At 37.4% G+C, this 72,089-nt stretch overlaps 5 protein-coding genes across 6 annotated transcripts in view; 3 read left to right on the plus strand and 2 right to left on the minus strand.

The window, feature by feature from the left end:
* Nucleotides 1-4,696: 4,696 nt before the first annotated feature.
* On the plus strand, nt 4,697-7,434 carry LOC121429956. The gene is made up of 2 exons (XM_041627223.1): nt 4,697-4,798; nt 6,610-7,434. The coding sequence occupies exon 2, from the start codon at nt 6,667-6,669 to the stop codon at nt 7,420-7,422; it is 756 nt and encodes a 251-aa protein (XP_041483157.1). The 5' UTR covers nt 4,697-4,798; nt 6,610-6,666; the 3' UTR covers nt 7,423-7,434.
* A 14,602-nt stretch (nt 7,435-22,036) lies between these two features.
* Nucleotides 22,037-32,005, plus strand: LOC121430112 (phospholipid scramblase 1-like). The gene is made up of 7 exons (XM_041627389.1): nt 22,037-22,254; nt 27,407-27,481; nt 28,475-28,667; nt 29,233-29,344; nt 30,550-30,646; nt 31,177-31,235; nt 31,740-32,005. The coding sequence occupies exons 1-7, from the start codon at nt 22,047-22,049 to the stop codon at nt 31,764-31,766; spliced, it is 771 nt and encodes a 256-aa protein (XP_041483323.1). The 5' UTR covers nt 22,037-22,046; the 3' UTR covers nt 31,767-32,005.
* A 2,147-nt stretch (nt 32,006-34,152) lies between these two features.
* LOC121430199 (eukaryotic translation initiation factor 4E type 2-like) lies at nt 34,153-44,329 on the minus strand. The gene is made up of 7 exons (XM_041627478.1): nt 44,231-44,329; nt 39,747-39,843; nt 39,200-39,337; nt 38,437-38,541; nt 37,236-37,388; nt 34,880-35,016; nt 34,153-34,479 (listed from the first exon to the last, which is right to left on the minus strand). Exons 1-7 carry the CDS (start codon nt 44,248-44,250, stop codon nt 34,437-34,439), a joined length of 693 nt encoding a protein of 230 aa, XP_041483412.1. The 5' UTR covers nt 44,251-44,329; the 3' UTR covers nt 34,153-34,436.
* A 1,764-nt stretch (nt 44,330-46,093) lies between these two features.
* LOC121430063 (mediator of RNA polymerase II transcription subunit 4-like) lies at nt 46,094-54,218 on the plus strand. Of its 2 annotated transcripts, none has more exons than XM_041627336.1 (6): nt 46,094-46,202; nt 49,802-49,862; nt 50,375-50,545; nt 51,184-51,328; nt 52,294-52,431; nt 53,182-54,218. In XM_041627336.1, the coding sequence occupies exons 1-6, from the start codon at nt 46,135-46,137 to the stop codon at nt 53,376-53,378; spliced, it is 780 nt and encodes a 259-aa protein (XP_041483270.1). In that variant the 5' UTR covers nt 46,094-46,134; the 3' UTR covers nt 53,379-54,218. The 2 variants fall into 2 exon arrangements, with proteins under 2 accessions (XP_041483270.1, XP_041483271.1); XM_041627337.1 differs by having other exon boundaries at nt 52,294-52,413.
* A 3,142-nt stretch (nt 54,219-57,360) lies between these two features.
* Nucleotides 57,361-72,089, minus strand: part of LOC121430026 (putative serine protease K12H4.7) — a 15,288-nt gene continuing 559 nt past the window's right edge. The window contains exons 2-10 of the mRNA XM_041627297.1: nt 70,574-70,755; nt 68,624-68,760; nt 67,501-67,596; nt 66,474-66,615; nt 64,848-64,962; nt 63,603-63,792; nt 62,699-62,792; nt 59,779-59,984; nt 57,361-58,919 (exon numbers count right to left, since the gene is read on the minus strand). Of these exons, the coding sequence (XP_041483231.1) occupies nt 58,810-58,919; nt 59,779-59,984; nt 62,699-62,792; nt 63,603-63,792; nt 64,848-64,962; nt 66,474-66,615; nt 67,501-67,596; nt 68,624-68,760; nt 70,574-70,755 (1,272 nt within the window). The 3' untranslated portion in view covers nt 57,361-58,809. The remainder of the gene's footprint in view (nt 58,920-59,778; nt 59,985-62,698; nt 62,793-63,602; nt 63,793-64,847; nt 64,963-66,473; nt 66,616-67,500; nt 67,597-68,623; nt 68,761-70,573; nt 70,756-72,089) is intronic.

The following is a 72,089-nucleotide window of genomic DNA, read 5'->3' on the forward strand; positions in this document are numbered from 1 at the left end:
GTGTTGAGAATATTCACTATATGTTTGTCTTTTTGTAGTCTATTTGCAGCCCCGAGTGCATAGTACCACTAAACGTCTCACAAAAAATAAAAATATTGACCGATTTATATTCTTCCAAGGGGTATGATATGTATTTATATTTGGTATTTGTATTTTATATTGTTACGCTGTGGATATTCCCCCAACAAGCCGATTTGGTGTTGTAAATTATAATTATTGAAAATCTTTTTAGAGAAAAAAAAAGTTACTCTGACAGGCCAGATTTCTTGAACAACTCTGGAAAGAAACTGCAAACCTCTCTGTGTTTTCTTTAGTTTTATCTTGTGTTTTAGCCATTTATCTTCTATGGCCTGTATTCTGAAGTCTGGTTTTACTTTGACCACAGTCTAACTCTGTGCTAATATTATGGGGAACCCAAAATTATGTTTATATTTTTTATCTCTTATGTTCACTCTTTTGTATCCTGCTGCTTTCATAATGCAGAAAAAATGGTTCAAAATACTTCAGTTATCATTCCCAGACACTTGAGAACAATTTGAGTGTCAAATGAGTTAATAAATTGGATGTGTACTGTTAGGGATTCGTGCCCCAATTGGCTCTCCAAAGTTAAACCACAACTTTAAACCAGGGTTTAGTTTAAACCCGAGTTCGGAATACGGGTCATAGTACATGTATGTAGAATACCACACCATGCTGGAAACACTGTGTCACACAGAGTGCTACGTAATATTCACACTTGGAAAATGTGATTTAAACTTTGGACACCCACACCTGTGGAGTGTTCACAGTTGTGTTCATGTAGTTGACCATGGAACAATATGATTCACACTTCTAACATGCTCATATTGTATAGTGTGTAGATGATTTAGCAGTGTGTTTCATATTGTGTGGTGTGGATACAAGTCCTTGTATCCACACCATGCAATAGTGTGTAGATGATTTAGCAGTGTGTTTCATATTGTATTATAATTTCACATAATGAACACACTGTATAACACTGTGGAAAACACTGGGGGCACAGTTGTTTCCTGCAGGGCAAGTCCTTGTATCCACACCATACAATACATCAGGAATTGAGGTTTCATGTAGGTAGGCCCTATAAAGGCCTCTAGAATAGACATGTTTAGATAGGTTCACCTCCCCCCCCCCCCCTCAATACAATGGGTAAAAGTTCATTGTGTTCATTCCAGCGAAATCTTTACCAATTAAACCACAGGTTATAAAAGTGCACCCTCCCTTTAACTATAGCACTGCTTGATTGAGGATGTTACATTCATTACAGAGAAAAATTGTTCAAGAAATCAGGCCAAGTAAAGTGTGTCAGATTTGATGGCACATCTAGCTCCATGTATTGTGTATGACAATGAAGGGGTATTAAAGAAAATGAACAGCAAAGATAGACCAAATAAGGTGTTTGTTTTGCATTTTTACAAGTGAAACATTTCAGGGTGTAAATTGTTTTGTTCAATATCTGCCCTCGCAGCCCCCAAGCTCTGTATCCCTCTCTACTCATTTCCTTTCCCTTTCCTCCCTCTTTTTCTCTCTCATCTGCATTTTCTCTCACTCTCTCAGCCCCCCCCCCCTCCCACATTCGGTTTATTTCCAAATGGTCTAATGCCACTTTGTCCAATTACCAACTCGTCTACTATAATTTGGTCTACTATCTGTTAGTCCACTATTTTGTCCACTCCATTTCGTCTAATAACCAGTTGGTCCAATAGCCATTTGATCCATATACCATTTGGTCTCATTGGACTAAGTGCTTATTGGGCGAAACAAATGAAAAGAAAATGGGTATTAGACCAACTGAGATGAAAAGGTCATAGACGAACTGCTGATTAGACGAAGTGATGGTTGGACCAAATGTTCTTAAGACGAAATGATGGACGGAATGACATTGGACTAAATGAAGGTAGACCATATGATGAGTGGACAAGTTGGCAGTAGAGGAATTGGCAATTTACCCCACATTCTATCTCACTCACACCCTCAATGATGCCAACTGTTCTATTTTTGGCAGATTAATGAAAATATTGCAGGTTGCATGGAAAATCATCTTATTTTTATACCCAAATGATAATATACGTCTATGACAGCCAAGTTGACAAGACCGTTTGCTTCCTGTCAAAATACTTCATCCCTCAATTTTTTTTTTTTAATAGGCTTGGTATCCCTGATTAGTTGCTCCATGCTTATACCTTGTTCTGAGCAATCTTCATGGGGGGGGGGGGGTATTCTATAAATGCACTGAGGGGTAGTTTATGATTATAAATGCTTCGATTAAAAGACGCATTGTTGAGTGCGGAGTCAAATACAATGAAAGGGTAGAATTTAAAGCGTGCATGTTTTATCCCGTGTTAACCTAATGATATCCAGCTCGATTATGCGGTGTAATACACAGTAATATGTTGCATTTTCTTATTATTTATCAAATATTTATGTTAAGTCGAGAATGTTATCCCTTGCTGACACAACTGGAGACACTACAACACACTATTAATTACTCTCTTTCTTTCTATCTTGACACGCCAATATTGTATTGTTACATGCTGTATCGCCGCGAGGCTGACGGGCGATGAAATGTTAATGGAAATTAAGTGCTTCCAAATCGAGCGTTACCATGGCAACGAGCCATGCATTAATCTTTCCCTTCGTCGAGCTGATGATGTTGTTTGTCATTATTTGTCGGAGAATCGATGGAGGGTAAATCAGTTGATAGATTATGGAATCGACGATATGGCATCTCAGTGGCGTACTAGGTCACCCCCCCCCCCCCCCCTCCCCCCCGCTGCCCTCGATCATGAAGCAAAGATCTGCCTGGAAAAGACGGCATTGTCGAGAACTTTACAAGCAATATTTCACCAAACTAAAGATTATACTAGACAACAAAGCACCAAATCTTGTGCCATTTGATACCGTTTAATGCGTATATTTAGTAAAATACTGAGGCCAAAGATTTGTTTACCCCCACCCTCCCCTCCCAGCTTCCTAGTTTGCTTTGGAAAGGACAAGGGCACCTTAATCGAATCTGTTAGATAAATAAGCGGTGGCGTGAGGACTGTGAAAGTATCTGAAAATTATGGACGCCCAAGTTCAGAAAGATCAAACTCAAATCGATGGCTCTGCCCTAAAAATAAAAAGTCAAGCTTCCACCAGCATCGTCATGCCTTCCTCGTCTCCAATTTTAGATGCCTGGCTATACCACAATGTCGAGTTGAAACCGATCTGTAAATGCTTCAGGCATGATCGTTTTATTTACCATCAGCGCCGTCCACCCATCATACCAAGGAGATGGGAGTTGTGCCACAGTCACATTGACGAAACGGACTCCATCCCGACCAAAGCTATTACGTTGCTTCCAATGACAGACAATCGATCGGTTCGGAGACGAATTCATTGAGTGTGACGGTCGCGTTATCGACACTCCACAGTTGCCGATGCAGCAGCGCGCGCGGTGATCGTCTGCTAGAAATTCATTATCGTTCACATCCGATACACGATGAAATCTACCGATCGACATCATAATGCTTGACGGCACCACCACGCCGCCTCCTCGTTTTATATGGTTTCCTTTACATTTTATAGAAGACATCAATCGAGATATGGATTCATGCATTCCCCGGCGGCAGATGAACGGATTCGAAGGAATTTGAAAGTCAGGATGATATCAGTGATGGATAGAAAGTATACTCCTTGATATTGCATTATAGAAGCACCGATAGAATAGATGTCTTTCAAATGTTTATCATTGGCTTCTACCGAAATTCGAAGTGGATGATTACTGATATTTATTTTTAGTTCAGGCTGAAAAAAAAACATGAACAAGCGACGTACAAGAAGTCTACTGTGGATGAATTGGAAGTTATGCGATGATTAGTTGCCCTTTTTATGACATTGAATTTATTCTCTCATCTTCTCTGTGATATGCAGTATTTACTATTTCCTGTCGCTTCTAAAAATAATTATCTTCACTCTGGTTGCCGCTTTGTTCAGTGCATGAGACAATGAATTCGTCGTTTTTATTCTTAATTTAGATTATTATATATAATTCAAGGGCATAACGGTAAAAGACAGCTATTGCCGAACAACAGATCAGTCGCGAGCCGTATATGGCCATGGTAATTACAACTCCGAATATATATAGTTGCAGAGTAAGCGTTTGCCAAAGGGGAGACAAGTCCTATTTTGTATAATTCTGAAGAGATGACATGATATCGTATAACACAAAGAGAGCAACACGAATCGATTCGATTTGTTTTAATAGACCAATATCTGTTCAGTGTTTGCACGGAGCCAACATCGAGTATCGACGGCCATCAAAGTGTCTGTGATTATGATTACGATCATCAATCCACTACAATCTTTTGTTCAAATCAAATGTTTTGTTTTGATGGATGATGGATCAATAACTGTTTGTCGTTTACGTCGAATCAAGCTCGGGGATCGTCTACTATCAGAGTCTAATAATTTTATTAGGAACATTATTCCATACATTGCACACAGTACTTCTCGATATATATTCTGAGATCATTTTTTCCCCGAACATGAGGAGATACTTGTGATGTTCAAACTCGGGGACTTTAACTCTAAGACTGTTGTCACACCCTTTGTCATTTTGTTTTGACGGTATACACGTAATCATCATTACAGCGTATATATGATAATTTTCACTACGCTCATCTAAAAAATTAACTCTGTCGCCATTGCATTCATTCTGCACAAAACAGATTTCAACGCGAATACTATAACTGTTTTCACCACTGAATTGTTCTGCAATATATTTAAAGAATGCATTAATGTAAGTTGCATTTATCACTTTGTTTGGTCTTTTTTTCATATGAATTATTGTTATTACCTTAAGTGAATTCGTAAACTCAAAGAGGTGTTACGATTCATCAGTCTGTTCATGGCAATTTTTAATATTGAGAAGTAAATACACACCACACAGTCATGCTGTATGCGTGTATTTGCTTTCATGTATTAATATTGATCAGAAGCTATTGTTGCAAACCTATAGCTACCAGCTGACAAAAGGCATGCAGTAACGATATGACCCGGTCTATTTGGGGGTTTGTGTATACGCGTAGTATAGAATTGAAGGTAGACGTTGGTATTCATCACATTGGCATTTGATGCTGAGATATTGAAAATTTTATCTAAAAAAAAGAAAATTGAAAAGCACATGTTTAGTTTGATTACTTAGTAGTACAAAAATCCGCATACATTCGTAATTCCGAAGCTTCATTATTCCGAAGGTTCGGATATTCCGAAGGCTCGTTATTCCGAAGGTTCGTTATTCCGAAGGTTCGTATTTCCGAATGTTCGTTAGTCCGAAATCGAAATGAGGTTCGTAAGTCCGAATTAGGTTCGTTAGTCCGAAAACGAAATGAGCGGGTTCGTAATTCCGAAGGTCATGAAGGTTTGTTAGTCTGAAAACTAAATGATTAACGAACCTTATTTCGTTTTCGAACTAACAAACCTTCGGAACATCGAACCTTATTTCGTTTTCGGATTATCGAACCTTCGGAATAACGCCACAAATGTTGGATTAACGAACCCTTTTACGTTTTCGGATTGACGAACATCGAAGTATAGGCAATTAACGTGTTTCGGAATTACGGACCTTCGGAAAAAAGAACCTTCGGAATTTCGAAGTGTAATCTAAAAATCTGTGTACACGTTGAGTTGAATTTACCACCAACGTTCTTTGACACTTATAAATTTATCATAATAACACATCACTTATTCAAAATTAGAGCTAACCAGCTTAGTAATAGGCCCTCTATAGTGAATACAATGTATTTAGGATGAATACAATGTATTTACGTCTTTCGGATGGTGACGTTAAAGGTCGGTCCAGACGTAAATAATCATATCTGTCAAAACTCAAATACACACACATAGGCATAATGATATACGGGTTTTAGAAAATGATGATATATAAGTCTAATCATCAAACTATCCCCTCGCCTCTATGTCGGTTTATTTCCAATTCGTCTATAATTGCCAATTCGTTCAATAGCCAACTCGTCTACTATGGTCTACTTTGGTCTACAATCAGTTCGTCCACTCACACATGGTCTACTTTCATTTAGTCTAATGCCATTCGGTCAAATAACCAGTTGGTCCAATAGCCATTTAGTCCATATACCATGTGGTCTAATTAAACTAAAGTGTTGATCGTGCAAAATTAATGAAAAGAAAATGGGTATTAGACCAACTGGTTATTAGAAGAAATGGTAATAGACGAACTGGGGATTAGACGAAGTGGTGGTTGGACCAAATGGTTGTTAGACGAAATGTTGATGGACGGAATGGCCTAAGATATAATGGAGGTAGACCATGTGGTGAGTGGACGAATTGGCAATTTACCTCACTGTCTGCCTACTCTACTTTCTCCCTCTCTCCACTTTCTTTCTCTCACTCACTCTCTCTCTCTCTCTCTTCTCTCATTTACTCTCTCCTAATCCCACTCATCAATTGCTGTTATCATTTTACTTTTTAGCTGCCCCCTAAACATGCTAAAGCTCTCTCTTCTCTCCACTTTTTTCAGCAAGACAAATCATAAGATCTACAATTTTGTACACTTTTCATTACCCTTATCAACAGGACTACTAAACTGGGAATTCGAGAAGATGATGATATAATCTTGGCTTAGTTTCCAAGATGGATCGAGCTTTGGCACCTTCTCACGCTCCGGACAAATACGCCTACTGTGAGTGGGTGAGTTGTGAGGCCTACCTCGGCCACCAAACCCTCAAGGACACCGACTGCCGATCACCCGAAGACCTTGCCCGACTAGCAGCAGACCTTTACCGTCAGCATCTTCTACGAGGGCGCCAAAGCGGGCGAGAAGTCTACACCCGGGTCATTCCGCAGAATATCCGACTACGCGTAACAACTCAAATCGACGACGGCAGCCGAGAGGACATCCTTGATCAGGAGTTCGATACTGTCAACATCGCCAGGTGCTCCACCGGTCATGACCCATTTCCGCATGTCGTGGTCTTCGTACACTGCATCGGCGTCATCGCGTCGCAAGGAGACGACGTCGAGCGTCGACGGGATGGAGGTACATCCACATCCGAGCCTCATCTTGAGATGCGTTGCCATGGTATCGCTTGCGCCAACCCCTGGATCGCATCCCGTCTTGCCAGGACGATATCCTCAGCGTTCGAAGACTCGAGGACGCTGCCCATGCAGCCGCAGGCCGTGTTTCTGCCACAGGGGATGCAACAGAGCAGGAAGATCAGTCGGAACACTGTGAGTACCATAGCAGCTCCTCCTGCTTACCAATCAACAGCTCAAACCTTCGATCCGTCCAGAGGAAGTAGCCCTCGGGATCCCTTGGGCGCCGCAGGACATCACCAGACGCGTCGAAAGGATGAGAAGAAGGGTCTTCCCGAAGTGGGTGCTTGGTAAAACCAGGCCCACTCTGATAAAAATTCTATTTCAACAAATGACGATGTGAAAATTTGACGACTTTAATTTGCAAATCCTGGATTTGGAGATTGCTCATATCATGGTTTGGGTGTTGTGTGATATTGCAGGCACCGAGAACGTGTAGAAAGAAAGAGGTAGCTACGTGCCTGGTAATTAAATAAAGACCACTTGATTTACTCTTCGATTTATACAGTGTAATAAAAGAATACAAAAATTCATAGAACTACATTTTTACATATCATGGATTGGTAATAGATTGTGTCAGTGGTGTACATATATATATACAGGATATACGTCAAGCACCTAAAAAGGATGAGAAAGGGCTTCGCCGAGATGCTTTGTAAAATTAGAACCTAGTGCCTGATCGATTTCAACAGTGTACATTCACCGAATGGCAATGCAAAATGTTGACATGCAAAACATGGCTTTGAAGATTACTTAATGTTTTGGTTAAACACCATACACTGGTAGTTTTCTCTTCAGTTAGCTTTGAAACATATGAAGGTACCTTCATGGGACGAGGATGAGCAAAGCCTGATAATGTGAACGTTGCATCCATCATCTCTTATGAATTGCATGTTTGGTTATTCATCGTCTAAGCAGAAACATTTTCTAGTTTTCGCAATCGCGTCGGGGACGGACTATACAACATAGAAAATCTATTGTAAATGCCCGTCAAATCACAATGAACAGCTGAGAGGTCTTTGTCGAAAATGGGTAAAGCGGGAACAGCTGATCGCCGTGAGATTCTGAGCTGACGAATTGAAAATATGCCGGGGAAATGTGTAATTTGTCCATAGTCTGGTACGAAACTGCTGTTTGACAAAGACTTCATTGTCACGAAGGGCTTTTGACAATAGATTCTCAACGTTCCAGAAAGCGTCTGCATAGTGTTGCGAAAACTCGCTGTCAGTGGCCCGTATTCTGAAGTCGGGTTTAACTTAAACTCAGGTTTAAAGTTGTGGTCTAAGTATGGGAAGCCAAAAGTACCAAAATTTTTATTAAGTTGTATGTTTCTTATGTTTACTGTGCTCTTTCCTGATTCATCGATGGTGAAGACAGTCGCCTATTTATACTTCCTACACAATTATGAATGATTTATGAGAGCCGAATGAGCTGAAGTATGATATCTCTACTGTTAATGATTATGTAACAATTGGCTGTCCATACTTAAACCACAACTTTAAACCTGAGTTTAAGTTAAACCCGACTTGAGAATACGGGCCAGTTAGTTTTGCAATACTACACATTTTTCTTTGATCATGAAGCGACTTTAATGAGATTCTCTGAAAATTCAGGCATTGAGAAGAGATCTGTCAGAACAACGAATATTGTATAATTACGTGTTTGTTATCAATGATGAATTCAAACACAGCTGACACCTACATGACGCTTCTTTACACGAAATAAGTATAACCTTAGCATCACGCAAATTTTTGTCAGAGGAATCTAATGGCACAGATTTGGTGGTGAAAATATTTACGTATTTTTTCTTCTTTTCTTTATATTTGTTTGTATTTGGTGTGGAGTGGAAACTGTTTCATGTAAACTCTCATTTTTGAGTGGCAGTGTCAATATTTCGACGAACTCTTCATCTGGCATTTATTCTAGGCGATCGAGGCAATATGGTGTTTCATTTATTTCTTAGCAAATGTGTCCTATTTTGTACAGTTGAATTAAGTATTATTTTCCGTGTGACGGACACGGAAAACCCTAAGATTAGCAGGATAAGAGATCTATTGTGAACACAACTCCTATTTAAAATGTGCTATAATGAAGATTGTATTATAGTTTTAAAAGAATTATCTAGTTTCTGTTTTCGAAATGTTGCTTATTCCACCTTGCATAAAGTGTTTAATGCATAATAAACTGCAAACGAAAACTTATATTTCGTAGTCATTATTGCGGACGAGTACCTCTGTGAATTGCCATTATATTAGTCTTCTCAGTTACATATGTCATCTTCAGTGATGACATGGTAACATTCTTGCTTTCTGAATCCGTTCTATTACAGCTCAATATTCAGAAATCCAGAGTGGTATTGATTGATTTATATAATTTGACATTTTATGGAATTCTAAAAAGAAAGTTGACAAGGAGTGGTCATTAGGTGATTTCAAGTTAGTGTTGACCTATTGGTGTTGTCAGGTCAAGTGTAACACGAGCATAAGAGCAAACATGAATAGAAGATGGTCCTGAAAAAAAGTGTTGAGCAGCCAATATTTTGATTTGGACTATTTGTATAAGCTCAGAATAGGTTTTGAAGCTAGGATACACAATCCAAATTGTGCTTTCTACACCAACACATACATCAACTCCGGACTTGAAATTACCCATTGGAGACGTTTCCGAAAGAGTTTCATTAAAACTTTAACCATAAAAAAAACAGTCACATGTCCGAATTATGCGCTTTCGATTGGTTTAAAATCAAGGTACAAGTGATTTCTGGAGCTGCGTTTGATTGCAAATCTTCCTGCAATGGACCTTACTCTAACTATTGGGCCCTGATTAATAGGGAATTGCCGCAACCACTACGCAGACGCTCTTTGGAACGTTGAGAATCTATTGTCAGATCCGTTTCTAACAATAAGCCTTTATCGAAAATCGGTGAATCATGACAACAGTGTCTTTCTGGACAAACGACATATAGTACATGCAAGTTTTCGTCTATAATTGCGACTCTTAGGACTATCTGCAGCTGTTCCTCTTCACAATTTTTCGACTATGACCTGTACACTGTTCAATGTGAGTTGACAGGCATTTTCAATATAGATTCTCAACGTTCCAGACCTCGTCAGTGTAATGGTTGCGAAAATTCGATATTTTCTCATTTTCAGAGCACTATAGCTGACTGAGATAAATCTTCTAGGTATGATCGTCAGATCTGATACAGGGTCCTCTTCGGAGTTAGGCATGGGGTAATGCCTCTCAAACGAGACTAAATAAAGTCTTGCTACTTCAGAAAAAAGTACTGAGAATAATATGCAATATGTCCTTTAGAGCTCATACGGATGAATTGTTTCGTCAGAAACGTATCCTTAAAATCAATGACCTGTACCGCTTGCAACTATTCCAATTCATGTATCAGCTAGATAGAAATAGTGTACCTAATGTCCTACAAAAGAAATTTATGAGAAACAATACTTTACATTCATATAATACGAGACAATCAAATGACTATCACTTACCTAAAAGTAAAACAGTATTTTCTAGCAAAACTGTATTTTTCACAGGACCAAAACTCTGGAATTCTCTGGACAGAGAAATGAAAGAGGCAGCTAATCTTATACGATTTAAATTACTCATCAAAAAATTTCTCCTGAATTCTTATTGATTCAATCTAATATTTGTGAACTTCATACTTATCCACGGTAGTATTGATTATTTTTTTAAGTCAATATTTAATTTTGTATATAGTGTAAATACATTTGTGTTACAGTGTTTATATCTATATAATTTTACAGAATTTTGCTGATTATTTTACTCTATTTGTATCATATTACCCTTGTATAAAGTTTTGATAGGGGGTCTACATTTTACAAGCTCTGCTTTTTAGTAGGCCCCTCCACTTTTTTCATTTCATTGCTACGTTTCAATCCTGCATATGTTATGCATTTTTTTTTTCATTGTAAACATGATTACGAAATGTACTTTGATGATTGTGGAGTATGAATATATCTATAAAATAAATAAAATAAAAAATGCTATACACTCACACCGACAAAACAGACTCCAAATCAACCGATGATATGCCATTGGAATAACATAATAGCTTATATTTGGTCGGGTGGGTGATAGGTTACAAGCGACTTTACGAACGACTGGTGACCCTTTCTACGAACTATAATCAACGCCTCTTCTTTAACGGTTTTAAACGTATTCTATAACCAAAACATTAGATTGTCTAGATTTATTATTCTTCTTTCCATTTTCAAGACATGCTGAAAAATATCCGTTTTCTAGCGCAACGATTTCAAGACATGATTGAGTGTTACGACGCAGGTCAGGCAGAAGCACCCTCTCACTCTAGAACCCCGGACAAGATGTCACCATTCTGACCTCCCAAATTAAAACTAAATGATAATAAGTGTACTAGAATCATAGACCCCTAACGAAAGATTAGCAATTGATCATGAGATTAGGATTTACAAATGATTATATTGATCACAAGTCATGTGTAATCCATCGTATGATTTGTTCGAGCAATCACCAAGTGACCCTTGTGTCACCACACCCTTTGTGCAACTTTTTTCAAATTAGTTTCTGGAGTCATCGCCTTTTCCATGATTCTATGGACGATCACAGTTTTCAAACATGTTTGCAGTAGTGTCTCTTCACGCCTTTGCAAGTCTCACGATGTGCGTTCCTGGTCGCTCGCTGACACTTGGTGCAGCAGAAGAAAGCTTCATCGCAGGTGGCGCACATGATCAGGGGCTCACCGTTCGGTTGCTTCGTGTCTCCACAACCAAGGCAGAATTTGATCTTAAGCTGCGTCGTAGGCTGAAGGGAAAACGTGAAGACAACCAGTCAACAGAATACGTGGCATTGTGGATGGCCAACTAGAATCATTGGTGAATGGCATTTTAGGGATGCATTTCGTATAACGTTAACCCGTTCGTCATTAATCATTAACCCATTGACCAACTTGCCACGCCGTGAAAGATATCACCATTGGAATTCGTTCTTCTTAATATTTAAGATTTTTTGACACTCGGGTAGATTTCTTTCTTCTACTTTTTGGTAACAAATGGAGGAAATCTTTTCATAAATGTATAAAAAAAACTAATTCAACTCACCTTGTCTGTCCGTCTGTTCCGCCTGCAGTGAACGATACGACGAACATTTCCTACTATTCGCGGACCTCGGCCCAATACTTTCTTGGTGTTCCCTCCTGCCGGGTTTGTCCTTGAACCCTCATCATTGGACACAGTTTTCTGGTTTGTTGCTCCGACGTCTTTCTTACTTGGTGGCTCATCGTCTATTTGTGCATTATCATCGTTGATTGTCTTGCCAACTGACTTGGTTACTGTTCCAGGTTGACCATTTGTTTTATCGGGTTTTGTGGCCTTGGTGTCCACATCAGAAGCATGATTCCCTGGTAGATCAAGAACCTTCGAACCTTTAGAATTACTTTCACCTTGAGTTTTCATGCCGCATCCCGTATTCCCCAGTATTGAAAATTCCAGCTTTGTTTCTGTACTGGTAGTTTTTATTTCTCCGTGAGAAGCTTTACTCTCATCTGGATCGAGATACCGTTTCCTGCCTTTCAAGCTCTTAGAATCACTTTCTGCTAGAGTCTTTGTAGGTACCCCATCATTGTGTTCGTACACTTTAATCTGTTCTGATTCCTGTTTGACTTCTGCATAGGCAGGAATAGGGCCTTTAGCCAAGAATTCAGCGGCTTTCAATTCTTTATTCTTCACGTTTTCTGAAGCATGTTTAGTACGTTCGCAGAATGCTTTACGAGATTCTGTATGGGCAGTTACAGCAACGGTTTCAACGTTTGCCTCAACTCGTTCTCCTGGTTCACTATCATTTTCTGGAAAATCGAATTCGATATATCGAATACCATCAAAATAAGGCTGAAATGGTCTCCGAGGGCAGAATTGAGCATTGAAAAGCATGGCAGGACGTTGTCGCTCCCAACGAATACGCTGAAATATTGTCATCAGATCTCTATCCAGCAGCCGGGTTACATTCAGTCCTCGGGTGTTTGATGCATTTGCCACTTGGAAATATTCCATAGAAGACCTCTTCATCTGAAGTAGAAGGTCAGCCAAAACGATCATGAAGCCGTTGAGGAAATCCCACGTCATGGGCTCCATCCACATGATTGCCAATCCGTCCATTACAAAATCTGTGACTGCCTCAGAGTGTAGATTTGGAATGAGAGGATGTTTGGGATGCTTTTTGGGTTGACTCAGCCTCTGCCGTTTGATGTTGATGAGTGACCTGCCCTGTTTAGAGAAAGGACCATTCTTTGAGATTGCTCTTTTCGGTTTATCATCAAATCCTCTGCCAGGCACTCCCCTGACCTGATTAAATAGGTGCAGTCGATATGGGCCGAGCTGTCTTGCTGCATCCTGACTAAATTTTGGATTAACTACATCTGAATTTAAGCGAAGGGCAACTGCACAGGTTTTTGCAATTAAACGTTCATTTAACTGGTCGACCTCACTGTTTGAAGCACTTGATTTACCAGGAGCATCGGCGCCAAATGAAGGTATGGGTTGTTTAGAAGATTTTGAAGGTAATAGATCTTTAACACCACCTTCTCCAGACGGTGTTGTTTTGCCAAGCCTTGCGGCTAACCTCCTGCCAAGGGCTTTTCTAGACTTCTCCAAACCTTGCCCTCGCCTTTTGCCAAGCTCTGTCGGATTCTTCTTTTCTCCACCATTTGGGGAAGCTGTATTCCGAGCCTCTTTTGATTTGTTACTCCGAGCTGGAGTTTCGTCTGTAGATTTAGCTTCCGTTTTACCATTGAAAACCACATATCTTGAGATTTCTTTATCAGAAACAGGATGGAGAAGTTGGGTCTTCACATCGTCTTTATCACAGACAGGTACTTGTGCGTCACCTGTTGAGGAGTTCAGCAATGAATGAGTCAATGTTTTACCGTTCACCGGAAGCTTTAACAGGTTACTTGCCGCATTTGCTGTTTTGACGTGCTTGTCCTGCTTGGATCTGAGATACTTCCTTATGCTGTTGAGTTCTTTCTTTGCTTCTTCTACTTTTATTTCCAGTTCCGCCACGCTTGGAAGTTGCACCTCAAAAAGCTTTGGAACTACTGTCTCTTGTTTATTTTCTTGGGTCTCTTTCGTTTCGTCACTGACCACCTCGCCATCTGTTTGGCAAGAAGACTTAGGTTTTGTGGACTTGCTACTGGTGACTCGCTGTTCTGTTGTCTCTTGCGCATCTAAAGGTCCAACCTTTGTTTCGTCAGTTGCTGATTTCTGCATGACTTTATTCGGGTAGACAAGGTCTAGATGAAAGGTAGGTTTGTATGCTGGTGGAGAGGGGGCAAAAGATTGATGTCCTTGCTTTCTCGGATCCTTTTCCTTTTCACTCCAGTTTAAACGTTTGCTCCAAGCAGTTTTCATGTAAGATGCTTCTCCGATACTTGTAGAATCATATGACTTCTTTAGTTTCTTTGATCTGTCCTCACTTTTCTTTTCAAGATATCGCCTTCTGCGGATTGCTTGGGCTCTTCTAAACTTTGCATAAGACGTCTTCTTATCAGCCGATCCTGAGGCGGTTACTGTGTGCGGGGTGGTGGAATCTGACTTACAGAAAGATATCATGTCAGATGCGGCAGATCCCTCAGTGTCTTTATCTTGATGATTGCATGTTCCAGAATCTGTTATGAGGACCTTGCTTGAAGTGGAAGCAACATCTTCCATCATTTTTTTAATTGTAGAAAGGGCCGTTGTCATGGTTGGTCTGGATACTCCTGACGAGGCAAATTTCATTTTATTGTAACTTTGTCCATGGTGACTACATGTTGAATCAGGAGCCTCTATGTCTTCTGAAGCTCTTTGTCCTACTGTGAACATATCAACACGTTTCCTGTCTAACTCTGACATGATTCTGTTGCTTTGATGGCATTTTGTAATTTCATGGGCTGGTCTTGAGGTTAGAATGGGCTTCTGCCTTTCTGTTGGTGGTATGACTATCGCCATTTCAGTGGTAAAATTACCTTCCGATATGGTGTTGGAAGGATTGACGTCAGTACATGCTATTAATGTTTTCTTCTCTCTTATACTGAATTGGTCGCTATCATTTTCGGTGCTGAATGTTGCTTCCCCTCCACCGTTTTCACTGTTAAGTTTGTCTGACCTTTTCTTAGAAACTTGATAAACTTCTACTTGTTTGTCAAGTGGCTGAGCTTCCTGTGCATCTGTTGCAGGAAAGCCACCTCCAGATTCTTTACAGTTCTTCTGAAAATTGCTTGCATTGCTAGATGTCCTGGGAACTACGAGATCTTCAATAGGATAATCCTTCTCAACCTTTGGGTTGTTGTCTTCCAGTGCGGCATTGTCACCTCTTCCGTGTGACGAAGGTACACATTTTACTGCTTTGTCGAACATCTGAACTTCAGAAGTATTTACTCTGGTTACGTCTGGTTCATCCATTACAGCGCATAACATATGCCCCTCTCCTTGTGGACATGGTGTAGAAGAGACTTCATCAACAAAGTGGACACTTTGGCTTGTGGAGTACTGGGAGGCGATACCCTTTCTCTTTGTCCTTGCCCTCCCCGGTGTGAGTTTCTTCTCCGACTTGGTGTCTTTCCCGGAACGAGAAGATGGAAGCGGGGCATCTACGAATGCTTCCTCGATTTCGAAGTCAGCACCACTATCCGGTGACTCAGAGAATCTTGCAAATCCTAGATCGGAGTCCGAGGATGATGATTCGTCACCCAGGAGCGCATCAATGATGAATCGTACCAGACCTGGCTTCTTCCTGTGGCTTGGTTTATCTTCCAAGCTCTGTTTAGGGATATGGAAAATCATTAGACAAGAAGATGGTTGATAGATGCCACGTTATAAGTCGGCAGAGGAGGTGGGTGTTGGATAACCAGATTTAGATCCTTATTTTACAGTATGTGTATGTCCCAAATTGTAACTTAAATGTATATTATTAGATTGTCTGGCTTTGAAAGAGTTGTCAAAACATGTTACCCACAACAAAATCACAAATATTCCCGAGACGTTAGACGAGGGCAATACGGTTAAATGCGAACGTTCATTATGTGTTCCCCGAAAGAAGTATTATACCCCTACCTAATTCGAGTCATGGAATATTAGTTACAAAGCTTCATTCGGTACAGGGTTGCGGGTTGGGGATTGTAATTGGGAACTTTATATAACAATATGGAATATAAAGAGATGGATGTTTAAGGTTTTAGCATGTTCGGTTTTTAAACCTGATGTGCAGATAGCAGATTTGTCTAATCTGAATCCTCCGTTGTCTTCGGCACTTCCGTTTTGTCCTATGTTACACAACCCTGAACCTGTGCTTTTAGATATTCATTGTGTGTGTTGTGAGGGTGTGTGTGAGGGTGCGCGTGTAAGAGGGTATGTGTGTAAAAATTGATAAAACCAAAGCTTTAGACCTGAGTTGAATCAAACTGATTTGGTCTCTGGCATCATAATAATGTAGAGGAACCTATTTGCCGAAATCCTCAAAAAACTTAAAAACGAGGCTGTGAATATGATGATTTTATAACAGGGATTTCGCAATGACCAACGTCCATATTTTGGTATTATAATCGTGATTGTCAATTACTTTTTTAAAAAATAAATAAGCATGCAATTTATCACTAGAAACGTCAATTTATACAATACACCGTATGTACACGTTTTTAGGATCATGAAACAATACTCATTTGTAGTTTTGGGGCTCGCTTTTATTCCAGGGATGGACTATGGGGGAAGGGGCTTGGAAAACAATCGCCCCTCCCCCTCATTCCCCAACAAGTCCCACTTCAAAGGGGAGAGATGATTGAATAAAGTAAAGGAAAAGAAAATGGGCGATATATTAGGTTTGCCCCAAATAGGGCCTGGGGCCCATAAGCCATTATTCAGCCCGCTCATTACGTAATGTTTGACTCATTACAGCACTGGACTATTGAGAATATTGATGAGGAATATCAGCATCTTCGCAGTCATCCTTATTCATTATTTTCATTCATTTTCAATATGATTTTGAATAGGTCTAGTAGGAATTGTATATTTATACTTTTCATTCAAAATGTGGTTGAGACTAAAAGATGAGGCTTTTTAAAGAACCAACAACCACGACCACCATTGTCAATGTCATCATTAGCCAACTTCTTCCACCATATCATCATTATCATCTAACTACAATCACCACCAACATCATCATGATTGCCACATTATTACCACAACCGTCATCATCATCATCACAACCATCACCACTGCTGTACCCAGTTGTAGTGTGTCCGGACAATCATTTTTTGAAAGTCATTTGGAAAAATTTACAAGGGAAGTTTTATCAGTTTTTCGTACCAAATGGCAGGAAATATTATAGAGAACAAAATAGAAGATGATTACAACTTTTGAATTCGTATTTTTAGTGTAATCCAAAGACAAAAAAGAAGCCTTCAAAAATATAAAGTGTCCTGACACGCGACCCCCATCCTACCATCACCGTCAGCATCGTCACCATCACCACTTCTAGTTCTACCCCAACACACCACAATTAATAATACTGCTATCACATACCACAACAAACACCATCTTCACATTCATTGCTTAACTGTTAACCCAATATCAATTTACCTTAAAGCTGATGTCACTATCCGAAACCTTTGGTCGAACTTTGCTTGAAGATCCAACTCCCATGACGATCTTCTTCACAAGAAAGCCTCGACAAGACGGTTCCTAAACCTCTACATGACAGAGTTCAGTTCCATTCAATCATCTATAAGTTGGCCTAGATCTACACTGGTCCTTGTTTCAAAATATTTTTCATGCACTGGTGTCAGCTCACTTTTTTGCACGTACGTGCGTGTGTGTGTCATACTTTGTTTACCTTTATGACGCGCACTTAATTGTCACCAAGTAACAGGTGTTTTCTATTATTACGTCATTACTTCTACCAAATCATTCGCGCGTATGAGTTATTTTTAGAACGCGCAGTAACAGGGGAAATTCCCCCGGGGGGCCACTTCCATTCACGAGTGGATACCATGCGCGACCATGGGGTCTAAAAAAGCACCCTAAACACGTAATTTCCATATTCTGAAAATGCACCCCTTAACAAGTATTGGCGTGTGAAACCCTACCCTTAACAAGTATTGGAAACAAAACGATACTCTTGGCAAATATTCCCTGAAATGAACCCCTAAACAAGTACAGGAATGTTTTATTGTTACGGGTCCTTCGGTCGTCGGCTTTACCTTATTTGGTTTAGTACGACCCCACCTTCTACACCTCGCGCAAATCGGACTCTAAACACGAAGTTTTGGGGCAAAAAGGACATCCTTTATAAAACATTTTAATTTTGTTTTATCATCCCCGCAAATTCGACCCTATGCAAGTAATTTTCCTCGCGAAATAGATACCCTTTTTCCATTATTTTTGTGTTTTTGACACCCTTATCACGTTACGTACGTAACGTGCCCTGTCGTGAAAAAGACATCCTTTTTACGTGTTTTTTGGTCGCGCATGGTATCCACTCGTCAATGTAAGTGGCCCCCCCGGGGAAATTCCCTAACGTTGGTAAATGTCTTACAGCTCAACGAGGGAATTCACTCTGGTAGTCGGGCGAGCGTTTCGTAATTTTTTTCATCCGACAAGTTGTCAAATCTGATAACTATATCCTTGATTTTAATTGCCTGAGATACCATGGTAACTGTCGGATAAGTCGTCCGATAAGTCCTTTCATAAAACGTTTATTGTTTTTTTTTGTGGCTTAGTTTTAGAATGCAAATTTTATTTAGGATACTCGCACGTCTTTCTGGCTCTTCGTTTCTGACTTAATGGAACTATATTTGTCCAAAGTTAATACATAGGCCTACATAATGACCAAAAAAATAGAGTTAGGCCAATGCCTAAGTAAGGTCTTGAAATAAACAAAATGTTGCGACTTGACGGAAAGACTTTATTCTTGAGATTAATATCCTAAGCTAAATTAATGATTGATACTCTGTCTGCAGACAGTGGTGTAATGGGTCCATAACAAATAACGGTAACCTTAAACATGAAGCAACATTTTCTGAAAATTTGCAAGTGAGCCAAGGTTGTGATTAAACAAGACAATACCATTGTTTTGGGGTTTTCCCCTTTCTTTTTGGGGAACAGCCCTCACTCCCTCCAACTTTTAAGAGCGATATGAACATAAAGTTGAAAAGACGAGCAAACACCTCTGTCATTACGTGTTGTGATCATAAAATGTTTTATAATTATGTAAGAATTATAGCGACATCAAGTCAATAACACAAATGTTTCGGAGATACCCAATACCAGTTTAATATATATAGATGTTGGAGAATATTGGAGGTTTTCTGTGCGCTGGTTTCATCTTTTCGGTCATAACTTAATTTAACCGTTCATAGAAATAATCAATTTTGTTCGCGAGGTTCATGTACGACCCCCCCCCCCCCCATCCTCCATCATTCTACGTTTTCTTTATACATGTATAGGGTGGTTTTTATGTTTTTTATATGAATTCAAACTTGGGAGCATAGAAGTTCTATCCTTTTATTCTATTCATCGAAATGTCAACTAATCTTAATGAATGTCATATCAAATTGGGTCTCGTTTAGTTCAATATTATACAGATATTGACTAATGGGGTGTGTAATATAAACATTCTTTGGACCGCCGGATTTGTATTTTCCCGAGGGGTTATATTTGATCACGAGGGAAAATATTAATCATTTAGGTGGTCCAAACAATGTTTGTTTTACACATCCCATCAGTCAATATCTGTTATATTAGATAGCCTCTAATGATAAAGATAAAGTTAGGCCTAACGATGCGTGCAGCATGTTTATGATATTCAAAGTGATTAATTGAACTGGTATAGATCTAACATTAGAACTTGATCTATATAATGTATATCTAAGTAACGTTAGCCTTAACGCAGTGAATGACCCTTTTCTATTTAAATCAACTTTGTTTAGGCCTAGCCCTAGATCTAAATCTAAGTTCGAGCCCAGTCCAGGTCCAAGGCAGGCCGATAATTCATGGTTACATCTAATCCACAAGAGGGCGCCATACACCTAAAAATATATTCATGGACCGGTTAGTCAATATTTTCATCGAAGGTGGACCGGCTGGGAAAATACATGGATTTCGATCATATCACGTGACGCGCAATTGACCAATCGCGCTTGGCTAACTGTCTTGGCTATCTAATATTTTAATTTATTGACATTCTTGGAAGTGTTGAACCGATCACCTGGGAAACCGCATAACGCTTTCACGAAGAATTCAATACGAATGATAAAAAACAAACACGGTTGACAATAGTTTTAAATTTGCACAGTTCGAAATGTTTTATCAGGGTCCGTTTCAAACGACAGAAACACGTACAGAACCCGACATAAATTACTTCTGACTCTGTATTTTCCAGCACTAAATCTCATCATCTAAATGCAGTATTCTGGAGGCAGTCTTAATCCTACTTAATGCATTTTGAGTGAGGAAACGTGCATAATCGGACCTGAAAATGGATGAAAACATATAACGGAAATCGACTTTGGATAGGTTATTTTGGAGGACTTCGTGTATTTTCAATACACCCGAGATATTCAGTGCACGTGGGGAAATAACTTAGTAACCTGGTGGATTTGTGTGAAGTTACAGCGGAGAGAACTTTTTTTTTAGAAATTGCTGTATTTATAAACCACGACGCAACGGAAATAAGAAATTTTAGGATTCAACGTGATTACATTAATTCATTTTCAGGTTCATAACATTGAATCATTTTTGCCCCCACCAGATTACATTTTTACCCTTAAATCATTTACTAATCATGGGTGTATTGTAACCCATCTATCTAAGTATAATGTTTATATATCTATATATCCATATCAATCTTTTTTCTGTCTATCGATAATAGGCCTACGTATGATATATATTTTTATATCTGTCTCTACATTCATTTATCGGTCTAGCTATCTATTCATCTGACTATTCGAGAATTCAAGACTTTTATTCATATCACTTCCCATCAACTATAATGCAAATTAATATAAATCAGATTCAAATTGAAGGATGAACATTTTTTATAATAACATTAACGGTAATTGCAAGAAAAACTTAAGATTTCAAATGAAAAATATATACTCAACTCTTTCTGCATAAGACTACCTGCAGTTTCATAAATTATTGATAAAAACTCTTCTTTCAATATATGACCTTGAAAAAATATTAGTGGTTGGCTATTGCGGAAGGGCCGTGGAAGCGCCGTGGTTTAGCGGTTCTGACTCTCGCCTTGTAATCAGAGGGTCGTGTGTTCCAATCCCACCACGGCCTAGCGTCCTTTGGCAAGGCGTTAATCCACACTTTGCCACTCTCGACCCAGGTGCTAAACGGGTACCCGGTAGGATTCGAAAGCATATATGTAGTATGCCTAGCAATTCAGTCTTGGAACTATTGTTGGAATGCTCCCCAGGGAGTGGAGAAGGTGCATAAATTGTATATATGCGGGCATGCAAGGATCTGATGACCGAGGTAATATATCTGTAAAGCGCTTAGAGACGTTCCGATGTGTTAAGCGCTATAAAAATGCGGAATATTATTATTATTGTGGAAGGTATACTGGTACTAGCTGTCATTGATATAAGAGTTGTCATCTAGGGATGGGGCAACGGGGAAGGGAAACTGATCCTTTTGGATTTTTGAGAAGTGAAAAAAAGGAAGGGGCAGGTAAGTAAAATAGGGAAAGAAAAAAAAGAGACTATAAAAAGGGAGTTTGTTTCTTTTTACTCTAAAAGATAAACATTGTCATGAATGGCGTCTTCTTTTGCCTCCCGCCTCCCACTTTCAAATAAAAATTCCGGAATGCGCCCCAGCTATCATAAATCTTTAATTCATGCATATTGCTTATGACTAGGAGAATATTTCAAAATGGATGCAACGACAAATGGAGGTCGCTCAGCCATCGTCACGAAACAGCCGGAGAGAGATGATGATTCGATTGAGTTACGTAACTGGGCAACGCCCTCCCCTTCCAATAGAGTTTCTGCATCAGATCAGAACAGGGTGATACAGAGAGCCCTGCAAGATCTTCAAGGTGTGAACGAGGTTCACATCAGACAGACGCTGGAAACAATCGGTAAGGGCGTTTAAACCATTTAAACATATTTTATTCCCTTCTTCCAGTGAAACATTAATAAACAACATATCATCATCATGCTAATCTTCCTCCTCCTCCTCATCATCATCATCTACAAACATAATTTCAAGTAATTATGAGAGTGAAAAAAATACCTTTATACTCTTACAATGCATACTCTTACAATGACGATGCATACAACTGTTTTATTACCTTACTAACATCTTCTCTAGATACACATGTTCCCTTTACAACTAACAGAAGATCAAATTATAAAAAGATCCCTATCCACCCTTGGATTACTAAATCACTCTTAAGATCCATCAACCGCAAGAACAATTTATATTACAAATACATAACTAAACCAAGTGATACATCTCGCCACAAGTACACTTCATATAAAAACACTCTTACATCTTTACTTCGTATTGCGAAAAAAGAATATTACACTTCTCAACTCGATCTATACAAAAATGATATGAAGAACACATGGAAAATCATCAATGGGGCATTAAGCAATAAAAAGAGGAGTTCTACAATTACAAAAATAAAATCAAACAATACAATCACTGATGACAATAACATAATAGCAAGAGAGTTTAATTCATATTTTTCACAAGTTGGCAACAAATTAGCAAGCAAAATTCCTCAAACTAACAAATCTTACAATAATTTTCTCGACAACCCAAACCCAAACTCCATATTTTTTAATCCCACAAGTTCAAGAGAAATTATAAATATTGTTAACAGTCTGCAGTCCAAAAAGTGCCCGGGATTTGACGGTATTTCCAACTTCCTACTTAAGAAAATTATTTTGGCTATCGTCGATCCTTTGGTGCATGTTTTTAATATTTCTTTGAACACAGGAAGGGTACCCAATCTTATGAAAATCGCAAAAGTAGTCCCTCTTTTTAAAAAAGGAGATAATCAGCTCGTCTCCAACTACCGTCCCATATCATTGCTCACCTCGTTATCAAAAATTCTTGAAAAACTTGTCCATACACGAACCAGTACGTTCTTTAAAATTTTCGGACTTTCAGTTTGGGTTTCGCGAAAATCACAGCACCTCGCATGCAATTTTATCTTTCATTAACAAAATCACTACTTCCACTGATAAAGGTTGTCATACTGTCGGTATTTTCTTGGACTTCTCCAAGGCCTTCGACACCATTAACCACGGAATCCTTTTGCATAAACTATCTCATTACGGTATTAGGGGGAAGGCCTTGGAGTGGTTCAAGAGCTACCTTACAGATAGGACTCAGTTTGTATCAATAAATAATCACAATTCATCCAACCTTCCAATTACATGCGGGGTACCACAGGGTAGCTTACTAGGCCCTCTTCTTTTTATCACATACATCAATGACATCCACAAAACTTCAAATTTACTTTCATTCATACTCTTTGCCGATGATTCCAACATTTTCTTTTCTCACGATAACATAAACCAACTTATTAGGATCGTTAACTCTGAACTCATGCATGTGACTGAATGGATCAAGGCAAATAAACTCTCACTTAACTTACAAAAGACCAATTACATGTTATTTAGTAATAGAGTAAATAGTTTGCCTGGCAATCTCATTTTTGAAAACACTGTCCTTGAAAATGTTTCTGAAACAAAATTCTTGGGTGTACTTATTGATAATAAATTGTCATGGAAACCACACATCGATAATATATGCAAAACAATTTCAAGAAATATTGGAATTATCAACAAGCTCAAATTTTTCCTTCCATCTCGTACACTACTTACATTATATCACACCTTAATATTACCATACATTAATTACGGTATTTTGGCATGGGGTTGTGCAATTCAAACACAATTACATAGGATACTTTTGTTACAGAAAAAAACACTTAGGATAATATTTCATACACATTTCAGATGTCACACAGATAAATTATTTTTTGAAAACAAAATCCTTAAAGTTAATGATATATATCTGTTCCAACTCGGCCAATTTATGTACAAACTAAATAAAGATGATCTCCCCGCAATTTTTTCAATTATGTTCTGCAAAAACTCCTCTGTACACGATTATCCTACAAGACAACGAAACTCTTATCACCTACCTCCAACCCGAACTTTACTTGCAAAAAATTCTTTTGTTTTTTCTGGTCCTGTATATTGGAATTCCTTGCCCAACGCCTTTAAGGAATCCCCAAGCATCACAATTTTTAAACATAACCTTAAAAAGATGCTTATTTGCCAATACTTCACACAAACAAGTCAATCTACCACATAACCAAAACCATATACAATTTTTTTTCCTCCCACCATACAACTTGCCTGCTACCTGTTTCCGCACCTGCCATGCTCTTCTTTGCACCTCCAATTGTACCTGCACCCCCTCTCTCCCTATATTTGCCTCTGTTCTTCCCTCATAATCACAATTATTGTAACCATGTTGTTATTTTTTATTATTTTTTTGTTATTACTATTATCATTTATTCTAATTTGGTTCACTCTTTCGTTGTTACCTTCGATATTTTGTATAGCCTCCTTTTAAACTGTCTTCCGTCTCTCCTTTATACTATAGTTTTGTAATATACGTATTGAAACTAAGTTACGGGGGCTTGCCTCCCATACAAGCTTCGCTTTTCTTGGCAAGCCCCTCCGTTCTGTTTTATATAGTTATTATAGTCAAAGTTACTTTAGTTTGCATTAATTCTCATTGTTTATACCTTATTTCGATTGATGTTGTACTTTAAATTTGACTATGTATTGTTTGATTTTGTTGTGCTTTGTGAACGGAAAATGAATAAAATCTAAATCTAAATCTAAATCTATAAGGTACCGGTATTAGAGCAAAGACTTTATGAATATGTATATAAGAGAAAGGTTTATAATTAACTTCAATCAATATGAATAATATTTTCTTACCTTCTTTCAATGAAAGAAAGATTAAGAAAATGGATTATATATATTTCTTAATGACAGATTGTATTGTTCTTTTTTCTTCACCCCGCATCAACAGATATGGTATCATTTTGACTTCTATTTTTTTCGCTTTCTTTACCTTTTCTTTCCCCTTATTTTTCTTTTTGTTCTTGATCGATGAACTTTTGAGAGCAATTGAACCCCCCCCGTCGAGGCTCTCCACCAGCGTCCTTCTTTTTCCCCTTTCTTTACCTTTTCTCTCCCTTACTTTTCTCTTTTTGTTCTTGATCAAGGAACTTTTGGGAGCAATTGACCCCCCCCCATTGAGGCTCTACGCCAGCATTTTCACGATCAAATCGTTTAAAATAATAATTTATAACCTTGCCTTCACCATTTTAATCACTGAATGTCTTGCCAGCTAGAATTCTCCATCTGTGTTATTTTGATATGCACATTGGTTAAGCAAAAGCGTCGTGTTACTTGGTAACGGGCACTTTATTTGATTAAGAAGTGATTCAATAGAATTAACACCCATTGTAATCAAATAACTCGACCAATGCCTAAGAAATTAAATATATTAGATTTGTTAGCATACCATCATATTCCTCCTAGAAAAATGAATAGAAATCGTAAATTTGCTTTGTTATTATTGCTCTGTTGTAATTGTAAGCCACTGGCGTTCAGATGGGGGGAGGGTGGGGCTTGAAGAGCTCTTGCCCCCCCCCCTTCAAAAATTTTCACGACTAAGAAAAAAAACAGAAAAAGGTAATAAAGGAAAGACAGACAAAGGTAATTGTTTTCTGAATATTGTGTCAAAATTTATCACAAAATTAAAGTAATAAAAATGTAAATTTCTGTTTGCTCGCTCGCTTCCCTCTCTCCCAACTCTATATATCTATACCCCCCCCCCTCTGCTCAAAAGGTTGGTTCATTATACGACACTGTATAGTAAGCAACCACAAAAAGCGCGTTTTAATATACGATGAAAACGTTGCCATACAGACATAGGCGGCGGAAGCGGGGGGGACGGGGGGGACGTGTCCCCCCCTAAATTTTAGGTGGGGGGGACGGTCCCCCCCTAAATTTTGTTTTGATAACCTTTTTTTTTTTTTTTTTTTTTTTTTTTTTTTTTTTTTTTGCTTGTCAATTTTTTTTCCTGCGTCCCCCCCTAAATTCACGTGTACCTCCTTGACACGTGTGTTGTCCCCCCCTAAAATTTAGGTTGATGACCTTTTTTTTTTTTTTTTTTTTTTTTTTTTGCTTCTCAAAAATTTTTGGGGCGCTTGTCCTATTTTTTACATGTGTCCATCCCAAAATTTCAGGTGGACACCCCCTAAATTTATTGGCTTCCGCCGCCAATGCATACAGATGATTGAAACACAATCTGGGCTTTAGCCCGCCTCCCTTTTCTGTTGTGTGACTGCGACATAATCCTCTAGATTAAGACTTTGAATCTTTGAAAATAGGTTAGCACAATCATGAAAATGTCTGCCAGAAATTCGTGGGCGAATATTATTCGAACTGTTCCAGATTGTCATATTTTGCAAAATAAGCCATATTTTGAAAGATTTACATCGAAGTGATTCTAAACAAGGAAATTCTGAACATCAAATCTTATGATCTAATAATTCATTCTAGGATTTTCCAAAAGGGGGGCAAAAAATCCAATAAAGTCTAGTCTTGTTTTGCTGACATATATTTTTCAAAGAAATAAAAGTGCCCTATTTTGGAAACCGCTACATTATGATCTAATAATTCATTCTAGGATTTTCCAAAAGGGGGGCAAAAAAAGTCTTCAACCATAAATATTTATTAATTTGTTAAATTATCAAGGGGGCACTTCCCCTAGATCAGTTCTGACTCGTAAGGGGGGGGGGCTGGGTACGTCCCCTGCATGACTTGTGACTCGTGGAGGGGGGCAGTCTGCCCCCCCCCTTAGGTATGCTAGTGCCAGAATCTTTCCCGACGCTTATTATTTTGACCAATACTTATTAAGAGGGGATAGAGGCGGATACGAAAAATTCATCACATCATGCTTGTAAGAAGAAAATATTGAAACATTCAAACAAACAAAAAGAACGCTTATAATGTTCTTAACCACTATAACACAGCCGCATTCTAAAGATACATAGGAAGCATATGTGCCGTCATATCTTATTGGTTAAAATTGAAATTACATGATTTTTTTTTAAATCCCAATAGCCCTGGCATAATGGCCATCATTTTGCACATTTTCTTTCTCTATAAATCTTGCATTTGCAGGTTCAAGTTGCACCGGAAGTAATTCCTATCACATAGTGACCAAACAGGGTGACGTATTGCTCAATGCTTTTGAAGGTTAGAATTCCAATGTTATTACTCTTTAATGAATTCTAGAATTTTAAAGCAATTTCGTCTAAATAAATGGACTTTATGAAATAAAAAGTGTTCTTCCTGACATGAATAAGGACAGAGAAAATCTATATCATAACCCAGTCGAACCATTTCACTCTAAAAATGAAATGTTTAATTAACATCACTTTTAAAAGGTTGGAGGATAGTGACAACCTTTTCTAAATGCTACATGTACTACTTTAAAATTCTTCGACTTAACACTTAAAATGTTGGATTCAGCTATGTGCAAAGTTGGATAACATTTAGAAAGGGTTGGTTCTCCTCCAACATTTGAAATGTTAGAGTTAATCTTTCATTTTAAAGCGTTTTCGGCACATTGAAGAAAGCTGTCACAGTCTACCTAAAAAGTTTTCCTGACATCATTACTACAAAACTTCTAGTATTTACGGTAGGATCGAGGTAAAAGGTAAAACTTGGTATTTCTGCCGACCACGGTTCTGCGAAAAAACCCATGGATATGTATTTCTGCCAAAGACTTTCAAAAACTACACACAACTTTGAGATAAAAGGGAGGGGAATGACAGAAATATAGGTTTAATGGCTTTGAAAAAAAACATAGAATGCATGAGCCTGCGGAAATTGAAAGAAATTCATATATATATTTATTTTCATTGATATTAATGAATGGAATAATTATGATCTCCCTTTTAAGTTAATCACAAAACAAATTGGAACTCGTAATAAGTGGAAGGAACTAGAGCGTTGCTGATGTTGTCACCATTAATAGATATCGAATTTGTTTGTAACCCGGTTTGTAATAGACCTTGAAAATTTATACTCCCCCCCCCCCCCCCCCGAGTCGATCCCCTTATTCTTTGCGTGTGGGATGGGTTACATCTCATCCCATCTGGCTTTCTGGTTGAACTTACGCTTTTATTTTAATTCTCAATTCAATCTCACTCGACCCCCCCCCCCCCCATTGCAATATACTTCCAGAGACAACTTGTTGCAGCCGATGCTGGTGTGGCCCAGCCCGCTCTTTTCGAATGACAATACAGAACACGGAGAGTGAGGAAATATTACAGGTAGTGCGCCCTCATCGGTGTGATGCATGTTGCTGTCCCTGCTGTCTCATGAAGTCCATGGTTCAAACACCGCGTGGCTATGTTCTCGGTTACACCAAACAAACGTAAAACATTTTTTTTTATAAATCATTTCTTATATTGAAATTATGATAATAATATGAAAATTATATCATTCCGTTATTTTAATTCTTGCAGTTTAGAAATAAAGTTTTGAAATTGGTCCCATCCTTGTAGAAAAGGTGGAATGTAAAATGTATCATCATTTAGAGCGATTAAACTTAAAGTTGTGTTTACGTATACGTTCTAATATTAACATAGAAGTCTACATCTCACTTGAATAGTTTTGACATTTCTCTGTTTTAAAGTAGTCAGATTGGCGGAAATAACTCCCTCTCAAACTTTGAACCCTTCAAAAGTAAATGTTTCAAAAGTTAGTACGCCTATAGATTTAGGAGTAAGCTTAGTTCAAAAGATCTTTCCAGAATGTGAAAGGCCTATTATTTCAACATTCTGTAAAGTTTCTTCATAAACAACATTTTATTTACGCGCTATTAGTTACCTGCTTATAGAAAGCGATGCCTATTTCATAATAATTTGCTCTTCTAAAAAGTAGGATTGCTCACATTGCTGGTAATAACATTATTAAATGTTATTATTTATATACTATAGGTGGTCGCTATGTGGGGCAGACTTCTCTATAATCAATCGTAACGACAATCGTATTGCTGACATGGAATCACCATGTTGCCCGTGCAGATGTTTTACTAATATCGACATACCGGTAATTATTCAGTCAAGTATTAACATCAGGATGGCTCCAGGTGATATAGGGGATATGACCACAATAATTTCGTCGGATGTTACCTATAAGAGTTGCGTCCATTTAAAGTCAAGATGGGGAAAAAGATTAACATGCAGGCAAAGATGTATGATAGCGGGGAAAGATGAGATAGCTGTAACGTCATATCTTTTTTCTTATTCAATTATCGGTGTATTTTGAGAGTAACCGCACAAATTCCTATTTTTTGTCGACCTAATCTCTTGTCTTGACCCCCCCCCCCCTGCTCACCCTCCATATCTTTCTCTCTCTCTCTTCTTTTCGCTCTTTTTTTTCATTAGGGCCTATAAAAGTCTTAAAGCACTGTATAGGGAGGCAGCATAGGCGGCGGAAGCGGGGGGGGGGGACGTGCCCCCCCCCCTAAATTTTAGGTGGGGGTACCGTCCCCCCCCTAATTTTTTTTATAACTTTTTTTCTTTTTTATTTTGCTTGTCAAAAATGTTTGGTTAGCAACTCCTACAATTTAGGTTGATAACCTTTTTGGGGGGCGCTTGTCAAATTTTTTACCCGTGTCCATCCCAAAAATTCAGGTGGACACCCCCTAAATTTTTTGGCTTCCGCCGCCAATGGGAGGCAGTCGCCCCTGTCCTTGTCGCACCTCCCCCTGGTGTGTTAAATCAATGGCGGATGGGCAACACCCCCCCCCCACATTTGAGAGCCATGAGAAAAATAATTGTTTTCTTAGTGGAAAATGTCATTCATTCGCAAGTGAGCACTTTTTTTTGCTATAAGTGAAGACTTGGGGTAGATTAGATTTTTTCTGAACGAAATCCCTCATTTGCTTTAGAAAATCCTGGATCCGCCCCTGTCAATAATCGAACCATCACTCCAACCATCCTCTCATCTTTATTTCCTCGTTTCATCTCTTACCTTTTTTGTTCCCTTTTTCTCATCACTAGCATAATCACCCCCCCCCCTCCTATAGCGTCATACCTGCAAATATTATTTCAGTTTCAAACGTTTTGACAATTACACTAAATGATCATCATTCTTTTTTATCCAAATGCTTTCGATCGAAACAATAACACCAACAGTTTTGTTTACTGTCGTATTTCTATCTATTTTCTGTCCTAATTTAAATGATGTAAATCCTTCACCAAAGCTGTTTTTTCATCTTCAATACATTTTTCTTCCTTTTTATCTGACAGATCCTGTCTAGCGGTGGTGAGGAGGGCTCAGTCTCAAAACGTTGGGGAGGGCGAAAACACAACACAAACATGGACCATGAATTCTTCGTTCTAAAATGTAAGTACAAGAATACTTCAATCGTTTGTTTAACGTCTTTCATATATTTCTCTTCTCATCAACAACAGTTATATACTTTCCGAATTCACAGATGACAAAATATAAGTTGGTGAGAACCAGGCCAATGAGATGAGTAATTTTGAATTGGGACCTGAACAGCTCGCGAACAAATAAATTGGAGAACATGCTACCATGGCAACTGGGAGCAGGCGGACAGGTGCTAGATGATGGGACGCACGGACGCAATCCAGATGTTATTTTTTTTTACTCTGATAAATATTTTTCGCTAAGATATGGCCCACAGACAAAACTTTTGCCTATATTTTCGTTTAATGATTAAAGAAGTGAGAAAAAAATTGTATCTACCATCTCCATTTACTCTTGATTTATATTGAGCATTCCATTATCCGCTCCCGCCTCCTCTTTCTCTCTTTCATCTTCTTCTCCCTCCCCTCCTTTCTCTCTCTCTCACACAGACATTTGCTCTCAAATTAATGAAATTTCTCATTATAATCTGAATTATTTCCCAGTCCCTGCAGGCTCCGATCTTCAAACCAAAGGAATACTTCTGGGGTCGGCATTCCTCGTCGTAAGTGGGCTCTAAATCATTTAAATTCTTTTTTCCCTCGGGGTGGGGGCGTTTAACAGTTAAAAAAAACGGACCTTGTCTCTAGATGTAAATTTTATTGTACAGGAATGAACCCTGTAATGGCTGTTCACGGATGAACTTGGGAAATTATATTTCAGAGCTTTTCATGGGCTTTTTATTTCGGCCCTCTACCTTTCACAGGGTGTAGTTTAAGCCCCTCTCTTCCATAGTTCAACCCCCCCCCCTGTTTAACTTCTCTGGATATACCATATAACCTGGTGGGTGTTTCATAAAGCCGTTCATGCGTTAAGAGCGACTTTAAGAACTGGTGAACCTTTCTGGCATGCTATATAATCACCAATGAACATTTAATGGTGAATATCATTTACCACAAGGATCGCCAGTCATTCTTAAAGTCACTTGTAACTTACAAACAGCTTCATGAAACGGCCCCCAGCTTCATTTAAAAGTTCTCTCTTTTCTTTTTTTTTAAATTCTTTACAGGATTACATGTTCTTTGAGATGACATGAAGAAGGTGAAATGACTACAGCGACGAAAAACACAGAAAAGCAATTTCTCCACTATAAAAGAAATAAAGGAACAAATCAAATTCAACTTTGAAATGTTGGGCATGCATGCTTCATATCTAGGCTTTTGGAGAAACCCATCTAGAGAGGCAAAATTGCCATGTGTGTTTATCTTCTTCTTTTGTTTAGTCACTTGATTTAACTTCAAATAGAGTTGGTGTCATATTTGTGATTGAAGTATTTTAAAAAATTTCTAATGGCTTCTATCATACATTATCTTGTACATACTTCCATTTGCTTTCATTTTGTACACTAAATGTAAATATATTTGTGATAATTTTAAGCAGTAATCAAATACATGTAGAAAAAAATCCCACAATAAACACAAAAGTGACATTTTCATATTGGGATTATGAAGTCTGTATTTCTTAAACAAACATACTGTTAAGGTTAAACAATTTACAATATTGTTACAGTCTCTCATGTTTATATACATTTTATACACTTGCAAGTTCTACAAAGATATTAGCAATTGTTAATGCATACAAACATAGAAATGCATATAAACTTGGAAATAAAATGTTTCAAAAGAACATAAATAGTTGTCATGGAGTGATATTGAGTTGAAGTTTTTAGTTTGGAAGTAGAAATGGTGATATAATATGGATATAGCCTTCAAAAACCAAGGTGGTGTTTTACTAAGTATGACTCAATGTCATGCGAGGTGCCAACACACACATAATATAATGTGTAATCTCATTGATGGATGCACAGTAGTGCATTTCACCCGTGCATGCTTTGATCAATGTGTTAATAATACCAAACACGACTGGCAATTCAAGAGGTTGAAATGGTTTGACACATTGGCCTGTATTCTGCAGTCAGATTTAATTTAGAAGTCTGTGCTAAAATTATGGGAGCCAAAAACTCAAAAATTATGTTTACATGGTATATTTCATATGTTTACTGTTTTGTTTCCATTTGCTTTCATAATGAAGAAAAACACTTCAGTTATCATTCCCAGCAGTTATGAATTATTTGAGTGTCATATGAATTAATAAACTGAACATGTATCAATAAAGATTTGTGCCCCAATGGGCTATCCATACTTAAACCACAACTCTAAACGGGCAATGAATTTCCCATAAATTAAGCTTAAACTTAGAAATGGTTTAAGTTAGTCTGGTTAAAGATGCAGGCCACAGGGACAGGCTAATCTCAAAAAATGCATTTGGTCAATAGAGCTAACTCTTGGATTCCTGCAGGCCAAATCAAGATTGTAATATAATGCAAACAGATTTTCATAACTTAGAGAAAAATCACAGGATTTATGCAAGGCCAAACAAGGCCAACATCAAGCATGATCATTGTAGCAACTATAACTTACGAGATATTGATTCTCAAACTTGCCTGGAATGCTACATGTACATGTATGTTTAAAGAGTTTTACAAGTAAAGGATAAGGTTCTGTTGAAAAAAAAGGATTTTAATCTGGATCAAGTCACGATTCTATTCTTAACTTTTTTGGGGGTCCAGAAGAGAGAATTAAGAAACATATTGCATTCTATTGTCCCCACCTGTTCCAATTCTTATACCAATGCCAATCAAAAAAGTATCAAAAAATTGTGCAATGTACAAATATAATGACCACATGGAGCAGTGCTATTTTATGATTTTGATGCCAGATGAATACACGCCTAAGATATTCAATGTGTAATCTCATTAAAGATAATATGGTAGAGGCCATCCCGTTAACATGATGATCTGACCAAAGTGTCATTTTTGACCCGTCTAATTCTCTATTTCCCAATAGACTTTGTACAGGAGTCACCCTGTTCCAGTAATGATAACAGGCATTTACATGTATATAGCGCCATCTATCTAGAAAGAATTATTCCGAGGCGTATTGTTTATCATTATTATTACCCCGGCTTGAGCTTTAGCAGTAGGCAATGGGTAAAGCCATAATTCTTTGTAAAACATTCTCAAGATGAAAATCAATCATCGTGAACAGAGTTTGACTACTAAATCTGTAAAACTTTCAGGGGTTGTACAGGTGACAGTACTGTCGGAGCATTTCGTGTTTAGAATGTGTCTCACTGATTCAAGTTTTGAAGAGCAGCATTGCTTTAACAATCTGAACCACCTCAACGATCATCACCAGAACAGTTGTCGCTGAAGCAATCTTCTCGGGCCAATCAATGCCGAACAATAATTTCCACAATTATCAGCGAAACAATCGTAGTAAGAAATAACGTCGTTGGAGCAATTCCTGGTGGAACAATCATCGTTGCCTCCGTACTCATCACCACAGCAACTATTGCAAGCTCATTTGTCGCAGAGTTATCCAATCATCGTCTCAGCAATCTTCATCACAGATGTTGTTATGTAATCACTTGTCGTTAAAAGCAAATGCTGCCTAATCAGTCGCTGGTAATCATCACTACCAGTACTGATCTCCCTTTGCAGAAATATCAGTCACTGTAGCATAAATCGTATGCACTAGTAACAGCCTATAAATATCCCACCTTCATCAAAAATTCCTAGCTGTTCGACTGTTATTGGCATCCTTGTGGCTCCATGAAAAGAAAATATCAGCTACTGTACATGAATGTTCTAAATCAGTCCATGTTGAAGAAGACATAATAGGACGAGGAGTGGTACGAGTAGCCCCTACCTCATGAAGACATCTGTATTCCTAAAACTAGATCTATCCCTGGATTGAGAAATAAAATTTTAAAAAGACAGAAGAAATATGAATAGATTTACTTAGTTTTATGGTTCAGTGTTGCTGAGAAAAAAATTTTCAGAGAAAAAAACATGCATGAAATAATGTGGGTACAACCTCTCATCTTTCAAAAAGAGGGTCATGTGTTTGAATGAATCCCAACCATGGCATGTTTTCATTCAGCATAATATGGTTAAACTGTGTGTGGAAGGAAATGAAAAGGAGGGTCTTAAAACTCAAATTTACGCAACTTTCGCATAGGTGTACTGAACTTGCATGTCCTGGCTTGGGTCCATGCCCAGGTGAATGCATGATGTAGTATAATCACTCAATCTCCAAGAGGCTAAGGAAAGTTTACTGTACTACAAACATACATTAAAATACTTACTTTAAACTATCTGTGTGTGTCTTGTATTCCATTATGGTGTTTGGTGGAAGATTTAATACTCTTTGTAATGTGTCGCGTACTCTAATATTGATAGCGTTATCGCTGGCTGTGCGATTCCATATAGAGATAATATCTTCCTGTGAGCAAAAAGATTGTCAAATCATAAATCACCATTAAAGTTTACAAACATATAACAAGAATAAGAACAAATTTCTTGGAGACTCTTTAACATCCTCATGCTCTCAAAACATTGTAACGAGCAGTGCTTTAAGATGGAGGCTGTTTCATAGAGCATTCTGTATAGTTACACAATACTTTCCTCACTAGTTAAATTAAAATTCCCATAGTGTTTGTGTATGAGTTACAGGGATGCCTAATTGCCAATTAGAATTTGCATGTTTCATAACATCACCAACATTTGTTATCAAAGAGGCCTATTTTGAATTGCTCGTCTACAATTTATTTGACATGTAGCATGGACCGCAAGTGAGAATGGAAAAATTAAAAAACTGAATGAACAATGAATCTAAAGCACAATTATTGAGGAAGAATAAGGATTAATCAGTATAACTATTAAGTTTAAAGCATGATACCAAGAAAACTGCTCAGTTTAAATCACTTAAAAGGAGAAACATATTGTTTAATGCATGATGTCGAGACACTGGTTGACCAATTTCTCATGGTTAATGCAGAGGTGACATCACAATGAGGGCATTTTACAAAATGCACAAATTGATTTTTAGAAGCCCGAAAAATCATCTAGAATTAGGCATTTTGTTTCAAAAAATGTTTTCAATGGCTTGAAAAAGGAGTTGCAGAAACCTGAATTCAGGCTTTAGCATAAAAAAATGGCTTCTCTGGAGTTAACCAGGAAAAAAATTACATGGGGTCTCGGGGCAAGTATGCCCCTGAAATGCTCAAAATAGCCCTGTAAAGTATAAAAAAGAACCCCAGAAAATCCCCTTATCCAATGTTGCAAATTTAGGCCGTAGATTGTTAAAGTATCCCCTGAAAATAGAATATTAATTTTTCCCTGGAGGTAACAATCAGATTTTTTAACAATGAAACATGTACTCTGTATCTTAATAATTCAGTTACATACATGTATATGGGTAATGTGAATTTAAAAAAAAATACCGACGTTTGTCTTCCCGGGCATTACAGAACCGGGCTTGGTGACGACAACTGGGAGGAGGAGGAGAAGAAAGTATGTTTTATACGATTTGAAGGTTAAGAATGTGAAGAAAAGCTCACCCAGATGAAAAACTTTACGGTAAAAGGGGCATTAAAATGATTAAAAAATATTAGTGAAAGTTTGATGAAAATCCATCAAAGATTCACCGTGAGTTTGAAAGATTGAGGAGAAAAGATTGTATGAAGTTTGGAGTTCGCTTAAAGGACAAGTCCACCCCAACAAAAACTTGATTTGAATAAAAAGAGAAAAATTCAACAAGCATAACACTGAAAATTTCATCAAAATCGGATGTAAAATAAGAAAGTTATAGCATTTTAAAGTTTCGCTTATTTTCAGCAAAACAGTTTATGAACGAGCCAGTTACATCCAAATGAGAGAGTTGATGACATCACTCACTCACTATTTCTTTTGTATTTTATTATATGAAATATTTTGATTTTCTCGCCATTGTCAAGTGAAATGAAGTTTCATTCCTCCCTAAACATGTGGAATTAAATTATTTTAACATTTTGTGCTTCAGGCAAGGACGTCCTAATCGTCAAATTCATAAAAATTGAAATATTATATAATTCAAACAATAAAAAACAAAAGAAATAGTGAGTGAGTGACATCATCGAATTTCTCATTTGGATGTAACTGGCTCGTTCGTATAACTATTTTGTTGAAAATAAGCGAAACTTTGAAATGTCATAACTTTCTTATTTTACATCCGATTTTGATGAAATTTTCAGAATTGTGCTTGTCTGATTTTTCTCTATTGATTCAAATCAACATTTTTCTGAGGTGGACTTGACCTTTAAGAGTTTGCCACATTCAAACTGTTCAGAAAGTCATTTTCAAGTTTACAAAAAGATCAATTTAAAAGAGTTTTAATAAACAAAGCATAACATAGTGTCTGTAGAGATCCTAAAACTTGATGCTACTCTGGGTGATAAACACCTTTTTAGTAGTATGAAATACCCCATGAAAGCAGACACATGACTTTGCATTTCTAGAAAGATGATGATTATACAATGCTAAAACACTGGTCTACTTATTTTTTCTATAATCTACTTAGGTCTTTCATAATCTACTTATGTCTTACATAATCTACTTATTTTTCCATAATCTACTTATTTCTTCTATGATAAAAGAAGCGAAATGGTGACGTGTAGTACTCACAGCAAATCTAACAGAAACGACTGCACCGCATATCTCCTCTCCGACCATAAATTGTTCCCCGAGCATGGCAAGTACGAGGTTTTCCCATAGACGTGAAGCAAGACCTTTCCGTAGCCGGACAATCCACTTCCCGCCTTTCTTATTTGCTTCATCCTGGAAAAAAAAATAGTGACATCAGCATTTGAGAATTCAGCATACAAGTGATTGATATGGTTTGTAACAATCTCTTGGTCTACTACATGTAGGAGATGGTCTAATTCCCAGATCATCAGGACTAAACCCAACTGGTCTGTTGTCAATGTGGCCTAATAATCATTTGGTCCAACCATATCTTGGCCAATTGTACTCACTTCGTCTACATGTAGCTGTTATTTAGTCTAGTGCAAAGAGGGTTTAATTTCAACTTTTTCTAATATTTTGTACCTTGTAAAATGACAATTTTGTTTATAAACAGTTCACAAAAGGGCACACTTGGAATGCCTCTATAACTGTTCCTAATAAACTTTTTGAAGAAACAAAACAATACCAATGTATCTTATGACTATAGGACTCTCAGGACAAGTACATATTACTTACATGTATACTTATCACCAAAGTGACATGTCAACTTTGACTTTTGACCCCCCGGGGGGGCCACTTCCATTCACAAGTGGATACCATGCGCGACCATGGGGTCTCGAAAAGCACCCTAAACACGTAATTTCCATATTCTGAAAATGCACCCCTTAACAAGTATTGGCGTGTGAAACCCTACCCTTAACAAGTATTGGAAACAAAACGATATACTCTTGGCAAATATTCCCTGAAATGAACCCCTAAACAAGTACAGGAATGTTTTATTGTTACGGGTCCTTTGGTCGTCGGCTTTACCTTATTTGGTTTAGTACGACCCGGCCCCATCTTCTACACCTCGCGCAAATCGGACTCTAAACACGAAGTGTTGGGGCAAAAAGGACATCCTTTATAAAACATTTGAATTTTGTTTTATCATCCCCGCAAATTCGACCCTAAACACGTAATTTTCCTAGCGAAATAGATACCCTTTTTTTCATTATTTTTGTGTTTTTGACACCCTTATCACGTTACGTACGTAACGTGCCCTATCGTGAAAAAGACATCCTTTTTACGTGTTTTTTTGGTCGCGCATGGTATCCACTCGTCAATGAAAGTGGCCCCTCCGGGTTTGACTCCCATTTCTTACCTCCCACATGGGTTTGATGCCATGTTTGAATAGATGATAGTCACTACTACTTGTCAGGTCACATGGCCTCGCTATATGGCTGTATAATGTCCAAAATTGTTCAACCTGAAAAAAAGGGAATAAAACATGAAGTTTGGATGTCAAATAATATCATATTCATGCAGAGACAGGCCCAGGATTTCATGAATAGAGGGGGGGGGGACAGAAAATGGGTTCATTTTGCAAGAATTTCTCTCACAAACAATAACAAAATAGGCTTCTCCTTTCCATTCCACTATTGATACAATTGTTGCTTCCAAAGAAAAATCTGTTCAGCAAACAACATGACCCATTATCTGAACTCTGGCTAAATTCAAACTCTAGTCAAAAGTTTTGATTTAACTATGGATAGCCAGTTTTAACATAATTTTCTAACAGTAAAGGTTCAATTTATCAGCTATTCTGCTTTTAAAATTATTAAAAAAGTTTCTGGAAATGAAAACTGAATCAGTTTTCTCCGACAATGCAGCATATTGAAAGATCACAGTGAAAATGAGAAAAATAAATGTAAACACAATTTTGATATTTTTGGCTACCCATAATTTCAGCACAGAGGTAGACCTGGCCCAAGATATTCCAAACTTCAAAATTTGGGCCTATGGGTCTCATTTCATTCAGTTTCATTAGAGAAGTGAGAATCTCAAAAAAGGAAGTTATAAATGGGAGGGAGTGAGGACGTATCCTTCACAGATTCCAAACTTAACAATCATTTAAAGTTACTTACTGAAGCGAATGCACCCATTATTTTGATGTTCTGTTCGTAGTTTGAAGAGGAAGCCTTGTTTCCTGGCGTACGTCTTGAAAACCAGAGGCAATAGGAATACTGAAGCTGATGTTCACCCTGTTTGCATTTCACTTTGGGCTAGAAAAATAGGATAGAAAATGAAAAACGGAACACATTACTTGTATTAGAAGAAGCTTTGTGGTATAAGAGTTCCGATTCTCCCCTCACAATCTCATACATAATTACGCTTGTTTCATCACATACCCTTAGAAAAGTCCAATTATAAATATGTGCTTTTGGCAGAGTAAGCTAAATTAATGGTTGAATAAAGAGCAGAAACACAAGAAGTCTGCATAGTAAACGTTTTTAATAATGGTACAGTCATATCCACCTTTGTGAATTTGGTTCCCACTTCCAAAGTGTTTACTTTGGTGTGAATTAGACCCAAGACAAAAGGCGGTACAATAGTATCAAGTTCGGGGTTAAAATCCTTGATGTCAAAGACATACATGTATTTTTTTATAAATATCATACATGTATCACCGACCCATACTATTTGGTGTGGATCATCGATGGCATCTTTGCTTACTGTCTGCTCCACATTCACCTCTTCACGGTCTTCACCACTGTCGTCATCTTTCAACCTTGGGGAAAATAAGTAAAAGACAGGTTTCCTTGAAAATGCAAATTGACGAATGATCATGATGGAGCTCTAGCATGTACATGTAGCTATTGAACAGAGCTAAAGAGTTGAGTGAGTGGTTAGGCACGATGCTCATGATTGATCAGAGTATCTCAAGTTCTGGTCAGTGAGCATGGAGCTAAAATCATGTAGGCCAAACAGTGCTGCACTTTTTGTTTAATTCACCTACATAGTTGTTTGTTATTAACAATGTATTTACTTTGAAATAGAAATCACACAAGACAATGACAAATATTTTTTTCTTGGTGCCTTTAGAGCTACCATATTGCATGATCAAACTCAAAGCAAAGGCCATGCATGGGTGACCTAGCCTGTTAGACATGACCAGAAAATCAGCACGATGTACCGTACTGACTGGTATTATTGCATATTGAAAGGGCAGGGCAAGCGCAACTAGTTGAAACTGGGCTGAAGATAGTTGCTTGTTTTTGGTGAAGATTCTTTACATGCCATTGTAGACAAAAGAATTGATCTTTTGATAATTATTTATTAACTTCTTTGTGAAATCATTAAATTTTTTACATTCAAAGGATGCACAAGATAAATTAGTAATAATTTTGTGAAAAATGAGATTTTTGAAGTCAACGGCCACAATAGTCAAATATGACTAATCAATAATAACCTTGTCCTCTGTTAGGACTCCCATGTGTGGTAAAAACAGGGCACTCATCCAATGAACAAGGTTATGATATAACCTTGTTCTCAGTTATATCTCCATGTGTGGAAAAATAAGGGTGGCAATGTTTGGCTTATTTTCTCTTTTTCTTTGGGACAAATGCTTGATTTTTTTACACTAGCAGTTTCCATTACACCTATTTGTCATACATCTTGGTTCTTAAGTAAATTTGATTCTTTAAATTATTTTTTTCTGAATTAAAAATAGAGATAAAAAATTGAAAATTTTCTTGCTATATTACTTTCCACCGATAGAGGGCATACACAAAAATATGCCCAAAAATCAAGTTTTTGAGCGCTCTGGTGAATACAAAAATTATTCCCAAGTTACTATTGAAAAATAAATTGCAACTGTATGAAAATTTATTTTGGTCACAAAAGTGATATTTTAATGATTTTCTTAAGTGTGTGCTCTGTACAACATTGGCATACCATAGTCCTACCTGTAGATTCACCACAGGCAGGATAGTTGCAGTGAACAAGTGAAACAGGGCTGGCAATGTTTGGTTTACTTTCTTGGGATACATGTATCTGGGACAAGCTGAGGTCCCAGTAAGAAAACTGAAGCCTGATGAGTGATGCTGAAATTCGTGCCAGGACTTCACTTCAATGCAAAGTTCTAGGACATGTGAAGAGCACAGCACACCAACAGGGTTTTTTTTTTTTTGGGGGGGGGGGCATATCTGGCCTTGTCTGGCAGCTTATTGAAAATGAATGCTGGGCATAATTTGACCTGGCAACATCTACGAAAGTCTGATGTCAATAATAGTCTTGACTTGCACAAACAAGTTTTTAAAAACTAAAACAATTTGAATTGGTGCACATAATTGGCATTAATGCAATTTCGTATTGGCTGACTACAAGCGAATTTCCCAACCAGCAATTGTTCGCAAATGTCATTAGGAACTTAGTTAGGAAGACTCTCAATCACATTTTTCGGCACAAATGCAGTTTCGCATCGGTCGATTATCAGCATACCACACCATGTACCAGTAACTGTTTACAATGTCCTAGCAAATCTTTCAGTCACATTTCAAGGTCAATATACCCACCGCTTTTCTAAATATCGCGATCAGGAACAGCTAGATTTGGCTTCACTCTTGACATCGTCATGCGAATCCTCAGTCATGCATCGCTTCGCTTGGATTCACCGTGCACCATAAGGACTGAAGTTAGCGACCAAAATTTCAAAAAGACTCCCCTGCGCCATGCCGGCAGTTTATTCGCAGCATGTTCGCATGATATGGTTGTTAACTTCAGTCCATATCAACATTATGGTGCACAGCGAATCCAAGCGAAGCGATGCATGACTGATACTGAGGATTCGCATGACGATGTCAATAGCGAAGCCAAAATCTAGCCGTTTCTGATCACGATATTTAGAAAAGCGGTGGGTATTGTCCTCGAAATATGACTGAGAGACTTGCTACATGTAGGACATTTGTCAACAGTTACTGGTGGTGAGGTATGCTGGTAATTGACCAGTGCGAAACTGCATTTATTTTTCCACAGGCACAAGTCAAGGCAGATCATATGCCCACCGCTTTTCCGAATATCTCGATCAGGAACGGCTGTATTTTGGTTGGATGTCAAGGTGATTGTCCAATTTTCAGTCAGACATCACTTGCTTTTGGTTGCTAACTTCAGTCCATAGCCATAATCATCGCATAGCCATAGGCATATCAAAATTTATACGCCAAATACGGCGATTCCAAGCGAAGCGATGTCTGACACAGAGTCTGAGCTGAGCCACTCATTCAATGAACAAGGTTATGATATAACCTTGTTCTCACTTATATCTCCATGTGTGGCAAAATAAAGGTGGCAATGTTTGGCTTATTTTCTCTTTTTCTTTGGGTCAAATGCTTGATTTTTTTTACACTGACAGTTTCCATTACACCTATTATTCATACAACTTGACTCTTACTTACATTTGATTCTTTAAATTATTTTTTTCTTAATTAAAAATAGAGATAAAAAAATGAAAATTTTCTTGCCATATTACTTTCCACCACTAGAGGGCGTACAAAAAATATGCTAAAAAAAATTCAAGTTTTTGAGCGCTCTGGGGCCCGTTTCTCAACACCGTCATAAGTCTAACTTCTTGACTAAATCGGAGATAGTGAGCTACTTGTCCGCTAACCGTTTCACGAAGCCCTCTTTACCAAGATCGGGTACAACACCCTCACTAAATATTTATGACACCTCCGAACCTGTCACAACTTCTTTCTTAATGACGTAGTGGCATCACGTGGGTAGACTATGACATGCAAAAGTGCCTAGAAATGAGAAAATTATAATCTTACGTAATCAATCAAGGATGTTGAAATTACATCAAAAAACAAGTTGGATAATGCATTCTATGATCATTGTAATACAAAGAATCTGCAAAAACTGTTGGTAATACTCCACAAAACCATTCACTTTGAAATAGTAAAATAATTTATTTGATAAAGATTCTACCACGTCAGGCCATCCATAAATGGACTCGTATTTGTCGTTTTCAGACCCCTACTAACATTTTGATAAATTCTATCTCTAATCTATGCATAGAATTTGTTTTCAAATAGTAAGTTTCAGTATCTAAGATTTAAAAGAAAATTGTTAAACTATATTTTGATGATGTTTGGAATCGTAAAATACCGTATAATTATCATCATTTTACAACGAAAACCGTTATGGTTTTACTTTCGTAAACTATTAAAATTGGATATCCCGGGGGTACCCATCTCAACGTCCACATGTGATTTTTTAGTCAAGAGATCAATTATTCATAATTCCATTTTCTCAGCAATTGAATGCTCAAGTCTTCATGGTCTAAGTATGTATGGTGCATAATATACCTGTGCTTTTATTCTTAAAAGATGAAATTCCCAATTCATCACAATATTTGCAATTTTGTTATAATTTTTCTTTTTGAAAATTATGCTATTTTGTGACTAAGGCTACATCTCGTCTGCTCTTTTTACCGATAATATCGATATCAAGGTACTTTAGTTAGGAAGCCTTTCGAGAAACGGGTTTAGTAAGATTGGAACTAACTCCGTGGTTGGTGGATAAAGATATGACTAACTTGTCCAGGTGTTGAGAAACGGGCCCCAGGTGAATACAAAAATTATTCCCATGTTACTAATGAAAAATAAATTGCAACTGTATGGAAATCAGTAATTTTGGTCACAAATGTGATATTTTAATGATTTTTTAAAGTGTGTGCTCTGTACAACATTGGCATACCATAGTCCTATCTGTAGATTCCCCACAGGCATGACAGGCAGGGTGGTAGCAGTGAACAAGTGAGCTGAGCTGAGTCTGACTCATGAGAATTGTCAATTGAGATGAGAATTCAACAATAAACATTAAAACAATCAATGTCATTGACCTTAATCCAACTGAAATACAGGGATTCCCTATCTATCTCGATATTCTGAAAAACGATGGGCTTACTATGACATGCTATGACATTTTGTGAACAATTACTAGTGAGGAAATTCTCTCGAAGTCTGCCGGTGCGAAACTGCACTCGCGCCCAATAAATAGGCTAAATAAAACATAAAAATGAATTGGTGGGACTGGCATTTGAAACCAGCTGCAGAATATTAACAGACGTTACATACAAAATCATACAAACTGCACTCAATAATAACTATTCTTACATGTCAAATTGGTTATTCATCTCTAGTTCCCCTTGTTGAGGTCTAAATGCAGATAATTCACGTATGAAATCTACCGTAGTAGGCCTAATTTTATGAATTCCAAAATCCGGAATAGTCCACGCACGTTCACGATATCGATATCGATAAGTTTACTATCGTTTGGCCGGCAGTGTGGGGGCCCGGGGGGATGGGGAGGGGCAGCAATGGTCCCAGGGCCAGCCGGGCCGGAGGGGGCTATAATTTTTTAATTTTTTCTATTTGTTTTTTGCGGGAGTGTTCACTAATTCACAGAGGGTGGTTTGTCTAATTTGGGTAAATTCATATCCAATAAATATATCAAAATTTTATTCTTTCCTGATATGATGCCAATCCGGGGGGGGGGGGGGGGGCAGTCAAATATATTGCTATACACAGGCGTAACAAAAAAATGCGTTGAAAGGGGTGTTTTTTTCAGTTTTGGACACGGTCCACACGTGTACACGTTAAGGGTATAAAAACACAGATTTTCAAGAAAAAGGGTGGCAGTTTTGAAAGACGTACTGGTGGTCAATCGCGGGGTCAAAAGTATTTAGGGTAGGCCTATGTTTTTTCCCCAAAGCTTTTTTTAATACTACCCAAACGCGTGTTTAGGGTATGTTTTTCCCCCATGCAATTAGCTTCTTCCCCGAGGTCATGTTTTGGCGACAACTGGTTTAGGGGCCAAAAATGTGTAATAAAGGCACGAAAAATATGTTTAGGGGGTTATTTCACACACAGAGAATAACTCATTTAGGGGGTGTTTGGAAATCCCTTGGTCACGCGTGTGTACAGCAATATATTTGACTGTCCCCCCCCCCACCCGGATCAGAATCATGGAACTCACTCCCAGCAAAGATAGTTCACAGCACCTCCCCGTCGCGTCTTTCAAGTAGGAGGTGCAGCAACGGAGGCTTCGTTAACTTGCCTCTTCTGTTTTTAGCAGCACATAGTTTTGTAAAGATTTTTACTCACACTATTCATTTGCATGGGCACTTGACAAGCACAACCAGTACGATAATATGCCACCGGCAGGAATTACAGGAAGAAGTTTAATACATGTATACCATGTATACTCCCAAATCGATGTGGAAGTTTGTTCACGCCACCTGAGAGGCAATTAACTATTACTAGATCTCGATCTACTAGGCCTAATGATAATAATAATAATAATAATAATAATAACGAAAACAAGTCAGAGAGAGCTTTCCTATAAAATGAACTGGCCCAGATTAGACTTCGAGATCATATTCGATGCAATTCCCTTTTTTATGATGAAATATTTTTTTGTAAAAATCAATCCCAATCCCACGTGATTTCTCAAGATGAAAATTTTGCATATATCTATTTTTAAGTAATTTTTTTTTTAAATTGTGTGTGATGTTATCAGCTTAAAAGATAAGTTAGCAAATGCCCCCGATCCCTCGTGGTGATTTACATAACTAAAAAAAGGTTTTGATGACAAGAAGGAAAAAACAACATATATTGAGTATGTTTCATTATATTAATGTGTCATATGCAGTAGCGGACCGTGACCCCGAGGAGACAAAGCAATGGGGGGCACGGCATTGTTCACAAACAATGCAGTGCCCCCCCCCCCAAGTTTAATAATATAGTTTAATTCATGGGCATGACGATCAAGGGGGCAAAAATAAATAAATTTTTTAAAAATACTAAAAACCGATGGTGAAAAAAAATGGAGGCTGAAGCCTTATCTAGTATTTTTTCCTTTGAAATTTGAACTTTGTTGAAAGAACGCCTTTTGGCACCGTGGGGGCAAATAAAATAAAATATAATTACATTTTCATTCACAAGTTTTGTCAAATCTATCAAGTAGTCGAGCACCATCTACGTCTAATTCTGTCACAACTCTACAAGACAAAAGCAAGATGGCAGCTTCCATGACGGCAAAATCAAGACTTCTTTCTCTTGTGGAAGAAGCAGAAGTGTTAACAAAGTGAGATAATTTCGATTATACCGTGTGTTTTTGGTGATGTTATGAATATATTTGATGAACGATTTTCTGGTTCTCCCTCAACGCGGGCGAGAACGACTCGCGCGTCACCGGCGCCCAGGCCAGGCATCCCAAGCCGGGATCGGAGGCGAACCAGCCAGCATGCGGCAGATCTCGGCGCACCTGGCCGAGCAAGGCCACCGTCTACTTTAAAAATTCACTGTCTACTTTTGTTTTGAATTTGATAAGGATTTTTGTTGTCATCCACACACAAAACAAATGGGCTTCTGACCTCAGCGAGACAAAATTTTGGGTGGAAAAAATTGTGTTTTTGTTGTTGTTTCTTTTGTCCTTTTGCAAAGCAAGTCTCCAATGTGGGAGATTGTCTCCCCTATGGCTATGTATTGGAGAGTCTCCCATATTGGCCGTGGGCCTCTACTGGTAACACGCCAGCATTTACAGTACATTAGAAAATGATTCTTACTCTCTAGGAGTAGGAGCCTCCCCCCCCCCCATCCCCCTTGCAGTGAAAAGGTGTAAATTTTTATGAGGAATCTGCTTATCACATTTTTATTTGCCGCCAAGGTAATCCGGGCCCCCCCTATTGCCGCAAATGTAAATAAAGAAAATTAGTCTCCAAAACTGGAGACTGTCTCTGAAATTGGATACCCAAATTCTTTACAAGTCTCTGATATTGGAGATAATCTCCCACATAGGACAGTCTCCAATATTGGCCGTGCGCCTCTACTGGTTACTGTTAGTTTCGCGGGATTAATGTTTCGCGCTTGGCAGCTTCAAAACATATTTGTGGGTTCTTGAATTCGCGTAGACAGCTGGCAGCCGTCTTGTCTGTTTATTCGAGTTTTCAAACATTTTTTGTTTTATTTCTCCTCGTACACGTACACAGATGGCTCGCTATCATGCATAGCCTGGAGGCGTCTGGGGAGTAAAAATCATCTACTATAGTAGGCTTACTCCCCACTGGCGCGGCAAGCCATAGGCCCACACGAGAAGGAGAGCGTTTAGAGAACATGGAGAAACAATGTTGCCCAAAAATACTTGATTTGTTTATCTTGATAGTCGATAGCGTCATAATTATGTAAATGGATGAATAACACTAAATCCCCCATTACATATTCAATTTTTTTTACACTAGAATTAATCCCTATATTAAGAAAAATAATGGAAGAAGATGAGCAGATACTGCACCGATGATCTTGTCGCCATTTTCCTTCTTTGTTCGTAGCCTAGTTACAAGATGCGTATATGAGAGGGCGACGATATCATGAGCAGTGCCAATTTAAAAAGAAAAAAAAATCAATCGGCAAATGAATATCGTGAATTGTAAAATACTTGCACTAGCTCATAAATATTTATTTATGAGCTATGAATAAGGTCAAAGGTCAATGAACTTTCCATGACTGGCACTGTGCTGTGCTGTACACACAATAACTTTCTATACCTTCTAGCTAGGATTGCCAAATTCATACAAGAGGTCCATCTTTTGAAGGTGCAGGTCAAGTTCGAATGTGAGTTGAATTTGATTAAGGTCAAAGGTCAATCAACTTTCCATGACTGGCACTGTGCTGTGTTGTACACATAATAACTTTTTATATCTTCGAGGTAGGATTGCTAAATTCATACAAGAGGTCCATCTCTTGAAGGTGCAGGTCAACTTCGAATGTGAGTTTAATTTGATTAAGGTCAAAGGTCAATGAACTTTCCATGACTGGCACTGTGCTGTGTTGTACACCCAATAACTTTCAATAGCTTCGAGGTGGGATCACCAAATTCATACCAGAGGTCCATCTCTTGAAGGCACAGGTCAAGTTGGAATATGAGTCGAATTTTAATAAGGTCAAAGGTCAATGAACTTTCCATGACTGGCACTGTGCTTTGTTGTACACACAATATCTTTCTATAGCTTGTAGTACTTCACTCTTGCATCATTTACTTATCATATGCACACAGATCAATTTAGAAAACCCTGCTGCTAAAGTGAAGGCAAGATGGCTAAAAATCACACACAATAAGTTTTTATATTTATCTTTCATGCACAACCTTTCCTCCATTTTTTCAAACAATAAGTTTGCCAAAACACCTTAATAATTAATTCAATTTTACAATTTTACTCACATTATTATCAATTCCTTTCTTTTTCACTAACATTCATTTCCTTACTTGCATGAAAATAATTATAGCTTCATAGTATTAACAGCATTCTTAATGTTATGTGATTTTCTAGGGATAAAGTAAGCCTATACCATTAATGCATATGTAAACTGTCAGAACCACACTTAACCCCCTAAACTGATGACAGCCTCAGAAGTCATATAGCATAGTTTTGACATGCATTCTCTTCATAACTGCAATATGCAGGCGAGACAATGCTTGGTGTTTGCCTTGTTCCATAGTAGCAGTGCCTCGCACCCCAATCAGAATAAAAACAACTTGTTGGATGAAAATGTCATGAAACTAATTCACTCACACTTCAACCTCTATCCTTCTGCAATTCATGCTTGCCGCCATGTGCGTTCACGCCTCATACACGCATGGTCCTTGTTAATATTCTACAAGCTTAGACGGCGTGCATAGATGGATGCGGTCAAGAGTCAAGACTTGCAAATTTAACCCAGTCACCAGTAGCTAAACACTAACTTGTATATGGGAGGGCAGTATACCTCTGCAGGCCCTGGGACTACTTTTACTAGGGATTGATATACTGTGAAGATGAAAAAAACAGAGCATTAGAGTCTACGAGTAAAGGAAAAAGTGCATGAAATTAAAGGGGAAGTTCACCCTGAAGAAGACTTTGTTGTAAAAATAGCAGAAAAAATAGTAAAAAATATTGGTGAAGGTTTGAGGAAAATCCGTTAAAGAGTAAGAAAGTTATTAGAGTTCAAAGTTTTGGATTTGTGACGTCATAAACGAGCAGCTGCCCCATGTGTTATGTAATATAAAACGCATGAATTTCAAATTTTATATGGTTCCTGATGACTTGATTTTGTTTTCTATTCATGATCGGGTGTGAAATGATTTTTCTATTGATATACAAAAGGTACAGTAAAAACCATTTTCAATTTTCTGAGAAAATGACATTTCATTGATTTTTTACCATTCGCTATGTAGGAATGCTGCTCGCATATGACGTCACAAATCAAATAATTGAAATTCTAATAACTTTAATTATTTGATGAATTTTTCTCAAACCTTCTGCAATATTTTTTCTGCTATTTTTACAATAAACTTTTTGTCAGGGTGAACTTCCCCTTTAGATAGAAATGAACAATAACAGAAAAAGAGTAAAGGGGTGGAAGAACTCGAGAATAGAAACGGGGCAATAGAAAAAGTAAAGTCAAAAGAAAAATGAAATGGGAAAATAAGAGGAAAGACAGAAAGAAAGAGAGACAGCGGAAAGAAGAAAGGGAAAAACGTAGGAAAGAGAGGGATATTTTGTTGGCTTGCATGTTCATAAGTCATAGGCCACAACATAACAGAACATACTGTATTTTTATTCTTTCTAATACTGTCAGAATTGCAAACTTCTGTGTAAAGAAGCTGTAGAAAAATATTAATTTGTGTCGTTTTTTTCGTTTACACAGAGATCTCGGCGAGGCAACATCAGCAGTTAGGCAGAGAGTTCCTCATCCTGATGAACCTCAAGTAAGTTCTTCTTAATTTGTCACATTAAGCTAAGAATTATTAAAGACGAAGCAAAATCTAATAAAACAAAAATAATGCATCAACAGAAAATTTTAATCAAATTATCATGTGTGTTTTTTTTTTCAAAAACATGTCAACAGAAAATTTTAATCAAATTATTGTGTGAGTTTTTTTTTGTTGTTGTTGTGTCAGTATACTTAGTGTAAATGTAATATTTTCAGTGTGTATTTTCACTTGATGGCCCCTTTTTATAAGCTATGCCTTTTCTGGGGTCACTCATTTTGTGGATGTATATTTTGTTATTTGTATCGATATGCAATATGTCTGATGATGATTAATTTTTTGTGTGTATCTCTGCAATTGTATTGTTACTGATGATGGTTACTTTAATTAATTGAATCTTAAAAAATGTATTGAAAAATTGTTCAGTAAATTTACTTTTTTGAGTAGCAATTTTTTTTTCAATTGGAAATTGATCTGTCATGTGTTTTGTCTTTATCTTTCATCTACAGATTATGGAGATATTGATGAAGAAGAATGAAGAGCTGGAAGCAACGCTGAAAGAGACGGAAGAACAGAGGAAGATGAAGCAGGAGATTGAGGGCCTTCAGGAAGAAGTAGATAAGAGAGATGAAGATATCAAAACATTGCAGAAACAACTCAAAGAAGCCGAGTACATTCTGGTAAAAATTACATCGTAATATTTGTTGATTTATTTCCCATTCACTGAGCGTTCCTTTATTATGCAAAACAAAGAAAATCAATATGTGAGGGACTGGGTGTTGACATGTTTTGGAAAAAAGTCAATTTCCTTTTCTGGCCCTACTGTGGGAAACTACTCGCCAAGTGATGTGAGAAGCATTGAACAAAAGAAAATACAGTTCACTTAAGAATTCTATCAAGAAATAAGATTTTAAAACATAGTGATCAACAAATATATTTATGTGATTTCTGATTAAGCACAAGAAAGGATCACCAGGCGTGCATAAAGTCATTCATAACTTATGAACAGCTTTATAAAATACTTCCATGACTTTTGCTGTGGTGAGAATTGCTATGCTCTAAATTCCACACACTAATCAAGTGACCAACTTCAAGCCTGGTTTTAACACTATACCTTTCCCTAAACCTAACTCTAACATAAAACCTTTTTGCAACCCTAACCCTGTCTTAGATGAAATTAAGCCCGGAGCAATTGTCGCAAGAGTGAATGTCGTGTCACCTATAAAACGACCTCGGTAATATTTCTACTATCTTTGTGAAGTATTCGAATATGCATAGACCTAATTCATGTATGGATTTTGCTTTGTCATATTTTTAGGCCACAGCCATCTACCAGGCCAAAGAAAAGCTGAAAGCCATCAAGCAAGCCAAGAAAGGAGCGATATCATCGGAGGAACTCATCAAGTATGCACACCGGATCAGTGCTACCAATGCTGTCGCTGCACCGCTGACGTGGGAACCAGGTATGTGTTGCCAATTTAGGGAAGAGATAGCGGTTAATGTTGATGACGAACCATAGGCAGTTTAATAGAAGCGTAGGTATTAAGTGCAATGTGGAGCGTTGTGGCCCAATGGGGTAGTCTTCTCACTTTCAAACAGAGGGTCGTGGGTTCGAATCCCAGTCATGGAGTAATTTCTTTCAGCAATAAATTTATCCACATTGTGCTGCACTCAGCCCAGGTGAGGTGAATGGGTACCCGGCAGGATTAATTCCTTGAATGCTTGGGTGCTGAAAGGCAGCTCGAGCTAAAGCTGGAGTAATAATAATAACAATGCACCTTGGAATAGAATATTTTTAGATAGGTGGCGCTATATTATTGCCTATTATTATTATTAATGATATGTTTTATTATGATTCTATGCCTTGTTCACATTGGATGATCCTGGTAGAACCTTCCCAACAGATCTGAGGGTAGGGATGCATATTTCTTGAGTCAGTTATACAAAACCAATACAAGTTAAGGCCCTGTCATACCGTTCATGCAAGCTTTTCAGGTAATTGCCCGTACCTTACCTGCAACAAAGTTTTATGCATGCTCAAAACTTTTCTGCGTGCATATCACAGGGATGTGAGAATTCAGATTTTTTGTTTTGATTTTCAGGTTATTTTTAGCTTATTTTTGGCTTTCCTCTGTGTAAAAAGTAAGAGAGGTCTTTCTTTTTCAGACTTTTTCAACACTCTTCAGCTTTTTGTCAGATTTTTTTTTTGTGACCATTCACACCCCTGATATCAGATTTGTGTGTGCTCTTGCGGGCAATTGCGGACAACTTGCATAGTCACCCGCACATTGCACGCAAAGCTTGCACGGAATGATGTAATGGAGCCTTTGCCATCAAGCCCTTCTGTATTTGTCTTGACTGAATCACTGAAATATTGTCATTTTCCATTGATTTCTGCATTACATTTTTTGGCTCCGTTCACATCAAGGTGATCCTCGTAGACCCTACCCAACGGACCTTGAGATGAGGATGGGTATCCTGGGGAGGCTGAGTAATCTACCTCAAGTGAGCCAGAACGGAGCTGGTGGAGATGGTGCACAGAGTGCAGGTGAGATTTCAAGGCCTGGTGGGTGTTTCATAAAGCTGTTCGTAAGTCAATAACGACTTTAAGAATGACTGGTGATCCTTTCTTTTGGTAAATGGTATACACAATTGGCGATGGTTTAGCGTGTAAGAAAGGTTGACCAGTCGTTCGTAAAGTCGCTCTTAACTTACGAACAGCTTTATGCAACGGCCCCCTGGTCTTACATAGAGTTGTTATTAATCTGATCAACCACAACTACGGAAAGCCAGCAACGCCAACACCTATAATGCATATTTGTTTATATTTTCTAGATATGATGTGTATTCATACATTCATTGTTTCTTGAAAATTCAGTGCGCTCCTCTTCGTTTACCAAGGACATTGTGCAAATTTCCTGAAGGAAAATTTTTGGCAAATATGGATTTCCATATTCATGTAGTTGAGGTTGATCAATCGCAACTCTTTGTAAGAAGGGGCCCAGGTCCTAAGCAATTTCTCGAATCATTTCTCGAATCAAAACAAAAGAAAAGGAAGGGAAAAGGATGATATGATTTTCTGACTATTATAACTAATCTATAAAAAAAAGATTAGATTTTTGTGTTAGATATGTCAACATTATTGCCTCTTGCACCATATGTGACCCCCTCAAAATTTTTGGGTCACTATGCCACTGGAACAAAGAAGAATGTTTTTTTCAAAATATTACCTATAAACCTTATCTGCAAAGAACAAGCCATAATTCTAGTTTTCGAGCACAGTTTTTTCACGATTCATATTTGTTCAATTTTTCAGCTGGTGCTACTGGGGGCCTGACATGGAAACCTTCAAGCGAACTTACGGCAAGTCGCAGCATGTCAACGGGGGTCAATCGCATCACGGGGGATGCTGGGATAGATCTCAACGTCCCTGGTCACGGCAAAGAGAACGAGGACGATGTCGAGATGATGTCTTCGGATTCAGAGAGCAGTAGTTCCAGCGATAGCTTCTGATAATAAACGGTGGAACTCGGTTGCACCCCTTGGTTCAGGAGCCTGAGAAACAGTTCAACCTTGAGTCTAGGATATCAAAGAACTGTGGAATTATGTTGCATCTTGGACTCAAGGGGCCATTGATGAAATGTCATCAGATTCAGAAAGCAGCAGTTCTAGTGATTTGGCTGATAAGCAGAAGTGCCAGGTAATTACAATGGAAAGTCCAGATAAAACGGACCTTACAAGATGAAATATCAACAAGTCTTTATAGGACCCGAAAGAACTGGCATTATCTGCACCCTACAGTATACTGCAGGAGAACATGTAAAGGTGATTTTGTAAGATTCAGATAACGGTTTTCCCAGAGAGTTCTTGATAACGAATAGAGGCATTAAGTTCCGTCTCCAAGTCCTAGTATCTATAATCATTTTCCACTCCCCAATCAGAGGTGCTTATGAAAGAACAGTGGAAGTACTTTGCACCTGTTTGTCAAGGAACATAAACAAGAAATGAAATCCCTATTGACTGTGGGACTTGTAGAACCTGATTGTTTCAGTTCTTGGCTATTAATGGGAATAGAGAAGTTCAACATATGCTTTATGAGATTTGCTGAGAATATCATGGGCACATGATTGATTTGTTTTTGATCTGCCTCTTTCTGCTTTTGCCATCCCCTTTAATAAAATTACGAAAAGGGCATTTATACCTTGATTTTTTTCCTTTTATCATGGGGTAGCCCATGATGTGGAATCTTCCCTTCTACAGCACTGCTTCTCTCCCTTAAGGGTAGGTCCCACTGCACTTACATACCGTATGCAGCAGTGGCGTACCTAGGATTTTCCACGGGGGGGGGGGCAAAATCGGAAAAAAAAAATTGACAAGCAAAAAAAAAAAGGGGGGGGGGCAATTTGCCCCCCCCCCTGTAGGTACGCTAGTGGTATGCAGAGAGGATGTAAAACGGAAAAGAATCTTGCCATCCATTGGAAAATGTTATGTATCCGTTGTGCACTTTTTGCGTACGTGTTTCATACGCTCTATATCCATTTAGCATCGGTCCACTGTGATTTCATTTCCGCCCATTTTGTCTATTGTCTGGAGCGAATGAAAACGGAATCCACCGCGAAATTTTGCTTGTCCGCCGTATACGTTATAAATGCATTTCGTGTCCGTCAGCCAGTGGGACCTGGCTATTATTCATGCCCAGTAAGGCCGATTTCCAATTTGTGTAGGCTGTAGACAAAGTGGTTGTAGACAAATAGTTTTTCATCACGTTGCTTTAAATATATGTATATATATATATATATATTTTATGGGGGGATGATAATCATTAGACATTTTTATGAAACAGATCCCTGATATCAATTTGAACTTATTTGAATTGTCTACAAGATTAGAAATGGAAAGCTTTGAAAAGATATTTAATATTAAACATCAAATGTCCCCAATTTCAATTTCTTTATTTTATTTTGATTGATATGGGATTTTCAAATTAGCCACATTGATGATGTCATTGTGAAGTGTGGTGAAAATATTTTTGAAATGTCTTCACATCTATTGTTAGAAGGGAATAACCATGATATACCCTTAGAATAATATTTATGAAAATAGCCTTTTTTGTCATAAATATATATATTGCACATTGGTAAATAAATGTAAATAAATAGAAAATATACAAAGAATTATGAACTCGAATTCATTTATTTGTATCAAATATATTTCTTTGATTGCATCTCACATTTCAATATTTCATACATATAGCAAGATTTAAACATGACATACATGGAAATGACCTATTATATAAATGTTGAGAACATAATTGGTCATTGAGACACACAATATATCATACAAAACTGAAGACAAAATGTACTGGTAGCCAACTTTGCGTATACAGTCAAACTTATATGAAGAGTCACAATAACAACAATAGAGAAAGAAAAGTAAACAAGTAAAAGAAAATCTCAAAAAATATATTTTTTTTTTTCATTTTCACATGTAAACTGAATTTCACTAATGATTTAAACATGAACAAAACTAATTCTTCATCAACTTCCATTCAGAAAAAAGTTGCAACCACGTTGCAGACTTGATAATGGTCTGACATTAAGAAAGATACATGTACAGACTCAACATTTGTCATAATCACAAATATTGCATACATGTATTAAAGTAGTGGTATACAAAATATTGCAATAATAAATATTAATTTTCATAATCTGTGTTTCACGATACGTGCACAATCCAAATTTCATTATCATAAAAAGCTTGAGGGTCAATCACTTATTGTTATTAAAGGCATACGGACCACACCACGAGAGAAAATTAAAAAGTAGAGAATTTTTTTAACTGAATGATGAACCACATGTACATGTAGTCTACTGATTCCGGTGCTCACAGCTTTATGAGAAATTACTATCTGCCGCTACCCATTTACCTCACCTGGGTAGAGTGCAGCACAAAGTGGGTAAATTTCTTGCGGAGTACAATTGAGATCCCAGGCAATATATGGTTTAAATGAGGTTTGTAATCCCACAAGTTGAATAATTACCAAACTCGAATCAATTTGTCAAAAACCATATCACGAACAGCATGCTTCTTTAAATTTCTTGTTCAAATCATCTCTCAAATCAGTTTCAGCAGTTGTGTAATAATCAGCTCAATTGGATGAGCCTGCGCCTATGAATGTTTGAACATAAATATGGTGCAATATAAATGCTATGGATCATCATCAAATTTCTCCCAAGTCGATCTGGGCTCCGTAACACAAAGGTTTGTGATGGATTGCAAATATGAAAGAACCGCACTGATTGGTTCCTGGTCAGTATTTTAAACCAAATGCGCGTGTAACATTGATATTCATTGGTCAGTTCATTTAGCGATTGATTGCTAATCTTTGTGTTACGGAGCTCAGGTTGTTGTGTTCCCTGAGATACAGATACATCAAAGTAACATCATGCTAACAGAGTACTATAACAATCTGAACATTCCACCATTGCTGGTGGTAAGCATAGAATATATGGCAAAATATGACAATGAAATTAAGTACTCCATAGTAGGACTGTGTTCTGATAGTTAAGTCACACCCTTGTTTAACTCCAGAGGGGGGGGTGTCTCACAAAGAGTCAAGTATGACTTATGGGGCGTTGCAAGAAACTTGCGATCAATTGCAAGTCTATTTTCGGTCCCTAAATCAATCACAAGTTCTGAAATAAATTGTGAATTTGCTACTTCAAACATGCAATTTTAACTAATTTGCGACGGTTAAAATTGATCTATTAGTAGTAAAATTGCAACAGAATATTTTGCAATTGATTCCAGATATTTTCTTGCAACACCCCCTTAGAGTCGTGCATAAATGCTGACGCGCACATTATATGTAACGCGCAATCTTATTGGTTTATACGCAGCAGGCTGCAGTGAGCATCCTCTTAGCATGATTTGACCCATGCAGTGACGCCTTTAATACTGCACATGACTGGAAATTCAAGTGCGAAACCAAGTCACTCTTAAATCTTTGTGAAACATATAATATACACAAATTACAGACAGCTAAGAAAAAGCTGTATTTTTAAAAATGTGGCAATGGTGGCAGCCTCATATTGCCTGACAGCACCTACCTAATTCATGTTGGACATTCTCCCAGGCAAAATAAGTATGGTTAATTACATCACTAGAACTCAATATTCACAAAGGTGGTTTTGAAAACCCACTGTTGAGTCCATGGTTTATGTAGATTTCCTGTATGATTACACTTATTTTACTGCGTATAGTAAAAAATGTCCAATGGTGATGCACGCTTTTGTCAGTGCGCCAAATTTACGCCTGTTGCTGTGGTTCTCAACATTATTAACGAGTCCACTGTTATGAATTAATGAGTCCACTCTTCCAACAGTGGACTCATGAATGAAATATCTAACCATGGTAACAGGCATCAAGTTGGCGCACTGTGACAAAAGTGTGCATCAGCATTGGACATTTTTTTATACACGTGCCCGATATGCAGTAAATTAAGCGTAATTTATACAGGAAATCTGCATTAACCAAGGACTCAACCGTGGGTTTTCAAAACCACGTTTGTGAATTCGGGTGTAGGTGTTGATACACCTGGTGGCCATTTCGTAAAGCTGTTTGTCAGTTACAGGCGACTTAACGAACGGCTGGTGATCGTTTCTTGAGGGAAACGATGCAATGCACACCAGATTTTCATCGGTGTTGATGTAGTTCCTAAGAAAGGATCATCAGTCATTTGTAAAATCGCTTGTTATTTACAAATAGCTTTATGAAACACCAACCTGAAACTGGGTGCTGCTACATGCAGCTTTACAACATTTCTTATTTTACCTAGCCTCTTTAAAGTCCAATAATGCACAATATTTCATCTTATTTAGAATAAATTTGCAATATACACAAACATACAAACACTGGCGGATCCAGGGGGGGGGGGCACTGCCTGCCCGTGCCCCCATCCCTTTTGAGCGGCATAATTAAAATTTGTAATGTAAAAATATCGTTAAAACAGAGTGACCCCCCCCTTTGTCAGTGAAGACCTTTTTTTAATTATTTCGTGGACAAAATCCCCTTAATTTTTTGTTATATCTTTTTTTCTTTGGTTTGTAAAATTTTTCTTCGGAAAATGTGCCACCTTTATCGAAAAATCCTGGATCCACCCCTGCATACAAATATCAATATGCTGTAGTCACAAAAGCAAAAACCGAATCCAGACCGACTAAACTATTCCACTATTTCCAATGACTTACCATCGGTCGTTTAGGGGCCAGTTTCCTTGGGGTGACTGAAGCCTCGATCTCCAATAATCTGGGAGGTCATTCGAGAAAGAATTGCCCAGTAGTCTCGTTTAAAAGGTAATGTCAATTTCAATTTGCGATTTAATACTATCGCAGACACAATTCTAATTTATATCACTATTTGTTGAGGAAGACATCTTTTCATCTTCTGGGAAGCATATCACAAAAAAAAATGTCAGTGTTGGGTGACACATAAGAAAATATAATATCAGTATCTTCATTAATAATAATAATAATAATTAAGGATTTGTATAGCGCACATATCTGTCGATGACACTCAAGGGGCATAATTAACAACTTATATAAAACAGAAATAAAATTAATAAATATACAAAAATTGAACAAACTGACAAGAAAAATACACAATCAGTTAAAGTTGGTAGTCAAAATAACAATTCGGCCTTATTACACAACAGTTAAGGAAATGCTTCCCTCATGAGGAAAGTCTTTAATTTTTTGTGGAATAGCTCTCTTGACTGGCACAACTTAATGTCCGATGGGATTGAATTCCACAAACGGGGACCATTGCTAGTACATGTATATGTATGAGTGGTTGTTGGCTGATATTTGATTGGTGAAATAAGACATGGTTTCTAAGAAACGTTACGTCACAATTATGGCCTCAATCTTGTGAAATTACCCATGCATTATTGGGAGAGCCATTTCTGTATGGTGTCTTTGATTTGAGTCCTGGCCTGAGTTAGCTGGGGTGGATCGTCCGGCGATGGAGGGTACATATTGGCACAGTGAGCAGTACCTGGAGGAAGGACAGATTATTACCAGAATGAATAAAATTAATAATTGAAGGACATCAAATCTTCCTTAATTATACTTGCTTATATAGTGCTTACACTTACTTTGTCAGAAGTTTCTCAGCGCTCTACAGTATATGCAGCATAATTACCCTGGTTTTAGCATTTACAATGTACCTCGCCTGGGTTGAGTGCAGCACATTGTGGATCAATTTCTTGCTGAAGGAAATTATGCCATGGTTGGGATTGGTTGGGATTATCATGAACATTACTGTACTCTACATCCCTATCATGATCTATATTTTATATTTATCACCAACACCACCATCACCATAGTCATTACCACCATCATCATTACCACGACAGCCACCATCATCATGGTCATCATCAACATCAATATAAACATCATCAATTCATCATCATCATCATCACTGCAATCATCACCATCATACCGACACCATCATCATCACCATCATCATTACCACGACAACCACCATCATCATGGTCATCATCAACATCAATATAAACATCAATTCATCATCATCTTAATCATCATCATCATCACTGCAATCATCACCATCATACCGACACCATCATCATCACCATCATCATTACCACCATCATCAGTACCACAACCATCATCACCATCACTGCAATCATCACCATCACCATCATCATCAATCATCATCATAATCATCACCACTAACATCATCATCATCATTGCCACCTCCACCTCCACCATCACACACAACCGTTTCTGAATGAAGAATAATTTTCTAGCCATCCTGAGCCTAAGAGAAATGTTCATTACTAATATTCAAGTAGGACTCTCCACCCATGACAGGGATTCAAACAGTTACACACCATTTATGAAGATTGCAGAGTACATATCTGTTGACTTGGTGATGCCTAAAGCGTGCCATGGGTCGATAGATCCGTTGGGGAATACAATATTGTAAGCTGCAATTTCTCTTCCTCCGTAGTTTGTATTCGTAAAGTTTACGCCAGCCTGGTTGGTAGTTTTGTTGAACTGCTTGCCATAGATATCCTCACACATTTGAATGGAGAAGCTGAAGAAATCAAACATATATCGGTACTGGTGGTGGGATAAAACTTTTTAAATCAGATACAAACCCATAGCGCCATCTGGAGTCTTAAATTACTCATAACATTGTGATTGATTTTTTGACTTGCGTATAAACGCAAGTCAAAAAATCAATCACAAGTGCCACATGCGCACTATTGATTGGTTGAAAATCAAGTTGCACTTGATTTTGAGAGTTGCGATTAATTGCAACTCTTTCTGCAACGGGCCCCTGGCCAGTTTCCTGACCCATAGTGCTCGCGTGGTATAGTAATATTGACCCACTTGAATGATAACATGCTAATTAACTACTCAATATATTTATATCGCAACAATTATATTACCAAGTAGCATAACAATTACTCTTCCTCTCAAAACATTTTAGTTTCTCTATACAAATACAATTTTAGGTTCATTCATTCTCTGTAGTATATAAATGTGTTTTTGAAGATTAGGTATTCATAGCACACAGTCAATGAGAAACCACACAGTTTACTCCCCCTTTAAAAGTGATTTGAATGTAGCTATCTTTCAAAAGCAAAACTGAGCAAAGATAGCATGGAAACTCTTGATGGAGAAGAAGTGATAATGTGTCATAATCCAAGAGGTGATTATTTGCTTTATAATTTCACATGAAGAAAAAGGAGCATATTTCCCTCAAAATACCTACTAGTTTAAAAACTTATGATTGCCAACACAGGTTGGTATGTGTTGGCAAATGTATCATTGCTTTGAAGAGGACAAGTTCCATTTAACTGGCACATGTGATGCTTTATATTTCAAATTACAATCAATATGAAACTTGATGCCACTGAAGAGAATAATTAATGCATGCTATTTCTCTTGTTGGTTGGACATGAATATTAAAGGGATGGTCCGGGCTGAAAATATTTATATCTAAATGAATAGAGAAAATTTCAAAGAGCAAAATGCTGAATATTTCATCCAAATCGGAAAACAACAAAGTTATTGAATTTTAAAGTTTATCAATATTTTGTGAAAACAGTTATATGCACATCGTCATGAATATTCATTAGGTGGACTGATGATGTCACATCCCCACTTTCCTTTCTCTTTCGGTATTACATGAAATCATACATGTTTCATTATTTCATACATGTATAAATGATGTGTCTCCATTATGATGAAATAAGTTGCAGCAATAAATAACTAATGCACTTAATCAGTTGTCAATCCAATTGTTTTAGTTCTTGGTAGAAATTTTTTGAATAAACCTTATTTCACATAATGAAATACAGAAGAACAAGTGGAGATATGACATCATCAGCCCACCTAATGAATACCTTAAAGACACGCCTAGAACGGTTTGTTATTTGTTTTCCGATTTTGATCAAATTTTCGGCATTCTGGTTTGTGAATTTTAATCTATTTATTGAGACATAAATATCTCCAGCCTGGACCATCCCTTTAAAGGTCAAGTCCACCCCAGAAAAATGTTGATTTGAATCAATAGAGAAAAATCAGACAAGCAGAATGCTGAAAATTTCATCAACATTAGATGTAAAATAAGAAAGTTATGACATTTCAAAGTTTCGCTTATTTCAACAAAATATTTATATGAATGAGCCAGTTACATCCAAATGAGAGAGTCAATGATGTCACTCACTCACTATTTCTTTTGTTTTGTATTGTTTAAATTTTACAATATTTCAATTTTTACGAATTTGACAATTAGGACCTCCTTGCCTAAAGCACAAAATGTTAAAATAAAGGAATTCTATGTGTTCAGGGAGGAATGAAACTTCATTTCACATGACAATGACGAGAAAATAAACATATTTCATATAATAAAATACAAAAGAAATAGTGAGTGAGTGATGTCATCAACTCTCTCATTTTGATGTAACTGGCTCGTTCATATAACTATTTTGTTGAAAATAAGCGAAACTTTAAAATGCCATAACTTTCTTATTTTACATCCGATTTTGATGAAATTTTCAGTGTTATGCTTGTTGAATTTTTCTCTTTTTATTCAAATCAAGTTTTTTTTGGGGTGGACTTGTCCTTTAAAGTCAATTCAATTAGTTTATTTCCAATTGGTCTTATATCAGTTCATCCACTATAATTTGATCTATCATCAGTTCGTCACCACATGGCCTACTCTCATTTAAACTAATGCCATTCTGTCTAATAACCAGTTGGTCCAATAGCCATTTAGTCATGGACTAAGTGTTAACTGGGCGCATGGGCGGAAATCCCAGGGGGTACAGGGGGGACGTGTCCCCCTACTCAAAATAGTAGGGGGGACACAATATCAAATGTCCCCCCTACTATTTTGGGTCTTTGGTGATGCTAAGAAATATATATAAATCAAAATGGGAATAAAATGTGCGTTTTGGGACGAGATGACTTTTTTTTTTTTGCTTGTCAAATATTCCAGACCCTTGTCCCCCCTACCTTTTGGGAGAGATTTCCGCCCCCGACTGGGCGAAATGAATGAAAACAAAATGGGTATTAGACCGACTGGCTATGAGATGAAATGGTCATAGACGAACTGGTGATTAGACCAAATGGCTCTTAGACTAAATGAAGGCAGACCGTGCGACAAATGGACAAGGTGGCAATAGACAAATCGGCCGTTTACCAATTCAATCAACTGATAAAGTTGTTGAACGAGCATTGCTAAGCTTTGTGAAACAGGCCCCTCAACATTCTGGCACCACCGATTCTCCTACTAACCTGAGAGGAAAGTGTTGTCCAAACGGTTGTTGATCAGTGTCAGTGGTCTGGTAGAAGCCAAATTCTGTACATGTCTGGTAAGTCCACTGTCTCCCTGTACATAACAATAACAATCTAATTACTAACCCTGCATGATAATCGGTTATGGTACATCATGACAATGAAAACTTGAAAAGAATAGATAATTGAGGCTCATTGATATACCACCAACAAATCGTTGATATTTCCACAACAACTTCTATTTTTCATTGACACTTGGCAGGTCTGTATCACCTCATGAAAATCAAGGATTAAAATGTTTTAGACAGGAAACTCGCCTGAATAAGCTTTAATCACCCAGTTAGGGTCACATAATACAGATACTATCATGAAATAAACTTCCAACCCTAATAAAATCATTCCCCTGCCCTCATCTACATGTCTTGCACATGTTTTATATGTTCCCATTACCACTGTTTTTTCTTGTGGTGTACCAGTTCTGACTCTCGCCTTGCAATCAGAGGGTCGTGTGTTCGAATCCCACCATGGCCTAGCGTCCTTTGGCAAGGCGTCAATCCACAATTTGCCACTCTCTACCCAGGTGCAAAATGGGTACCCGGTAGGAAGCGAAAGTCTGTGTAGTATACCTAGAAATTGAGTCCTGGAACTCTTGTTGGAATGCATTCCAGGGAGTGGAGAATGTGCATATATTGTATGCGGGCATGCAAGGATCCGATGACCGGGATAATAATATATCTGTAAAGCGCTTAGAGACGTTGTTCTGATGTGTTAAGTGCTATATAAATGCGGAATATTATTATTATTCATCAAAGGATTACTAGTGCAACTACCAAAACTAATACCACTGTAAAACTATGGCTCTCTATAATTCAACATATATTCAAGATTGAAATCTAGTTCTCACCTCCAACCCCCGCCTCACTGTCCCAAGAGGTCTCCCTCATATCAGCGATCATCTTCTCGTACGATGCGTCAACGCATTCTCCGTCGCTCAATAGCGCACTCACGGCTGCGTAACGTGAAAGTTCCGTTCCTAGTGATTCGTTAGCCATGATGTCACAAAGGGTATCGATGGTGACGTTGTTGCTACCACCCTGCAAAAATGAATAAAATCAAATGAAAAAACATCTTTCTTTTTTTTTCAATATCAAGCATGGAGGGTGAACCTGCATGTATATCAAGTCTACATAACATTAGATCTATATATCCTCAGAAATCACTGACTGACGGACTGGATCCATATGATTGATAGAATGACCAATTGAGCAACTGATTGACTAATTGATTGACTGACTGATTGATTGAATAATTGACTGATTAACTGACTGATTGATAGACTGACTTATTGATTGATTGATTGATGGATGGGTGGATGGATTGACTGATTGATGGATGGGTGGATGGATTGACTGATTGATTGATGGATGGGTGGATGGATTGACTGATTGATGGATGGGTGGATTGATTGATTGATTGATAGATTGATTGACTGCTTGATTAATTGGCTGATTCACTTTTTTATTGATTGATTAATTGATGGATGGATGGATGAATGGCTTGATTGATTGATCAAATTGTTGATTGATAAATTGATTGATTGATTGATTGAATGGCTTACTGATTGCAAGATTAACTGAATGAATGAATAAATTATTAACCCAGGTGAGGTAAATGGGTACCTGGCAGGAATTCATTCCTTGAAACACAGCACGCGTAACAGCTCCATTGCTAAAGCCAGGGTAATTATGCTGCATATACTGTAGAGCGCTTTAGAGACTTCTGACAAAGTAAGTATTAAGCGCTATATAAGCAAGTATAATTATAATCATTATTATGCAATACTTTTATTTATTTATCTTGAGTAATAAATAATGAAATTCAAATTCTTACAAAGCAGTTAAAAAGACAATAACAATCATGTTTTAAGAATTTCCTTTTGGTGTAACCCATGAGGGCAAATCTCAATTCAATCGTTATCAATTTTAAATCCACATCAAAGAGAAGTCTTGAAGACTGGATTCATAATGTATCTTGATCATAACTTCTGAATTTAAAATTCTGAATTAATTCATTACTTGTTTTTTATCTTCCAAAGCTATTCCATTGAGCAAAGAAAGAAATGTTGAAATTACAAAGGAACTGTATCTACCTCGAAACCCTTGTTATCCTTGTTGTACTGCACAATCTCCATGAAGTTTCCAGCGATAGTCTCATAGAAGTTTGCCACATCATTTATACTTGAGCCGTTTAGTGGACTACAAAGACTATTACAGACAAAAAAAAAGAAGATTTTCACTCGTGACGGTTGTAAAAGATAAAGGTTTGATGTTACCTGCAAACAATTCTAAATAAATACCTGAAAATGTCAAACATACAGCTCACTGAATAAAGGTACTAATGAATTGGCTGGATTGGCTTTTGAGGAAAATTTAATAAGCAATACCCCAAAATACCAAGAATATTTTAAAAGAGCAAATTGCAATTTTCAAATCAACTTTTGTCATTTCCACTCAGTTTGATCCCCATGATTTTCATCAATTAGTTCAGTTGTCATTTAGTCAGATGCCAAGATGGTCTAATTTCCACTACTCAAGGAATGATTTTCCTGGTATCGCATCGCAATATATAAGATTGTATTTGTAATGTTTTCATTTGTTGTTTTTATGCCGTTTTGATTTATGTATTCATTCTTTGTAAATATTGTAGATATTGATTTTTATCTCAGGGCCCTCAAGGACAGCAGTTTGTTAACTGATGAGGCCAACCTGATTAAATAAAACTGAAAATAAATAAATATGCTCCACTTTTTTGAAAGACTAGCACTATGCAAAAAGTCTTTCGTATAGCATATTTTTACATAGGACTGAACATTACTTAGTTGAAGACTTTCTCTTATGTCCAAAAATGCTACTCTAATTTGTAAAGCAAAATTATTCCCTGCTACCCATTATTTCTTAATGTGTCAAATGAAAGTTTGGTTCACAAACAGTTTATCTAACAAACATGTCTATACTTAAGTGGTATCAAAGTGATAATGACCATGTGGATTAGATTAAAGGTCAAGTCCATCCTAGAAAAAAGGCTAACTTGAATAAATAGAGAAAAATCTAACTAGCATAGTGCTGAAAATTTCAACAAAATTGGATGTAAAATAAGAAAGTTATGACATTTTAAAGTTTCGCTTATTTTTCATAAAGCAGTGATATGCACAACTTGGTGAGTCAGTCGATGATGTCCATCACTCACTTTTTCTTTTGTTTTTTTATTGTTTGAATTATACAGTACATGTATTTCATCTTTTTTTATAGATTTGACAATAAGGCCCAACTTGACTGAACCATATAGTATTGAACAATGCTATTTCCACATGTTCAGGGAGGAATTAATCGTTGTATCACTTGACAATGAGAAGAATATTAGAATATTTCATATTTCATAGAATAAAATACAAAAGAAATAATAGTGAGTGGATGACGTCATAGTCTCATCATTTGCATACCAGCCAGGATGTGCATATAACTGTTTTGTGAAATTAAGCGAAACTTTAAAATGTCATAGCTTTCTTATTGCACATCCGATTTTGATGAAATTTTCAGTGTTATGCTTGTTGGATTTTCTCTTTTTTTTCAAATCAACTTTTTGTTGGGGTGGACTTGTCCTTTAAATGGGAATAGACTATCTAGAAATGATAAAAAATTCATGGGCGTAAATACATGATATCATACTATTCCAGTGGGGGGGATGACACAATAGTTCATTTAGTTTTTGTTTGTACTTGAAAATTTTGGTGAGAGTCTGCCACCCTGTCATATGCATCATTAGAATGTCGATATCGTTGGTTGCCTTCTGGATCGCATCGTTGCACTTTGACCCCACACGACTGGTCGCTAGGGAGTCACGTACCACCGTCAAATACTCTGTAAAAGAAAAAAAACAAGGAGAAAATAACAATGATTGATTTAGCTTTAGGTGAAGGATTTATAAAAATAGTTGTAATAAACACTGATTTTATTAGAAAGTATGTTATCACCGTAGATCTGGTACATGTACATTAACGTTAACTGAACTTTGTGAAATCATGAAATCTACTATAAAGCTGAAAATCGATTACAATGATGATCATCAATACAGATTTTGAAATTCTTTCCACAACTAGCATTTATCTTCAACCTAGACCAGCTTCATCAACTCCTAATCAAAATAAAAATATTTTTAGAAATTCATCTTATATCATTGTTGTCATTACTATTCAACTCCAAAAAATAATTCTATGAGATTCAATGTTTAACAACTCATGATTGATAGCGCATTGAAATAATAATGCAGAATATGTTTTATGTAGTCCCACCTATTTATTTTTTTCATGTGACCTCAATTATGCAACTTACTTTCCATAAAGAATTTGATTTGGCATATAACCAGGGCTCGACATTACCAGTGGCCCGCAGCAACCTAAATTGAGAGTCGAGCCACCAAACATCTGTAAAAGCTCACACTTGGTGGCCCGGTCTGGCTACCAAAATTTTGATAAATTGTAATGTTTTCTATTGTTTTAGGGCTACCAAAAATATGAAATTGATGATTTTGGTGAACCGATCGAGCCATCCAGCAAAAAAAGTTAGTGTGAAGCCTTGAATATTGATGTTTTCTATTGTCCATAAATTTTACATCATGGATGCATAGATTCTGAGTTACAAGGGCACTAGAGAAAACTTTTGTCTCATTTGACTCGGCCAAGACCAATAAAAAAAATGCGGCTTTGACCCTTGAGGCCAGCCTCGACTCCATCCCTGGAATTTTACCTGGGAAATCCAGTTGAGCTTGAACGGGGGCACTGGTGGCAATGGCCCCAACCACTAGATGAGGGTACTTCAGCCTGAACCATGCTGACAAAGAACCTACAATGGACAAACAATAAATAACATTGATAGTAGATAGCCTGCAATACTGTTTTTCTATGCGCTACAGGGTTTTCCCTGATGAAGTTTAAAAATTCCCTGATAATTATTTAAACCCATTCCCAGTTACGCATGTTTTCTAAGTTGTTGCATTGAATTACATGGAATTTCAGTATAAAAACAATAATGTGACAATAATTATTACCACCATAACCAGTCATTCAATGGCTGTTGTTTCGATATGCAACAAAATATAACAGAGTCTGACTGACTAATGTGCATTTGACTTTTGGGCTGATCACAATTCCCTGATTTTTCCCTGATTTGAGGCATTTCTTAGCAAATCGCCTGATCTTTCCCTGACTGGAAAAAAGTAAAAATGATTTTCCCTGATTTTCCTGGTGGGCTGGGAACCCTGCGCTAACATGCCATTGTTATATCTAGGTAAGTAAGGTCGTTGGATTCATTTGCTTAATCATTGTAATGCACTACCTCCACTCTCTAGGGAGCATTCTATCTAGCTAGGCATTACACAAATGCCCATCAATTCACAGTGAGATTTACAGTACATCCTACTGGATAACTATTGAATAACTGGGTTAATAGTGGCAAATATGGTAAGGAGAGAGGAGAGAGATACACCTGTAGAGAGAGAGTGAAAGGGAGATAGAGAGGGAGCGAGTGATCAAAACAAAGAGTTCTAGAAGTGAAGAGATGAAGGTATATGTGGCCTTCATGGTACCGTTTTATAAAGACTTGTTATAGTAACAAATACAAGATTTCTATAACAAGTTAATGATCAGCCACAGCGACTGTTACTGTTAATTTGTTATTGTAACAAATAAAATCTATGAAATGGACCCCTGGCCAGCCTCGACTTCATCCTAGGAATACATATATGTTGAGTCAACTTATCAATAAGCTAATCTTGTTGCTTACTGGAACCGAATGACCACTGTACAAAGCCTATTGAGATTTTGGAATGTAGTAGTCAAGGATTAAATAAATCAAGTTATAAAAGATATACCTGGATATGATCCTCCAAATGAGATCCACTTGTTCTTGTCCAGTTTCATCTGTTGTCCAATAACTGTCCTAAAATGAGCCAAGTCGGCGAGGGCTTGTTCACTGCTAAGGTACTGCAAGTTATCAACACTCATATCCCTGGAATCAAAAGAAAGAAAATCAAAAGAAAAATCATTAAACAAACACGATAGAAACAAGCCATCACACAGAGTTCTGCTCTTGAGTATGGCCTATATGACCCCCCCCCCCCCTTCCTGATTGCCTTTTTCTCCTTCTACCTAATGACAAATTTACAGTCTGATGATTGAATTGAAGTGTCTAACAATGTGTCATATATTTTACTGATTTTGAGGAAATTACAAATGTCTTTATTGATATATCATAAAGAAAAATAAGAAATCGGTGTGTTTGTGGTACCACTCGCATGGTTAAGTAGGTTTTCTTAAAGGAGAATGAAACCTTTGGAACAAGATAGCTTGTGTGAAAACAGAAATATCAAAGAAACAGATCACAAAAGTTTGAGAAAAATCAGACAAATAATGAGAAAGTTATGAGCATTTGAATATTGCGATCACTAATGCTATGGAGATCCTCAAATTGGCAATGCAAAAAAGATGTGTGATGTCACTTGTGAACAACTCTCCCCATTACTTTAGTACATATTTCACTTAAATTGCCTCTTTTATCACATCTATCAGTAGATCATGTGTTCTTTTTATTGGAGGGCATGTAATACAGATTTTTAAAGAATGCATCATGGATAAAGAGTTTGTATCACCATGAGAAAAAGCAAAAAGAGACATTTTGAGGGTATTTTATAGTCCATCAAAGGGAAAGTTGTTTACATTTGACATCACACATCCTTGTCGCATTGCCAATGGGAGGATCTCCATAGCATTAGTGATTGCAAAAGTCAAATGCTCATAACTTTCTCATTATTTGTCTGAATTTTCTCAAACTTTCTTTGTTCTTATTCTTTGATTTTTATCTTTCGACGCAAGCCTACTTGTTCCAAAGGTTTCATTCCCCTTTAATTTTGACATAATTACCATCTCCCTCTCTAGCACTCAAATGAGAGGGGAGGCTTGGGGATGCCATGGTCCCCAAAATTTTCATGACCAAGTAAAAAAAATGAGAAAAAGAAGAAAAAGGAAGGTAAAGAGTGAAATATGATATCATTTTCTGCATATTAAATATTAAGTCCACCCCAACAAAAAGTTGATTTGCATAAAATGAGAAAAATCCAACAAGCATAACTCTGAATATTTCATCAAAATCGGATGTAAAATAAGAAAGCTATGACATTTTAAAGTTTTGCTTAATTTCACAAAACAGCTATAATGCACATCCTTGGCTGGTATGCAAATGAGGAGACTATGACATCATCCACTTACTATTTCTTTTGTATTTTATTATATGAAATATTCTAATTTTCTCCTCATTGTCAAGTGATACAATGAATAATTCCTCCCTGGACATGTGCAATTAGCATTGCTTAATGTTATATGGTTCAGACAAGTTGGGCCTTATTGTCAAATCTATAAAAAAAAAAAAAGAAATAGTGAGTGATGGACACCATCGAACGAGTCACCTAGTTGGGCATATCACTGTTTTGTGAAAAATAAGCGAAAGTTTAAAATGTCATAACTCTCTTATTTTACATCGTATTTTGATGAAATTTTCAGCACTACGCTAGTTTGATTTTTTTCTATTTATTCAAGTCAGCATTTCTCTGGGGTGGACTTGACCTATAAGTCAAAATCTATCCAATTTTTTTAAATACTTTTAATACGTATCAAAATGTCAGAAATGTTGCTCCTTTGCTTTGCTCACTTGCATTGTTTTACAAATTTTGCTCTATCTACCATATCTTGCTCCATAAAAGTTTGTGGATTATAATATGCCACTCATCTTCCTGACATGAGTGTGTCAGTTGGATGAGGGAACTTACTCTGTAGGATGGCTCTTTCCGTAGAAACGATGCTCCAACATGATGAGGAAAGCGTTCATCTCCTTGGCATACTCAACCCACGCCCCATCTACCATCCAAACAGGGTTGGCCTCGCCCTCTCCACCGATCATCAAGAAAACTGGTCCCCCGGGAGTGTAGAATGTACTGTTAATAAAGAATCGCTGTTCAAGAAGAAAAAATGGAATACTTAATCAGGAAAATTGATTATGAATTACAATGGCTTGGCTTGACATAAATCATGTTTATCATTGCATTGCTCTCCGGAGATAATCTGTTCATTGACCTTTCAGAAGTCGGATATTCGCCAAAGTAGAAGCAATATTTTACACCAGATATTCTTCTTCTTCTGTTGATTTCCTCAAGTCCTGGAGGACTGCAGGATCTCATCACTCCTAGTACAAATGAGGTCAAAATTTTACAGTATTGTGGTGCAATTTGTAGAAAGTTGGCACCTGCAGTAACACATAAAATGCACACAATGATGGCGACGGAATGAATTGTCACTCACCATGCAGTGATTTTGTTTTTCTTTTAGTAATGAACTTTTTTTAGGGAAATTGGTTATTGTTTATTGCAGTATATTTATAAAACATCATATCTCAAATATTGATCTAAGGTAAAAATCTTGGTTAAATATCTGTGGATTTTGTACCAGTCAATACACAGAAAAAATAACATGATGATGTATTGTAAATTAGACTTGCTCTCAGTTTTTCTCATTGACAAAAAATTACAATGATCGATTACAGCCTTTACCGGTAATAAGTATCATCTACTTTTTGTTTTGAGCTCTCCAGACTCCAATCTAGACCAAAAGCTTCAGTCTCTGTATTTTGGTTGTTCCGCTGAACTGCAGTGGCTCACTCACCATACATAGACAGAAAAGCTGCGGGGTCCGTGGCTACAGACAACGTATAGTGAACTAGCGTTTTATAGATCGCGATTTAAAACTGTTTTTTGAGTGAAAATTATGACGTACATTATCAAGGAAATACAAACAATTTAAGTAATTGCATACCTTGGACCGGAGATATAAAAAAAAATCCACTGGATGATTGAGAAATCTGTCATCTAAGCCATTTTCTCCTGACCTGACGGTTTATCTTACAAGTTGCCATCTTGAATGACGTCATTATCGCTAATGTCTCGATATATCGCGATTATAACTATTATCGTTTGTCTTCGTGAGTGTATCATATCGTATTATTGCCTTGCTGGTGGAATGCAATATCGATATCACATTCGTACATTGTTGACGCCCTCTCCGTTCGTTTGTAAATATTTCATAGTTTGGCTGCCATTTCGACCTGTTTTCCTGGGTCGTACTCAACTAAACATCGGTAAAGTATCATTTTCATGCATTTTCATCTATATCGTTTAATAATCTGAAAATATAAGAATCAAATATTTCGCATATTTAGTTTTCACATCCTTACATTGTAACTTCGATGTGAAATATTACACCAAAGTTTGGACTCTGGTCGGACAAAGGTGC

This window comes from Lytechinus variegatus, chromosome 16 (assembly GCF_018143015.1).
Source record: "Lytechinus variegatus isolate NC3 chromosome 16, Lvar_3.0, whole genome shotgun sequence".
NCBI classification, from domain to species: Eukaryota; Metazoa; Echinodermata; class Echinoidea; order Temnopleuroida; family Toxopneustidae; genus Lytechinus; species Lytechinus variegatus.

What these genes read in the sequence shown, in the direction of transcription:
- LOC121429956 (XM_041627223.1), top strand. Translation starts at nt 6,667, where the DNA reads ATGGATCGAGCTTTGGCACCTTCTCACGCTCCGGACAAATACGCCTAC.
- LOC121430112 (XM_041627389.1), top strand. Translation starts at nt 22,047, where the DNA reads ATGGATGCAACGACAAATGGAGGTCGCTCAGCCATCGTCACGAAACAG. An exon ending in TTACTAATATCGACATACCG is followed by an intron (nt 29,345 to 30,549) that starts GTAATTATTCAG and finishes TTTATCTGACAG; the next exon opens with ATCCTGTCTAGCGGTGGTGA. An exon ending in TGAATTCTTCGTTCTAAAAT is followed by an intron (nt 30,647 to 31,176) that starts GTAAGTACAAGA and finishes ATTATTTCCCAG; the next exon opens with TCCCTGCAGGCTCCGATCTT.
- LOC121430199 (XM_041627478.1), bottom strand. Translation starts at nt 44,250, where the DNA reads ATGAATAACCAATTTGACAT. An exon ending in ATCCACACCAAATAGTATGG is followed by an intron (nt 39,338 to 39,746) that starts GTCGGTGATACA and finishes CTATTTTTCTAG; the next exon opens with CCCAAAGTGAAATGCAAACA. An exon ending in GCATCAAACCCATGTGGGAG is followed by an intron (nt 37,389 to 38,436) that starts GTAAGAAATGGG and finishes TTTTTTTTCCAG; the next exon opens with GATGAAGCAAATAAGAAAGG.
- LOC121430063 (XM_041627336.1), top strand. Translation starts at nt 46,135, where the DNA reads ATGGCAGCTTCCATGACGGCAAAATCAAGACTTCTTTCTCTTGTGGAA. An exon ending in CTCATCCTGATGAACCTCAA is followed by an intron (nt 49,863 to 50,374) that starts GTAAGTTCTTCT and finishes TTTCATCTACAG; the next exon opens with ATTATGGAGATATTGATGAA. An exon ending in ACCGCTGACGTGGGAACCAG is followed by an intron (nt 51,329 to 52,293) that starts GTATGTGTTGCC and finishes GTTCACATCAAG; the next exon opens with GTGATCCTCGTAGACCCTAC.